Source organism: Triticum aestivum, chromosome 7A (assembly GCF_018294505.1).
Source record: "Triticum aestivum cultivar Chinese Spring chromosome 7A, IWGSC CS RefSeq v2.1, whole genome shotgun sequence".
In the NCBI taxonomy this organism is placed as follows: Eukaryota; Viridiplantae; Streptophyta; class Magnoliopsida; order Poales; family Poaceae; genus Triticum; species Triticum aestivum.
In genome coordinates this window covers 45,401,700-45,473,788 of record NC_057812.1, presented here as the reverse complement: position 1 = coordinate 45,473,788, position 72,089 = coordinate 45,401,700, and the positions used below count along the sequence as shown (strand labels likewise).

Genomic DNA, 72,089 nt, shown 5'->3' with positions numbered 1-72,089 from the left:
CGCAGTTGACTAGCTAGAACATTTAGCTGTTGCACAGATTTGGATTGGTTTGAAAGGGTTTTTGCGAAAAAGGACCCAAACTACTACAAGGAAAAGACACATCCATGACGTTATGACCCGAATAAAATTATATTTTGTCACTTACATGACGATAATTATGACAAAAACATATTACCTCTTCCTAAATATAAGATCTTTTAGAGAATTTCAATATGGACTACGTATGGATGTATATAAACGTATTTTAGAGTGTAGATTTACTTATTTTACTCCGCACACAGTCCATATTGAAATCTCTAAAAAGTCTTATATTTAAAAACGGAGGGAGTATATCATTATAGATGTGGTGGACATCTACTTCTATGATAGAAAATTATGACATAAAATGAACCTTTCATCCTGGGTAGGCTGAAGGCGCACTTGCATGATATTCTTTGAGCCGTCATGACTTTAAAAATCATGCTAGAAGTGGGGCAAAAAAACTGCAGGGATTTCTCGATATATGGTGGGTGGTCGGCCCCGAGCGATGTAGGGGTAATTTGCGTGTTTCTCTTGTACGCGCATGTGTGTGAGCCCTTAGCTTACTGAACCCAAGTGAGCCCTTCGCCCTACTAAACCCGAGCGAGCCTTTCGCACTATCAATTATAAAACCCGAGCGAGCCGTTCGCACTACTGAACCGAAGCGATCCCTTCACACTATCAAACCCGAGTGATTCCTTCACACTATCAAACTCGAGCGAGCCCTTCACACTACTGAACCTGAGCGATCCCTTCACACTATCAAAACCGAGTGGTCCCTCTGCACTATCAAATCCGAGCGATTCCTTCGCACTACTGAACCTGAGCGATCGATTTGTGACTCGATCAAGTTATTGCGATCTTGCACGGTAGTGTAGGAGGCCCGGTCGATCGCGCACGCAATACGTAGAGTCGAGACCAACCAGTTGTTGCATCGAGCCACCTTGCGCGACACGTAGAGTTGACCTAGCCGGTTGACTCTCGATGAATAGTCTCCATTGCTACCGCGTGCGTGTACACTCCACCCCAGCCGATTAGAGGTTGGATGAATAGAACCCTGTGGTAGGCGGTTAGCACTGAATGAGCAGGACCCTGAGGAAGCCGTGCCGTTTGAACAAGACCTCGAGGAAGCCGTGCCGCAGTGCCGTTGTACGCCACGCCCTAACCAGTTTGGGGTCGATGAACAGGACCTCATGAAGGCCGTAGGCATTTGGCGCCGGATGACTTGCAGTTTTTTTTCGAACCATGCAGGAGAGTTGCATGTATTATATTAAAGAAAGAGGGGTAAACAACACGACCAATCCAAAACAACTCAAAAAAAAATAGAAAAACGAACTACACACCCAACCGCGGAACAGCTAACATGCAAAAAAGCCCCTACAAGCCGAACACAATAACATGCAGTTAATGAAGGATCAAACGACCAAAACTCGCCACCTCCTACTGCCTAGCGTCAGCTTTGATTTGATCACCGACATTTTGCAAAGGTGTGAAGCGATTATCAAAGACTCTTCTGTTTCTCTCGCGCCATATGCTCCAGATTATCAAGTGAACTAAGGAGTTCAGAGATTTTCTCTTAGTTCCTTGAGTAATGAGTCTAGCATTGTGCCACCAATCCTGGAGAGACGGTAATCCTTGAGCCACTATCTCACTCAAAAACCAGCCCACTGAAGCACCATATTCCAAATAATCTGCATGACCGAGCAACCTATGCATAAATGATGAACGATTTCTGGAGTGTTATGACAGTAGCAGCAAGCAACCTGGCGAGGAAAACCACATTTTGCAAGACGGTCGTTTGTCCATACATACCCTCTGACGACCAACCATAGAAAACGTTTAATTTTCAGAGGCGCTCAAGTCTTCTAGATACCACTGGCCATGCTGCATTTTACCGCAGCACAAAAATGTGCATTATAAACAGACCTTGGTGAATAATCTCCCTTTGCCTCCCAAGTCCAAGTCCACTTATCTTCATTCGAGGGATCAAGATGAATATTGGTAACAATCTCCCATAAGTTTAACACCTAATGGAAGGTACGAATAGAAATCTGCCCCTTAATATCTTTAATCCAAGCTCCATCAATCTTTGCATCTGCAACAGTTCTTCTTTCTCTGACGACTGTTGAGACAGCGTTAATAACATCCGGTGCATAATCTGCAACAGTGGCCCCCTCAATCCATCTATCCGTCCAGAAGTAGCATCGCTGCCCATTTCCAAAACCACTCGAGCCGCAGCATTGAAAAGTTGTCTATTGTTATACTCCAGGGGGTTGAGCATGATACTCCAAAAGCGATCCCGAGCAGTACGAGCCTTCCACGCCCAACAGAACTTGAGAGCAGAATCCATAATTTCAAGGTCCAGTATGCCCAAGCCACCACACTCCTTCGGTCTGCAAACATATTTCCAACTCACTAAAAATGGCCACCATTCACAACTTCAGTACCCTTCCAAAGAAAAGCTCTCCTAATTTTATCAATGGCCTTGAACACCCATGGAGGTGGATCCAACGACGTGAGGTGGAAAATTGGTATAGCCGAACGCACGACCTGAACCAATATCAAACGACCACTCTGAAACAGAAAGCCGGTTTGCCATGTCCCTAATTTGTTCCTGATCTTGTCAATCAATCACTAGAAGTCCTCTTTGCGCAATTTTTTCAGACTAAGCGATAGACCCAAATACTTTATGGAAAGTTGTTCAATCTGACAGTTTAAGGTGTTACCAAACTCGGCAATCAGCTGATCCTCACAAGAAATTGGAGTTATTGAACTTTTGTTCATGTTACATCTCAGACCTGAGGCACTCCCAAAAATATTTAGAAGTACTTTAGTTGCCTCTACCTCATTATGTGCTGCCTTAAGAAAGAGAATGACTGTAACGCCCCGAGACCGATGTGCCAGGTGTCTTTCAGTTATTCGCTGTTGTTGCCTTGTCATTTGCTTGCATGTCATGCATTTAATATTATGTCATCATGTGTATCGCATTTTTTTTGAAAGAAAAGGTGGCTGAATGCCAACCTTATATTTCAAAACAGGTTAGAAACCTGTGAAAGTCACATGTTACATTGGTCCTGTGAAGTGCACCCAGGTGCAAGATCACAAGTAAGAGTAGAGTGGTGAGGGAAGGAAGACTACAAGAGCAAGGAGGGGATACCAACATGTCCGTCTCATGCATCCGAGCATTTTCCCTGTTGTCCGTTTTGCATTCCGGCGCTCCTATGTCCTCCGGTGTTCCCTTTTGCCTCTTTTCGTGTGCGGGTGTTAAACATTCTCGGATTGAACCAAGACTTTCCAAGCTGCCTTGGTTTACTACCAGTAGAACGCCTGTCAAGTTTCGTGCCATTTGGACTTCGTTTGATACTCCAACGGTTAACCGAGGAACCGTAAAGGCCTCGTATGTATTGCAGCCCAACACCCTTCCAAAGTGGCCCAAAACCCACCTAAACCCCTCCATCATCTAGGCCGTTCAATCACGATCGCGTGGCCGAAAACCGCACCTCATTTGGACTCTCCTACCTCCCTCTACCTATATATATGTGGCTCTCCCCGAATTTTTCGCGGACGAAACCCTAGATCTGGAGGTTGATTTTCGTCTGTCCCCAGATCTGCTTATTTTTATGCATTCTACATCGCATTATAACTTTGCATTCGTGGCTCCGTTTTGGGTGTGTAGCATATTAAATTGTCCGCCTCGACGAGTACTTCATTTCATTCCATTGGACCATGTTCATTTGAGTTCATCTTGATGCTCTAAATTCTGTTGTAAGAGTGCTAGTTTATATTAGTTTCAGATTCTTATCAGTATTTGAATATTTGTCATGTTTTCCATGATTGTTGTGTGCCTCCTATAAACTTGAGCCCTTCATGTGTTTTGAAGTATGTCATGCCATCTTTACATGGGTGTATGACATGTATTTTTGTGATCTTTGTGGTGACTAGCACAAGCATGCAAAGTAGCTCTCGTGATGTTGCTGATTACAGGGACTTAGAATTCTTCTAAGTCATTTCCCTGATATTATTTTTATGTCATGTATTCATGTTGCTACAGTGAGATCCATGCCTCTTTTGAGCATGTTCAGTAAGGATGATTTTGAGATATTGTTATGTTCTATCCATCCATGTCTTTGTTTGCAATTATGGAGTACCCTAGCATGACTCAATCTTGCTCTACGTTTGCTATAAAATGTTCCTGGCAGATTGTTTACGTGTTAATCAATTTTGCCGAGGTTGTTGTACTTGTTCCATGCATGCTATGTTGTTGTTCTTGCCATGTTTAATTTCTATGCCATGTCTACTTGCTGGGTGTATGCTTAATCTGTCATGCAATGCCTTGTGGTCAGTGCATCGAGCTCGCAAACATGCATACATGAATCTGTTTTGCCATGTTCCATTTTTCTGCCAAGTCTGAATCTGTTAACAAAAGTTGCTATGTTCACATGGTTGCCATTATATTTTCTGATCCCTTTTGGCTTATGGTTAGTAAGGGACTTTTGTTGTATGCTTTGAGTAGCTTCATACCATGCCTTTCTTTGATATGATATGTTCCTGTAGCATGTTGTTATCTTGCTCTAAACATTGCTTCCTGATGTTAAAATCCTGACATGTTATTTTCACTAAGTCTGTAACCTGATATCTTTTGCTCTTTTGCCATGCTTATTTGAACCTGCTATTGAGTGAATTAGCCTTAGCTCAGTGTTCATCTTTTGTCAAGAATCTTGAGTGGATCCCTGCCATGTGCTTTGTTGTTATGTTAGAGTGCAGTAGCTTGTTGTTCTTGATGCATCTAGATGGCCTCGTGCTGTTAACCGCAGCTTTGTGCCATTATTGTTTTGCTTGCCATTTGCAAACCGTGCATCCGATTCCGGTGATCTTTATATCGATTTCGACCGAAATCATCTCATCTTTCCAGCGGCACTCTTGGTTTTCCAAGTTGAGGCCTGATTCAATCTTTTCCTTCTGGAGCTCGCATATACATTGCATATCTCATCCCGCATATCATGCCATGTTTTGCATCATGTTGCTTGTGCATTGCACGTTGTTGATTGTGTCTCCCTTTGCTTGTGTTCTTGCTTTGGGTAGAGCCGGGAGACGAGTTCGTGTTTGAGGATCAAGCTTTCGTCTGTTGGGGAACGTTGCAGAAAACAAAAAAAATTCTACTCGTTTCACCAAGATCATCTAGGAGTTCATCTAGCAACGAGTCATTGGATGCATCTACATACCTTTGTAGATCGCGCACGGAAGCGTTCAAAAGAACGGTGATGATGTAGTCGTACTCGACGTGATCCAAATCACCGATGACCAGCGCCGAACGGACGGCACCTCCGCGTTCAACACACGTACGGAACAGTCACGTCTCCTCCTTCTTGATCCAGCAAGGGAGGGAGGAGAGGTTGAGGGAGATGGCACCAGCAGCAGCACGACGGCGTGGTGTTAATGGAGCTGCAGTACTCCGGCAGAGCTTCGCTAAGCACTATGGAGGAGGAGGAGGTGTTGGGGAGGGAGAAGGAGGCAACCAAAGGCCAAGGCGTTCAGGTATGAAGTCCCTCCTCTCCCCCACTATATATAGGAGAGCCAAAGGGGGGTGGCCGGCCCTAGGAGATCCAATCTCCTAGGGGGAGCGGCGGCCAAGGGGGGTTTCCCTCCCCCCCCCCAAGGCACCTAGGAGGTGCCTTCCCCTCCTAGGACTCTTTCCCCTTCAAACCCTAGGCGCATGGGCCTATGTGGGGCTGGTGCCCTTGGCCCATTAGGCCTAGGCGCACCCCCTTACAGCCCATGTGGCCCCCCGGGATAGGTGGACCCACCCGGTGGACCCCCGGGACCCTTTCGGTGGTCCCGGTACAATACCGATAACCCCGAAACTTGTCCCGATGCCCGAAACAGGACTTCCCATATATAAATCTTTACCTCCGGACCATTCCGGAACTCCTCGTGACGTCCGGGATCTCATCCGGGACTCCGAACAACATTCGGGTTACTGCATATACATATCCCTACAACCCTGGCGTAACTGAACCTTAAGTGTGTAGACCCTACGGGTTCGGGAGACAAGCAGACATGACCGAGACGACTCTCCGTTCAATAACCAATAGCGGGATCTGGATACCCATGTTGGCTCCCACATGCTCCACGATGATCTCATCGGATGAACCACGATGTCGAGGATTCAATCAACCCCGTACGCTATTCCCTTTGTCTATCGATATGTTACTTGCCCGAGATTCGATCGTCGGTATCCCAATACCTCGTTCAATCTCGTTACCGGCAAGTCACTTTACTCGTACCGTAATGCATGATCCTGTGACCAGACACTTGGTCACTCTGAGCTCATTATGATGATGCATTACCGAGTGGGCCCAGTGATACCTCTCCGTCATACGGAGTGACAAATCCCAGTCTTGATCCATGTCACCCAACAGACACTTTCGGAGATACCCGTAGTCTACCTTTATAGTCACCCAGTTACGTTGTGACGTTTGGCATACCCAAAGCACTCCTACGATATCCGGGAGTTACACGATCTCATGGTCTAAGGAAAAGATACTTTGACATTCGAAAACTCTAGCAAACGAACTATACGATCTTGTGCTATGTTTAGGATTGGGTCTTGTCCATCACATCATTCTCCTAATGATGTGATCTCGTTATCAATGACATCCAGTGTCCATAGTCAGGAAACCATGACTATCTGTTGATCAACGAGCTAGTCAACTAGAGGCTCACTAGGGACATGTTGGTGTCTGTTATTCACACATGTATTACGATTTCCGGATAACACAATTATAGCATGAATAAAGACAATTATCATGAACAAGGAAATATAATAATAATGCTTTTATTATTGCCTCTAGGGCATATTTCCAACAGTCTCCCACTTGCACTAGAGTCAATAATCTAGTTACATTGTGATGAATCGAACACCCATGGAATTCTGGTGTTGATCATGTTTTGCTCTAGGGAGAGGTTTAGTCAACGGATCTGCTATATTCAGGTCCGTATGTACTTTACAAATCTCTATGTCTCCATCTTGAACATTTTCACGAATGGAGTTGAAGCGACGCTTGATGTGCCTTGTCTTCTTGTGAAACCTGGGCTCCTTGGCAAGTGCAATAGCTCCAGTGTTGTCACAGAAGAGCTTGATCGGCCCCGACGCATTGGGTATGACTCCTAGGTCGGTGATGAACTCCTTCACCCATATTGCTTCATGTGCTGCCTCCGAGGCTGCCATGTACTCCGCTTCACATGTAGATCCCGCCACGACGCTTTGCTTGCAACTGCACCAGCTTACTGCCCCACCATTCAAAATATACACGTATCCGGTTTGTGACTTAGAGTCATCCAGATCTGTGTCGAAGCTAGCGTCGACGTAACCCTTTACGACGAGCTCTTCGTCACCTCCATAAACGAGAAACATTTCCTTAGTCCTTTTCAGGTACTTCAGGATATTCTTGACCGCTGTCCAGTGTTCCTTGCCGGGATTACTTTGGTACCTTCCTACCAAACTGACGGCAAGGTTAACATCAGGTCTGGTACACAGCATGGCATACATAATAGAACCTATGGCTGAGGCATAGGGGATGACGCTCATCTCTTCTATATCTTCTGCCGTGGTCGGACATTGAGCTGAGCTCAATTTCACACCTTGTAACACAGGCAAGAACCCCTTCTTGGATTGATCCATATTGAACTTCTTCAATATCTTATCAAGGTATGTGCTTTGTGAAAGACCTATGAGGCGTCTTGATCTATCTCTATAGATTTTGATGCCTAATATATAAGCAGCTTCTCCAAGGTCCTTCATTGAAAAACTTTTATTCAAGTAGGCCTTGATGCTGTCCAAGAGTTCTATATCATTTCCCATCAAAAGTATGTCATCTACATATAATATGAGAAATGCTACAGAGCTCCCACTCACTTTCTTGTAAACGCAGGCTTCTCCATAAGTCTGTGTAAACCCAAACGCTTTGATCATCTCATCAAAGCGAATGTTCCAACTCCGAGATGCTTGCACCAGCCCATAAATCGAGCGTTGGAGCTTGCACACTTTGTCAGCATTCTTAGGATCGACAAAACCTTCCGGCTGCATCATATACAATTCTTCCTTAAGGAAACCATTAAGGAATGCCGTTTTGACGTCCATTTGCCATATTTCGTAATCATAGAATGCGGCAATTGCTAACATGATTCGGACGGACTTCAGCTTCGCTACCGGTGAGAAAGTCTCATCGTAGTCAACCCCTTGAACTTGTCGATAACCCTTAGCGACAAGCCGAGCTTTATAGATGGTCACATTACCATCCGCGTCTGTCTTCCTCTTAAAGATCCATTTATTTTCTATGGCTCGCCGCTCAACGGGCAAGTCAGTCAAAGTCCATACTTTGTTTTCATACATGGATCCTATCTCGGATTTCATGGCTTCTAGCCATTTGTCGGAATCCGGGCCCGCCATCGCTTCTTCATAGTTCGAAGGTTCACCGTTGTCTAACAACATGATTTCCAAGACAGGGTTGCCGTACCACTCTGGTGCGGAACGTGTCCTTGTGGACCTTCGAATTTCAGTAGGGGCTTGATCAGAAGTATCTTGATCATTATCATTAACTTCCTCTCTAGTCGGTGCTGGCACCTCAGGAACATTTTCTTGAGTTGCGCCATTTTCCGGTTCAAGAGGTAATACTTCATCAAGCTCTACTTTCCTCCCACTTACTTCTTTCGAGAGAAACTCTTTCTCCAGAAAGGACCCATTCTTGGCAACAAAGATCTTGCCTTCGGATCTGAGGTAGAAGGTGTACCCAATAGTTTCTTTGGGTACCCTATGAAGACGCATTTTTCCGATTTGGGTTCGAGCTTTTCAGGTTGAAGTTTCTTGACATAAGCATCGCATCCCCAAACTTTTAGAAACGACAGCTTAGGTTTCTTCCCAAACCATAATTCATACGGTGTCGTCTCAACGGATTTCGACGGAGCCCTATTTAAAGTGAATGCGGCAGTCTCTAAAGCATAGCCCCAAAAGAAAGCGGTAAATCGGTAAGAGACATCATAGATCGCACCATATCTAATAGAGTGCGATTACGACGTTCGGACACACCATTACGCTGAGGTGTTCCAGGCGGCGTGAGTTGTGAAACTATTCCACATTTTCTTAAGTGTGTGCCAAACTCGTGACTCAAGTATTCTCCTCCACGATCTGATCGTAGAAACTTGATTTTCCTGTCACGTTGATTTTCAACCTCACTCTGAAATTCCTTGAACTTTTCAAAGGTTTCAGACTTGTGTTTCATTAAGTAGATATACCCATACCTACTTAAATCATCAGTGAGGGTGAGAACATAACGATAGCCACCGCGAGCCTCAACACTCATTGGACCGCACACATCGGTATGTATGATTTCCAATAAGTCGGTTGCTCGCTCCATTGTTCCTGAGAACGGAGTCTTGGTCATTTTACCCATAAGGCATGGTTCGCACGTGTCAAATGATTCATAATCAAGAGACTCTAAAAGTCCATCAGCATGGAGCTTCTTCATGCGTTTGACACCTATGTGACCAAGGCGGCAGTGCCACAGGTATGTGGGACTATCATTATCAACCTTACTTCTTTTGGTACTCACATTATGAATATGTGTAGCATCACGTTCGAGATTCATAAAGAATAAACCATTCACCATAGGAGCATGACCATAAAACATATCTCTCATAAAAATGGAACAACCATTATTCTCAGATTTAAAAGAGTAGCCATCTCGAATTAAACGAGATCCCGATACAATGTTCATGCTCAAAGCTGGCACTAAATAACAATTATTAAGGTTTAAAACTAATCCCGAAGGGAGATGCAGAGGTAGCGTGCCGACGGCGATCACATTGACCTTGGAACCATTCCCGACGCGCATCGTCACCTCGTCCTTTGCCAGTTTCCGCTTATTCCGCAGCCCCTGCTTTGAGTTACAAATGTGAGCAACTGCACCGGTATCAAATACCCAGGAGCTACTACGGGCACTAGTAAGGTACACATCAATTACATGTATATCACATATACCTTTTGTTTTGCCGGCCTTCTTATCCGCTAAGTACTTAGGGCAGTTCCGCTTCCAGTGACCGCTTCCCTTGCAATAAAAGCACTCAGTCTCGGGCTTGGGTCCATTCTTTGGCTTCTTCCCGGCAGCTTGCTTGCCGGGCGCGGCAACCTCCTTGCCGTCCTTCTTGAAGTTCTTTTTACCCTTGCCTTTCTTGAACTTAGTGGTTTTATTGACCATCAACACTTGATGTTCCTTCCTGACTTCTACCTCTGCTGATTTCAGCATAGCAAATACTTCAGGAATGGTCTTTTCCATCCCCTGCATATTGAAGTTCATCACAAAGCTCTTGTAGCTTGGTGGAAGCGACTGGAGGATTCTGTCAATGACCGCATCATCCGGGAGATTAACTCCCAGCTGAGTCAAGCGGTTATGCAACCCAGACATAGTGAGTATGTGCTCACTGACAGAACTGTTTTCCTCCATCTTACAGCTGAAGAATTTGTCGGAGACTTCATATCTCTCGACCCGGGCATGAGCTTGGAAAACCATTTTCAGCTCTTCGAACATCTCATATGCTCCATGTCTCTCAAAACGCTTTTGGAGCCCCGGCTCTAGGCTGTAAAGCATGCCGCACTGAACGAGGGAGTAGTCATCGGAACGTGCCTGCCAAGCGTTCATAACATCTTGTTCTGCAGGGAGAACGGGTGCGTCACCAAGCGGTGCTTGTAGGACATAATCTTTCTTGGCAGCTATGAGGATGATCCTCAGGTTCCGGACCCAGTCCGTATAGTTGCTGCCATCGTCTTTCAGCTTAGTTTTCTCTAGGAACGCGTTGAAGTTGAGGACTACGTTGGCCATTTGATCTACAAGACATATTGCAAAGATTTTAGACTAAGTTCATGATAATTAAGTTCAACTAATCAAATTATTAGTGAACTCCCACTTAGATTAGACATCCCTCTAGTCATCTAAGTATTACATGATCCGAGTTAACTAGACCGTGTCCGATCATCACGTGAGACGGACTAGTCAACATCGGTGAACATCTTCATGTTGATCGTATCTTCTATACGACTCATGCTCGACCTTTCGGTCTTCTGTGTTCCGAGGCCATGTCTGTACATGCTAGGCTCGTCAAGTCAACCTAAGTGTTTGCATGTGTAAATCTGTCTTACACCCGTTGTATGTGAACGTCTGAATAAAACACCCGATCATCACGTGGTGTTTTGAAACAGCGAACTGTCGCAACGGTGCACAGTTAGGGGAAACACTTCTTGAAATTAGTATGAGGGATCACCTTATTTACTACCGTCGTTCTAAGTAAACAAGATGCAAAACATGATAAACATCACATGCAATCAAATAATAAACGTGACATGATATGGCCAATATCACATAGCTCCTTTGATCTCCATCTTGGGGCTCCATGATCATCTTGTCACCGGCTTGACACCATGATCTCCATCATCATGATCTCCATCATCGTGTCTCCATGAAGTTGCTCGCCAACTATTACTTCTACTACTATGGCTAACGCGTTTAGCAATAAAGTAAAGTAATTTACATGGCGTTTCTTGATGACACGCAGGTCATATAAAAGAATAAAGACAACTCCTATGGCTCCTGCCGGTTGTCATACTCATCGACATGCAAGTCGTGAATCCTATTACAATAGCATGAACATCTCATACATCACATATAGATCATTCATCATTCATCACAACTTTGGCCATATCATATCACAAACCACTTGCTGCAAAAACAAGTTAGACGTCCTCTAATTGTTGTTGCAAGTTTTACGTGGCTGAATTAGGGTTCTAGCAAGAACGTTTTCTTACCTACGTTAAAGCCACAACGTGATTTGTCAACTTCTATTTACCCTTCATAAGGACCCTGTTCATCGATTCCGCTCCAACTAAAGTAGGAGAGACAGACACCCGCCAGCCACCTTATGCAACTAGTGCATGTTAGTCGGTGGAACCGGTCTCACGTAAGCGTACGTGTAAGGTTGGTCCAGGCCGCTTCATCCCACAATACCGCTGAAGCAAGAAAGGACTAGTAACGGCAAGAAGGTTGACAAATCTACGCCCACAACAAATTGTGTTCTACTCGCGCAAGAAGAACTACGCATAGACCTAGCTCATGATGCCACTGTTGGGGAACGTTGCAGAAAACAAAAAATTTCCTACTCGTTTCACCAAGATCATCTAGGAGTTCATCTAGCAACGAGTCATTGGATGCATCTACATACCTTTGTAGATCGCGCACGGAAGCGTTCAAAAGAACGGTGATGATGTAGTCGTACTCGACGTGATCCAAATCACCGATGACCAGCGCCGAACGGACGGCACCTCCGCGTTCAACACACGTACGGAACAGCCACGTCTCCTCCTTCTTGATCCAGCAAGGGAGGGAGGAGAGGTTGAGGGAGATGGCACCAGCAGCAGCACGACGGCGTGGTGTTGATGGAGCTGCAGTACTCCGGCAGAGCTTCGCTAAGCACTATGGAGGAGGAGGAGGTGTTGGGGAGGGAGAAGGAGGCAACCAAAGGCCAAGGCGTTCAGGTATGAAGTCCCTCCTCTCCCCCACTATATATAGGAGGCCAAGGGGGGGTGGCCGGCCCTAGGAGATCCAATCTCCTAGGGGGTGCGGCGGCCAAGGGGGGTTTCCCTCCCCCCCAAGGCACCTAGGAGGTGCCTTCCCCTCCTAGGACTCTTCCCCCTTCAAACCCTAGGCGCATGGGCCTATGTGGGGCTGGTGCCCTTGGCCCATTAGGCCAAGGCGCACCCCCTTACAGCCCATGTGGCCCCCCGGGACAGGTGGACCCACCCGGTGGACCCCCGGGACCCTTCCGGTGGTCCCGGTACAATACCGATAACCCCGAAACTTGTCCCGATGCCCGAAACAGGACTTCCCATATATAAATCTTTACCTCCGGACCATTCCGGAACTCCTCGTGACGTCCGGGATCTCATCCGGGACTCCGAACAACATTCGGGTTACTGCATATACATATCCCTACAACCCTAGCGTAACTGAACCTTAAGTGTGTAGACCCTACGGGTTCGGGAGACAAGCAGACATGACCGAGACGACTCTCCGGTCAATAACCAACAGCGGGATCTGGATACCCATGTTGGCTCCCACATGCTCCACGATGATCTCATCGGATGAACCACGATGTCGAGGATTCAATCAACCCCGTACGCTATTCCCTTTGTCTATCGATATGTTACTTGCCCGAGATTCGATCGTCGGTATCCCAATACCTCGTTCAATCTCGTTACCGGCAAGTCACTTTACTCGTACCGTAATGCATGATCCCGTGACCAGACACTTGGTCACTCTGAGCTCATTATGATGATGCATTACCGAGTGGGCCCAGTGATACCTCTCCGTCATACGGAGTGACAAATCCCAGTCTTGATCCATGTCACCCAACAGACACTTTCGGAGATACCCGTAGTCTACCTTTATAGTCACCCAGTTACGTTGTGACGTTTGGCATACCCAAAGCACTCCTACGATATCCGGGAGTTACATGATCTCATGGTCTAAGGAAAAGATACTTTGACATTCGAAAACTCTAGCAAACGAACTATACGATCTTGTGCTATGTTTAGGATTGGGTCTTGTCCATCACATCATTCTCCTAATGATGTGATCTCGTTATCAATGACATCCAGTGTCCATAGTCAGGAAACCATGACTATCTGTTGATCAACGAGCTAGTCAACTAGAGGCTCACTAGGGACATGTTGGTGTCTGTTATTCACACATGTATTACGATTTCCGGATAACACAATTATAGCATGAATAAAGACAATTATCATGAACAAGGAAATATAATAATAATGCTTTTATTATTGCCTCTAGGGCATATTTCCAACATCGTCTTCTCGGAGAACTTTGCAGGCAAGATGACCATATCCTCGAAATCACTTCTATCTTTGCTTGCTAGTTGCTCGCTCTATTGCTATGCCTATGCTATGCTACCTGCCACATGCTTTATCATGCCTCCCATACTGCCATGTCAAGCCTCTAACCCACCTTGTCCTAGCAAACCGTTGTTTGGCTATGTTACCGCTTTGCTCAGCCCCTCTTATAGCGTTGTTAGTTGCAGGTGAAGATTGGAGTTGTTCCTTGTTGGAACATGGATATTTGTTGGGATATCAAAATATCTCTTATTTAGTTAATGCATATATATACTTGGTAAAGGGTGGAAGGATCGGCCTTATGCCTGGTGTTTTGTTCCACTCTTGTCGCCATAGTTTCCATCATACCGGTGTTATGTTCCTTGATTTTGCGTTCCTTACACGGTTGGGTTATAATGGGAACACTTGACAGTTCGCCTTGAATAAAACTCTCCAGCAAGGCTCAACCTTGGTTTTACCATTTGCCACCTAGCATTTTCTTTCCCTTGGGTCGGCCAGCCCAAGGATCATTTTTATTTAAACCCCCAGGCCAGTGCTCCCCTGAGTGTTGGTCCAAACTAGAGCGCCGTGCAGGGCCATCCCTTGGCAACTTGGGTTACGTGGGCTCCTGTACGCTTAGCTTATCCGGTGTGCCCTGAAAACGAGATATGTGCAGCTTCTATCGGGATTTGTCGGCACAGCGAGTGGTTTTGCTGGACTTGTTTTACCATTGTCGAGATGTCTTGTAACCGGGATTCCGAGCCTGATCGGGTCTTCCTGGGAGAAGGAATATCCTTCGTTGACCGTGAGACCTTGTGATGGGCTAAATTGGGACACCTCTGCATGAATTTGAACTTTCGAAAGCCGTGCCCGCGGTTATGGGCAGATAGGAATTTATTAATGTCCGGTTGTAGAAAACCCGAAACTTATCTTAATTAAAATGCATCAACCGCGTGTGTAGCCGTGATGGTCTCTTCTCGGCGGAGTCCGGAAAGTGAACACGGTGTTGGAGTTATGCTTGAACGTAAGTAGTTCTAGGATCACTTCTTGATCATAGATTCTCGACTGTGCTTTGCCTTCTCTCCTCGCTCCCATTTGCGTATGTTAGCCACCATATATGCTAGTGCTTGCTGTAGCTCCACCTCACATACCTTTTCCCTACCTATAAGCTTAAATAGTCTTGATCGCGAGGGTGTGAGATTGCTGAGTCCCTATGACTCACAGATTACTACCAAAACCAGTTGCAGGTGCCGATGATATCGTGCAGGTGACGCAACCCAGCTCAAGGAGGAGCTCGATGAAGATCTCCTTCATTGTGTTGTTTCGTTTCCAGTTGATCAGTAGTGGAGCCCAGTTGGGGCGATCGGGGATCTGTAGCATTAGGGGTAGTCCTCTTTTGTTTTGGTTCCGTAGTCGGACCTTGATTGTATCTGGATGATGTAATGTTTTATTCATGTATTGTGTGAAATGGCGATTGTAAGCCAACTCTATATTCCCTTTCTTATTCAGTATATGGGATGTGTAAAGATTACCCCTCTTGCGACATTGCTTTCAATGCGGTTATGCCTCTAAGTCGTGTTTCGACACGTGGGAGATATAGCCGCATCGAGGACGTTACAATGACATCCAGGGCCGGGCCCATAGTTGTGCGTACTGTGCGGCCCACACAGGGCCCATCAATTTAGGGGGCCCCAAACTTTTTTAAAATGCCTTTGTACATATTTTTCTACGGTAGGTGTTGGGCCTCGCATAGAACTGGGCCTCTGTCCGCTGGTGCGTGACTCCCCAGTGTGTGCGTCCACCAGGCTGCTGCTCGACCATCCCAAGCCACTGCTCGATTCCTCGATTATGATCCCAGACGCCAAGGTGCTAGGGCATGCTGATCTGCTCGATGCCTCGATCTTCCCTCAAAAAATTAATAAGCTAATCTGCTCAGTTTTTTTGTAACCAAAGGGCGGTTTAGTTCTGCTCCATCGATCGCATCGAGAATCCATGGGCAGGCGACATGGCGCATGCGCATCCCCCTGCCTCCTGCCATCGAGACATCAAGATCCGACGACGTCGCGACGGACGACACGCCGACAGGTATAGGCAGAGGCAGGATATGATGAGGTTACGTTGTACGTTAGTTTTGGTATTGCAAATACAATATCTCATTAGTTTGTAACTTCTCATCCATCGATTATTACTTTCGTGATCTCAGATTCTTGAGTCAGGTAGGAATACCGCTGGGTTCTTACTCCAAATTCTATTCCTATTCTCCTAATTCTTATTTCTTAATTAACTTTTCACATGGATCAATGGAAAGATATGTTCTTGCATTATTGCTCCTCGATTAAAGATCACAGTATAGCAGTTCAATCTGACGGGACTAGGTGAGTTGGACGGTTCGTTTAATTGTCAAACATTGATGCATAATCTCCAATTGATATCTACTACCATATTACTATAATTTTATTTTATTCACCTTTTATATCTTGTGTTTCAATACAATATAATTTGTTACGCAAGACATTATATCAAATATACATTATAATTGCTTGATATTTTATTTTTTTCTAGTGAGATAGGGTCTCATTTTTTTAGTTTCGCACAAGGTCCCGGATTTTACCGGCCCGGCCCTGATGACATCGCCTGGGTATACGGACAAACGTTTAGGAATGGCATGGTTGTTAGTGCGCTAGATTCTCGGGAGCAGTTCGTTCTGAGGAAGCATTACACGGAAGCAAACTAAGGTGGATCCACGTTCCAAATGCTAATCCACCGTGATTTCTTGTTTCTGTTAGTCATACACAAATAGCAAATTCCAAGGAAACCCTACAAAAGGACCCACGTCGCTAGTAATCCAACGATCGTAAGCAAATCCCATCTGCGGTGTTGCTTTCCCTTTTTCTTGTCAAAAAAGGTCTACCCTTCGCCCCACAGATCGATAGGTCTCGTCTTCCTGTCCAGAGACGCCACCGGGAACGAACACGACACCGTCCCGTCACCGCCGGAGACCGCCGCCCTCGCTCCACCGTCCTCCGCTCCAGAGTAAAGTAAGTCACCTCGACTCTCTCCGGCCATGGCATTCTCCATCCGCCTGTTTTCTTTTCTTGGAACCTTTTTCCAAGCGTCGACCCCTCGCTCCACCGTCCTACAAATATATATAGGGATCGTAAGAAAATATATAATCGCCGTAAAAAATATTTTATGTTATATAAAATTATAAACGTAAAAACATAGTCTAAAATACACATAAACTGCAAATTTTTTTGTCTTATGACCTATATTTTTATTTTCTTATGTCAAATTTTATGTAGTGAATCAATAGGAATGTAATTATTTGAATTCGAAATGTAATTTAATTATGAAATGATCGTAAAATTACCTCGGATGAAGAATACCTTATTCCGCATCCTGGGTGATGAATAGTAACTTATTCCGCATCCTGGGTGATGAAAGTCTTGCATGAAGAATGGGTAGGAAACTAATTAAATATATCATGGTTTCCAAAACAATCAAGGTGCCCAGGCACCTAGGTGCCCCATCTATTTTACCTATATATATGAGACATGTGGGGTAACTACCACCGGGTGGTAGGATGGATTTTCCCTATATATATATATATATATATATATATATATATATATATATATATATATATATATATATATATATATATACTAGTATGCATGCACGCGCAATGCGCGTCATTACGAGAATTAGTCATGAAAATGACGAAGAAATGATTCAAGACAAATGTCCATTGTGCATGTATTCGGAATTGGCATATCACATGAATATGTAATTTGCACAAAATTTGGGATACCTATTGCGAAAAATACATAGACGAACCTGAATACATATGAACCCACTTCTCAAAACACATTTCTAAATGACAAAAATTATGAAAAAAATACATATGAACTCACCTAAAAAGTTCTGAAAAAATACATATGAACCAACTTCAAAAAATACATTTCGTAATGACAATTTTTTTAAATAAGTTGCACGCATTCATCCCCCTCCATGTTATATGCGCGCATAGGAAATTTCGTGGAAAAATATTTCTTTTTGTATGTGTGAAAAGGCAAAAAAATGTGTCGTGAAATGCTATTTAGAAGCAGTAAAAATTATCTTTTATGTGGAGGTAAAATAAAAAAGACATATTTTGTAAAACTTTATTCCCTGCACTATTTTGCAAAAATGCACATGTGAAATTTATTTTTGTACTGCTTTTTAACATATTTAAAATGTATTTTTAAAATGCAGGTTGTAATATACTCTACCTATTGCCATGTTTTACCGTAGCGTTTACCATGGCTTTCCACCAAGAAATGCATGGGAGGCAGTGATGCCATGTATCGTATGTGCGCAATGCACTGTTTGGTTCACGCACTGGTTTGGTTTGTTTACTTCTTTATCGTTCTACTTTTTCACCTCCTGTCAGACTTATTGGTACGGATCCCATTTGTTTCTCCAACCACACAGGCCATGTACCTCTGCGGCCGTCTGCTTTGATAAAACAATTTGTACTGCTTCAGGCGATGCGAGTATGACATGATGACTCTGTTTGCTCCAGTGAACTGACATGCCGTGGGCTCCCTTACTCAGGGCCAATCAATAGATGTTTCTGGAAAGACCCTGATAACATTGAATGGTACTGTAGCAGCGAATCCCTGCACTATGAGCCGTCCGATGGAGCTCAATGAACGGCCAGAAATGCATTTCAATGCATGAATTCAAACATTCAAAACTCATACACTATATAGTAGTGTGTGTGTGTGTGTGTGTGTGTGTGTGTGTGTGTGTGTGTATCTCAGCGAGGAATCAGTATGCAAGGGAGCCGCAGCGCGACCGTCTTCGACGACCTACCGGAGTGGGTGGTCGTCCACGAGATCCTCGTCCGGCTGCCTGTCAAAGACGTACTCCGCTGTCACGCGGTCCGCAGGTCGTGGCGGTGCGGCACTTCCACCGACGCCTTCATCCTCGACCACCACCGCCACCAACCCTCGCTCCCCATCATCAATCACGGGAAGGGCATCTCCCGCGTCGTCAGAACCTTCGGTGATGATCTGAAGATACGGCCCGTCCTTCGGCACGAATACGACGTCATTGTACACCGCGCCACCTGTGATGGCCTCCTCATTCTGTCGCAACAAGAACAATCCGATTTCTACGTCTGCAACCCGGCCACCCGCAAGTGTGCGTCCCTGCCACATCCTCCACGACGACCACACTTCCTGGTCAGCGTAGCCGGGTTCTACCGGCATCACACATCTGGAGAACACCGGGTGCTTTGGGTGTCATACCCCTGGTCATACACACTGCTCGATGGGAGCGACGTAGCAATTGAGTCGCTTGAGTACTTCGTCCTCATGGTCGGATCGGATCAGCCAAGAAGCATCCAGTGGCCGACAGTTCCAGAACAAAGGTTTATTCCTGATAATTGGTTCTACCATTGCCGAGCAGTGCACCATCGTGGTAGCCTGCATTGGGCAATGGGTCTCAACATAACGGTATTTGACACAATAGCCGAGACATTCCGGCAGATGAGCTGCCCAACACAATTGGGCGATATGGTGTCATTGATGGATATGGGTGGTGCCCTAGCATTGTGCCGCACGTCCTCTGAATGTGTCACTACTTTAGATGTTTGGGTGTTGCAGGACTACGATGCTGAAACTTGGGGCTTTTTGTACCAGATTAACTTGTCAGTGATGGAGGCATCACTACCACTTGATTTGCAAATCAAATATGTTCGTAGCATGGCTGTGATGAACGAGCGTGAGTTGTTGGTTCAGAATCGTCGTAGCCGTATATTACACTGTGATATTGATGGCGTGTTTTTAGGAAATGTGGAAAGTGAAGAGCATGAAAACCACTGGACACTTAGTTGGCATCGCCTCCAAGAGAGCATGATTTCACTTCCATTGTTTGAGACGCAAAAACAAGAAGCTGTGAACAAGGAGCCTCTGTTCTCTATTGTGCTATGAGATGCCATGCTCCATCTTAATGTTTTGGACTAGTCGTGCACTCGTGCCCTTGAAGCATCTATCCTGTATGAAGCGAACAATTTGGATGGCGGAATCGGCACTTCTTCTATCATCATTCGGTGCTTGTTATGATATCTTGAGCATCATGCTAGTATTATAAACAATGGAGTATCCTATGCTATAGAACTGTTCTGAAATTCTCCCCTATTTACTTTCAGCGTTCATTGTTCAAAAGCATGAAAGGCATGGTTGCAGTTCGGAATGCTGATTCCTTCAACAGAAGTTAATTATGGCGTTTTAGTTGTACAAATGTTTGGTTTTGATATTCCTTTCTGTTGCTTAATAATTCAATCTTTCATGTTCAGTGCACACCTTGGTCCTATTGCATTGTGTGGAGATGTTTTTTTCTCAGCCATATTTGGGAAGCTGCCTGTGATCTGGGTTCTCAACATGGTTTTGTGTCTGATTGTTACCGCAGCAGCAGTAATTGGGTCACTGCATCTGTTTTGGGTCGGATTGTTACTTCAGCGTGATTATTGTTAAAAGATAGCAAGTACTTTATTTCATTGACCAATGTCTTATATTACTTTGTTCTTAGATGTTATTACTGCTAATAGGACGGAACACTTTGTACACTGATAATAGTACTGCACTTTTAGAAGCACAAATTGCATGGTCGCAATTTAAAATGATTCCTTGGTGTTGAGTAAGCACCATTGAAATGGTTGATTATTTAGTTTAGATATGCCCTTCCATAGGTTTATAGTTCATTGGTGTGGAGTACGCACCGTGGTCGTAACTCCTAACTGTTCTCCTCCATTTCTATATATAAGACCTTTTAGAGATTCTAACATGGTCTACATATAGATTTATAGAGACATATTTTACAGTGTAAATTCATTCATTTTGCTTGGTATATAGTTTTATTGAAATCTCTAAAAAAATCTTATATTTAGGAACGGAGGGAGGGAGTATGAATGAAGTAGCAACTCTAGCACCTAGTTGCTCATGCTCTTTGTGTGGAGATTTTTTTTTATTTTTTATTTTTTTTGCGGCAGACTTGCGTGGTTGGGTGTGATTTGACACTCAACAAAGTTTGGTGGTTTCCGATTGTTACTATAGCGCGGCCTCTGTTGAAGTTTTTGGCAAAGTAATTCCTGGGCTGTTTGGAAGTGTTTGCTGGGGTCTTTCTTTCCCTGCTGCTTATGTGTCCAGGATTCGGTGCTGTTTCGATCAGAATGTTCGAAGGCTCGTGTTGGCCAATGGAGTATTATTTTTCTGCAAGGCTGCTGTTGCATGTCCCTTGCATTTGTGTTTTTGTTTGTGTTTTAGTTCTGCTAGTGCTCCGCGCTTGCTATTACTCCCTCTGTCTTATACTCCCTCCATTCCAAAATATAGTGCGCTCGCGCTTTCTGAGATCCAACTTTGATCATAAATTTAACCAACGAGATCAACTGCGGCGGGAGAAAAAATTATATAATTGAAAACTTCTTTCGAATATGAATTCGCTGATATAATGTTTGCTCCCGCCGCAATCGGTTTTGGTAGTTAAATTTACGGTCAAAGTTGAAGCACGGAAATAGAGGAAGCACTACATTGTAGAATGGAGGGAGTATATAATATAAGATGTTATTACTTCCTCCGTCTGGGTGTATTAGGTACACCTAGTTTTAGGTCATCGATTTGACTAACTAATTACTCTCTTCGTTTCATAATTTTTGTCGTGGTTTGAACTAAACCCATTAATTCAAATTATGGAATGGAGGGAGTATATGTTATATGCCATCTACTGCGTCGATGACAGCGGGTCTCGGCATCGTGGCGCAACGAGATCTCGGCATTGGACGTGTGTTGATGGACGAGTGTAGTGTTATAGCGCTATCTGGCATCGACGACAGTTGGTCTGGCAAGGTCAATGCGTTGATCTCTCCTGAAGTTGAAACGACGGAAGATGGCCGCAACGAATTTAGACCGGTTGGTGCTCTCAGCACGTCGTAGGGCAGCTTGGTGAGGCCATAAGAGTAGATGATATGTGTTGGTGCGAGGTCAAGACACATCAGCAAACTAATAGATGTAGCGACATATAGATCGCTAGGAAGATGGCTTTGGATTATCCATGTATTTGTTTTGGGACATCGATAACGTTCACACGTGTGGCATATTAGAGATCCGCCCACATGCCCTATGTGGCATAATCAGAAGGCAGCCTACATGGGTCATGTGTGAGCGAACATTACAACTGCCCACACATGTGTGGACGCACCTACTTCGTGCCACACGCCCAACAAATACTATTCATCCACACCCCGCGCGTGTGGCACCAAGCAAATATGCCCACACATTGCTGACGCAGCTACGTTAGTTACCCGCGGGATGACGCTTTAGTTACCCCGGGGGATAGCAACTTTAGTTATCCGGGATGGCAAATGTACTTGTAAAAGCATGGTAACTCTCTCTATTTTAGTTAATTATAGTTGCCGTGTCTAATTTATGATAGTTGCCGCGTGTAATCAAACCATAGTTGCCGTGTGTGATTAACTACTTGTCACATGTGGTCAAACAATAGTTGTCATGTGTATTTACCTAATTGCCACGTGTGGTCCAACCATAGTTTTCATGTATGGTTAATCATAGTTGTCATGTGTGTTTACCTAATTTCTACATACGCGTAACTGACATTGAAGGAAATATGACCTAGAGGCAATAATAAAGTTATTATTTATTTCCTTACTTCATGATAAATGTTTATTATTAATGCTAGAATTGTATTATTCGGAAATATAATACTTGTGTGAATACATAGACAAACTAAACGTCACTAGTATGCCTCTACTTGACTAGCTCGTTAATCGAAGATGGTTATGTTTCCTAACCATAGACATGTGTTGTCATTTGATTAACGGGATCACATCATTAGGAGAATGATGTGATTGACATGACCCATTCCATTAGCTTAGCACCCGATCGTTTAGTATGTTGCTATTGCTTTCTTCATGACATATACATGTTCCTGTGACTATGAGATTGTGCAACTACCGTTTGCCGAAGGAACACTTTGTGTGCTACCAAACGTCACAACGTAACTGGGTGATTATAAAGGTGCTCTACAGGTGTCTCCAAAGGTACATGTTGGGTTGGCGTATTTCGAGATTAGGACTTGTCACTCCGATTATCGGAGAGGTATCTCTGGGCCCTCTCGGTAATGCACATCACTTAAGCCTTGCAAGCAATGCAACTAATGAGTTAGTTGCGAGATGATGTATTACGGAACGAGTAAAGAGACTTGCCGGTAACGAGATTGAACTAGGTATTGAGATACCGATAATCGAATCTCGGGCAACTAACATACCAATGACAAAGGTAACAACGTATGTTGTTATGCGGTCTGACCGATAAAGATCTTCGTAGAATATGTAGGAGCCAATATGAGCATCCAGGTTCCGCTATTGGTTATTGACCAGAGACGTGTCTCAGTCATGTCTACATTGTTCTCGAACCCGTAGGGTCCGCACGCTTAACGTTACGATGACAGTTTCATTATAAGTTTATATATTTTGATGTACCGAAGGTTGTTCGGAGTCCCGGATATGATCACGGACATGACGAGGAGTCTCGAAATGGTCAAGACATAAAGATCGATATACTGGACGGCTATATTCGGACACTGGAACTGTTTCGAGTGATTTCGGGAAAACCGGAGTGCCGGAAGGGTTACCGGAAGCCCCCGGGGAAGTATTGGACCTTAGTGGACCTGAGGGGAGAGAGAGGGCAGCAGCCCAGGAGGTGGCGCGCCCCCTTCCCATGAGGAGTCCGAATTGGACTAGGGGAGGGGGGGTGCGGCCCCTCTTTCCCTCTCCCTCTCCCTCTCTTTCCTTCCCCCTTCTCTCTTCCTAGTTGGACTAGGAAAGGGAGTCCTACTCCTACTAGGAGGAGGACTCCCCCCTCCTTGGCGCGCCCCAAGGGCCGGCCAGCCTCCCCCCTTGCTCCTTTATATACGAGGGCAAGGGGGCACCTCTAGACACACAAGTTGATCTTCGTGATCGTTCTCTTAGCCGTGTGCGGTGCCCCCCTCCACCATAATCCTCGATAATATTCTAGCGGTGCTTAGGCGAAGCCCTGCGACGGTAGAACATCAAGATCGTCACCACGCCGTCGTGCTGACGGAACTCTTCCCCGACACTTTGCTGGATCGGAGTCCGGGGATCGTCATCGAGCTGAACGTGTGCTAGAACTCGGAGGTGTCGTAGTTTCGGTGCTTGATCGGTCGGGCCATGAAGACGTACGACTATATCAACCGCGTTGTGCTAACGCTTTCGCTTCCGGTCTACGAGGGTACGTAGACAACACTCTCCCCTCTCGTTGCTATGCATCACCATGATCTTGCGTGTGCGTAGGAAATTTTTTGAAATTACTACGTTCCCCAACAGTGGTATCAGAGCCTAGGTTTTATGTGTAGATGTCATATGCACGAGTAGAACACAAGTGAGTTATGGGCGATATAAGTTATACTGCTTTCCAGCATGTCATACTTTGGTTCGGCAGTATTGTTGGATGAAGTGGCCCGGACTGACATTACGCGTACGCTTACGTGAGACTGATTCTACCGACGTGCTTTGCACACAGGTGGCTGGCGGGTGTCAGTTTCTCCAACTTCAGTCGAACCGAGTGTGGCTACGCCCGGTCCTTGCGAAAGTTAAAACAGCACCAACTTGACAAACTATCGTTGTGGTTTTGATGCGTAGGTAAGAGCGGTTCTTGCTAAGCCCGTAGCAGCCACATAAAACTTGCAACAACAAAGTAGAGGACGTCTAACTTGTTTTTGCAAGGCATGTTGTGATGTGATATGGTCAAGACGTGATGAGATATAAGTTGTTGTATAAGATGGTCATGTTTTGTTGAAGTTATCGGCCACTGGCAGAAGCCTTATGGTTGTCTCTTTATTGCATAAGATGCAAGCGCCAAATAATTGTTTTACTTTATTGCTATGCGATAGCAATAGTTGCAAGAGCAATAGTTGGCGAGACGACCATGTGACGACACATTGATATAGATCAAGATGATGGAGATCATGGTATCATGCCAGTGACGATGGAAATCATGACGATGTTTTGGAGATGGACATCAAAGGCACAAGATGATGATGGTCATATCATGTCACATATTTTGATTGCATGTGATGTTTATCTTTTATGCATCTTATCCTGCTTTAATTGACGGTAGCATTATAAGATGATCTCTCACTAAATTTCAAGATAAAAGTGTTCTCCCTGAGTATGCACCGTTGCCAAAGTTCGTCGTGCCCAGACACCACGTGATGATCGGGTGTGATAAGCTCTACATCCATCTACAACGGGTGCAAGCCAGTTTTGCACGCGCAGAATACTCAGGTTAAACTTGACGAGCCTAGCATATGCATATATGGCCTCGGAACACTGAGACTGAAAGGTCGAGTGTGAATCATATAGTAGATATGATCAACATAGTGATGTTCACCATTGAAAACTACTCCATTTCACGTGATGATCGGTTATGGTTTAGTTAATTTGGATCACGTGATCACTTAGATGATTGGAGGGATGTCTATCTAAGTGGGAGTTCTTAAGTAATATGATTAATTGACTTTAATTTATCATGAACTTAGTCCTGGTAGTATTAGCATATCTATGTTGTAGATCAATAGCTCGCGATGTTGCTCCCCGTTTAATTTTTATATGTTCCTAGAGAAAACCAAGTTGAAAAATGTTAGTAGCAATGATGCGGATTGGATCCGTGATTTGAGGTTTATCCTCATTGCTGCACAGAAGAATTATGTCCTTGATGCACCGCTAGGTGACTGACCTATTGCAGGAGCAAATGCAGACGTTATGAACGTTTGGCTAGCTCAATATGATGACTACTTGATAGTTTAGTGCACCATGCTTAACAGCTTAGAATCGGGACTTCAAAGACGTTTTGAATGTCATGGATCATATAAGATGTTCCAGGAGTTGAAGTTAATATTTCAAGCAAATACCCAAGTTGAGAGATATGAAGTCTCCAACAAGTTCTATAGCTAAAAGATGGAGGAGAATAGCTTAAGCAGTGAGCATGTACTCAGATTGTCTGGGTACTACAATCGCTTGAATCAAGTGGGAGTTAATCTTCCAGATAAAATAGTGATTGACAGAATTCTCTAGTCACTATCACCAAGTTAGTAGAACTTCGTGATGAACTATAGTATGCAAGGGATGACATAAATGATTCCCGAGCTTTTCATGATGATGAAATCGATGAAGATAGAAATCAAGAAAGAGCATCAAGTGTTGATGATTAACAAGACCACTAGTTTCAAGAAAAGGGCCAAGGGAAAGAAAGGGAACTTCAAGAAGAACGGCAAGAAAGTTGCTGCTCAAGTGAAGAAGCCCAAGTCTGGACCTAAGCCTGAGACTAAGTGCTTCTACTGCAAAGGGACTGGTCATTGGAAGCGGAAATGCCCTGAATGTCTAGTGGATAAGAAAGATGGCAAAGTAAACAAGGGTATATTTGATATACAGGTTATTGATGTGTACTTTACTAGTGTTTATAGCAACCCCTCGGTATTTGATACTGGTTCGGTTGCTAAGAGTAGTAACTCGAAACGGGAGTTGCAGAATGAACAGAGACTAGTTAAGGGTGAAGTGACGATGTGTGTTGGAAGTAGTTCCAAGATTGATATGATCATCATCGCACACTCCCTATACTTTCGGGATTAGTGTTGAACCTAAATAAGTGTTATTTGGTGTTTGCGTTAAGCATAAATATGATTGGATCATGTTTGTTGCAATACGATTATTCATGTAAGTTAGAGATTAATTGTTGCTCTGTTTACATGAATAAAACCTTCTATGGTCATACACCGAATGAAAATGGTTTGTTGGATCTCGATCGTGGTAATACACATTTTCGTAATATTGAAGCCAAAAGATGCAAAGTTAATAATGATAGTGCAACTTATTTGTGGCACTGCCATTTAGGTCATATTGGTGTAAAGCGCATGAAGAAAATTCATGCTGATGGGCTTTTGGAATCACTTGATTATGAATCAGTTGATGCTTGCGAACCATGCCTCATGGGCAAGATGACTAAGACTCCGTTCTCCGGAACAATGGAGCGAGCAACAGATTTGTTGGAAATCATACATACTGATGTATGTGGTCCGATGAATACTGAGGCTCGTGGTAGATATCATTATTTTCAGATCTTCACAGATGATTTAAGCAGATATGAGTATATCTACTTGATGAAACACAAGTTGAAATATTTGAAAAGTTCAAAGAATTTCAGAGTGAAGTGGAGAATCATCGTAACAAAAATAAAAAATTTCTACGATATGATCGCAGAAGTAAAATATTTGAGTTACGAGTTTGGCCTTCAGTTAAAACAATGTGAAATAGTTTCACTACTCACGCCACCTGGAACACCACAGTGTAATGGTGTGTCCGAACGTCGTAACCGTGCTTTATTAGATATGATGCGATCTATGATGTCTCTTACCAATTTACCACTATCGTTTTGGGGTTATGCATTAGAGACAGCTACATTCACGTTAAATAGGGCACCATCTAAATCCGTTGAGATGACACCGTATGAAATATGGTTTGGCAAGAAACCTAAGCTGTCGTTTCTTAAAGTTTGAGGTTGCAATGCTTATGTGAAAATGTTTCAACCTGATAAACTCAAACCCAAATCGGAGAAGTGCGTCTTCATAGGATACCCAAAAGAAAATGTTGGGTACACCTTCTATCACAGATCCGAAGGCAATATATTCGTTGCTTTGAATGGATTCTTTCTAGAAAAGGAGTTTCTCTCGAAATAAGTGAGTGAGAGGAAAGTAGAACTTGATGAGGTAACTGTACCTGCTCCCTTATTGGAAAGTAGTTCATCACATAAATCTGTTCCTGTGACTACTACACCGATTAGTGAGGAAGCTAATGATGATGATCATGTAACTTCAGATCAAGTTACTACCGAACCTTGTAGGTAAACCAGAGTGAGATCCGCACCAGAGTGGTACGGTAATCCTGTTCTGGAGGTCATGTTACTTGACCATGACAAGCCTACGAACTATGAGGAAGCGATGATGTAACGCCCCGAGACCGATGTGCCAGGTGCCTCCAGTTATTCGCTGTTGTGCCTTGTCATTGCTTGCGTGTCATGCATTGCATATCATGTCATCATGTGCATTTTATTTGCATACATGTTCGTCTCATGCATCTGAGCATTTTTCCCGCTGTCCGTTTTGCATTCCGGCGCTCCGTTCTCCTTCGGTGGTCATTTCTACCTTCTTCTCGTGTGTGGGGATTAAACATTTCCGGATTGGACCGAGACTTGCCAAGCGGCCTTGGTTTACTACCGATAGACCGCCTGTCAAGTTTCGTACCATTTGGACTTCGTTTGATACTCCAACGGTTAACCAAGGGACCGGAAAGGCCTCGTGTGTGTTGCAGCCCAACACCCCTCCATTTGGCCCAAAACCCACCTTAACCTCCTCCTTCATCTTGGTCGTTCGATCACGATCGCGTGGCCGAAAACCGCACCTCATTTGGACTCTCCTAGCTCCCTCTACCTATAAATATGCCCTCCCCGTCCATTTTCGCGGACGAAACCCTAGATCCCACCTTCTCGCGCCGACGGACACGTCCGCTCCCGCTCCGGACATGTACGCACCCCACCCGCGTCCAACCGGAGATCGCCATGTGGCCGCCGCCGTCCCGCCGCCGCCGCGGCCCGTGGAACCCAGATCGGGCCCGCGCGGGCCCATCCCGTTGCCGCCAACCGCGGGCACTGCCCGAGCCTCCCCGCCGTTCGCCGCCGACTGCCCGAGCTCACCGGCTCCGCCGTGCCTCCTCTCGCGCCGGCCGGCAACCTCGGCTCGCCGCCGCCTCGATGTCGCCGGCGCCGCCCGTCGTTCCGCCGCCCCGCTCCGCCTCTTCCCCGCGTCGTCGTCACGCCGGTAAGCCGCGCCCGCGCCAGCCTGCCCTTCACCGCTCCGCCGCCCGCCGACGCCGGCCTCCCCGCCGGACGTAAGTGCGCCGCCGCCCTTGGCCGTCTCCGGCCAGATCCGGGGCACCGGCGCCGCCCCGCACCTCCACCGCGCCATCCGCGTGTCCCCGGCCCCGATCCGGCGAGCCTCCACGCCCACGGCGACGTCTTCTTCTTCAGCTCCGGCCAAAGGCTCCGGCGAACCTCGGGAACCGCTCCGATCTGGATATGAGGACTTAGCGGTTGACTTTTGCCTCGAAACCCTACTTATTTACTCATGTTCATCACATCGTAACTTCTCATCCGTAACTCCGTTTTGGGCATATAGCATATCAAAATGTTCATCTCAGAGAGCATATAATTTCATCTCATTGCATCATTTTCATTTGAGCTCATCTTGATGCCCGAAATGCTGTTAGAAGAGAGCTACTTGAGATAATTGTCAGATCTGCTGCTCCATTTAGATATTTGTCATTTTTGCCATGATTATTGTGTGCATGATATGCCCCTGAGCTCTACATATGTTTTGTTAGGGGTTTTGCCATCTTTCTAGAGGTGCAACCCATGTTTTTTTTCTGATGTGTGTGGTGACTAGCACGAGCTTGCAAAGTGAGGCATTTGTTAATGCTGATTTCAGGGACTTAGCATTTCCACTAAGTCCTTGAGCTGTTTATCTCATATGGCCATATATTCATGTTGTTTCCTAGTGATCCATGCCTCTTTTGAGGATGATTAGTAAGGATGTTTTGTTAATTTTGTAGTGCTCTATCCATCCATGTCTTTGTTTGCAATTATGAAGCACCCTAGCTTGAGTCAATCGAGCTCTACTTTTGCTATTTCGTGAATCTGGGCAGGTTGTCTACTTGTTAGCAATTTTGCCGAGGATGTTGTAGTTGATCCGTGCATGCTATGTTATTGTTTCTTGCCATGTCTAGCTTGTATTTTGTGTATTCTTGATGGGTGTATGCTTAGTTTGTCATGACTTGCTCTGTAGTGAGTGCATCGAGCTTGTAAACATGCCTACTTGATATCTGTTTTCAGCATGCTCCAGTTTTCACTAAGTCTGAGAATTGATTATGTTTTTGCCATGTTCACATGCTTGCAAATGTATTTTTTGATCCCTTTTGGCTCAAGGTCACTAAGGGACTTTTGTTAAGCTCTTTGAGTAGCTCCATGACATGCTTTACTTTGCCATGTTCAGGTCCTGTAGCATATAGTTTTGTTACCCCGAAGAGTGCTATCTGATCTGAAATTCCAGACAAGTGTTAATTTCACTAAGTCTGAGATCTGTTTACCATATGCATTTTTGCCATGCTTGTTTTAACCCTGTTAATGGATGAATTGGTCGTATCTCAGTGCTAGACTTTTGTTAAGCATCATGAATGCATCCCTGCCATGTATTTTGTTGTCTTGTTCGGGTGCTGTAGCATGTTCATCTTGTTGCATTTAGATGGCTACTTGCTGTAAATCGCAGAACGTGGTCATATTTGAATTGCTTGCCATTTCCAAACCGTAACTCCGATTCTGGCGTTCTTTATATCGTTTTCAAGCGACTTCATCTCATATTTCCAGTGGCACACTTGGTTTTCCAAGTTGAGGCCAGGTTCATGCATTCCTTGTCACATCTTGCATATGCATCCCGCATCGCATCCCGCATAGCATATCATCTTTGCATCATATTGTTTGAGCTTTGCATGTGGTTAATTGTGTTCCGTTTGCTTGTTTGTCTTTTTTGGGTAGAGCCGGGAGACGAGTTCGCTAACGAGGAGCCCGTTGAGTTTGCTTTCGAGGATCCAGTCAACTCTGACAACTTTGCAGGCAAGATGATCATACCCTCGAAATCACTACTATCTTTGCTTTGCTAGATGCTCGCTCTTTTGCTATGCCTATGCTGCGATACCTACCACTTGCTTATCATGCCACCCATATTGTTGAACCAAGCCTCTAACCCACCTTTTCCTAGCAAACCGTTGTTTGGCTATGTTACCGCTTTGCCCAGCCCCTCTTATAGCATTGTTAGTTGCAGGTGAAGATCGAAGTTTGTTCCTTGTTGGAACATGGAGATGTTGTTCCTTGCTTGGAACATGTTTACTTGTTGGGATATCACTATATATCTTATTTAATTAATGCATCTATATACTTGGTAAAGGGTGGAAGGCTCGGCCTTATGCCTGGTGTTTTGTTCCACTCTTACCCCCCTAGTTTCCGTCATATCGGTGTTATGTTCCCGGATTTTGCGTTCCTTACGCGGTTGGGTAATAATGGGAACCCCTTGACAGTTCGCCTTGAATAAAACTCTTCCAGCAATGCCCAACGTTGGTTTTACCATTTGCCTAACCACCACCTACTTTTCCCTTGGGGGTCGCTCTCTCGAGGGTCATCTTTATTTAACCCCCCCCCCCGGGCCAGTGCTCCTCTGAGTGTTGGTCCGAACTGAGCTGCCTGCGGGGCCACCTCGGGGAAACTTGAGGGTTGGTTTTACTCGTAGCTAGTCTCATCTGAGTGTGCCCTGAGAACGAGATATGTGCAGCTCCTATCGGGATTTGTCGGCACATTCGGGCGGTGTTGCTGGATTTGTTTTACCATAGTCGAAATGTCTTGTAACTGGGATTCCCCTGCAGGGATTTGAACTTGTGATGGGCTAAGTTGGGACACCCCTGCAGGGATTTGAACTTTTGAAAGCCGTGCCCGCGGTTATGGGCAGATGGGAATTTGTTAATGTCCGGTTGTAGATAACTTGAACCTTAACTTAATTAAAATGCATCAACCGCGTGTGTAACCGTGATGGTCTCTTTCCGGCGGAGTCCGGGAAGTGAACATGGTGTTGGAGTTATGCTTGGCATAGGTTGTTTTAGGATCACTTCTTGATCATATTTTATCTACCGTGCTTTGCCTGCTCTTCTCGCTCTCTTTTACGTATGTTAGCCACCATATATGATAGTCGCTTGTTGCAGCTCCACCTCATACCTTTTACCTTACCCATAAGCTTAAATAGTCTTGATCGCGAGGGTGCGAGTTTGCTAAGTCCCTGTGGCTCACAGATACTTTCAAAACCAGTTTGCAGGTGCCGATGTTACAGAGCAGGTGACGCAACCAAGCTCAAGGAGGAGCTCGGTGAAGATCTTGTCCTTTGTGTTGTTTCGTTCTAGTTGATCAATAGTGGAGCCCAGTTGGGGTCGATCGGGGACCTTTTTCGCATTTGGGGTTCTTCTTTTATTTTGGTTCCATAGTCGGACCTTGATTGTATTTGGATGTTGAAATGCTTTATTCATGTAATTGCGTGAAGTGGCGAGTGTAAGTCAACTATGTATCTCTTTCCCTTATGTATTACATGGGTTGTGTGAAGATTACCTCACTTGCGACATTGCTTTCAATGCGGTTATGCCTCTAAGTCGTGCTTCGACACGTGGGAGATATAGCCGCATCGAGGGTGTTACAGATGATGAGCCCAGATTCCGCGAAATGGCTTGAGGCCATGAAATCTGAGATGAGATCCATGTATGAGAACAAAGTATGGACTTTGATTGACTTGCCCAATGATTGGCGAGCCATTGAGATTAAATGGATCTTCAAGAGGAAGACGGACGCTGATAGTAGTGTTACTATCTACAAAGCTAGAATTGTCGCAAAAAGGTTTCCGACAAGTTCAAGGTGTTGACTACGATGAGAGTTTCTCACTCGTATCTATGCTGAAGTCTATCCGAATCATGTTAGAAATTGCCGCATTTTATGAAATCTGGCAAATGGATAAACAAAAGTGCATTCCTTAATGGATTTATTAAAGAAGAGTTGTATATGATGCAACCAGAAGGTTTTGTCAATCCTAAAGGTACTAACAAAATATGCAAGCTCCAGCGATCCATCTATGGACTGGTGTAAGCATCTTGGAGTTGGAATATATGTTTTGATAAGTTGATCAAAGCATATAGTTTTATACAGACTTGCAGTGAAGCCTGTATTTACAAGAAAGTGAGTGGGAGCACTACAGCATTTCTGATAAGTATATGTGTATGACATATTGTTGATCGGAAATAATGTAGAATTATTCTGCAAAGCATAAAGGAGTTTTTCAAAGAAAGACCTCGGTGAAGCTGCTTACATATTGAGCATCAAGATCTATAGAGATAGATCAAGACGCTTGATAAGTTTTTCAATGAGTACATACCTTGACAAAATTTTAAAATAGTTCAAAATGGAACAGTCAAAAAGGAGTTCTTTCCTGTGTTACAAGGTGTGAAGTTGAGTAAGACTCAAAACCCGACCACGGCAGAAGATAGAGAGAGAATGAAAGTCATTCCCTATGCCTCAGCCATAGGTTCTATAAAGTATGACCTGCTGTGTACCAGACCTATTGTATACCCTGCCCTGAGTTTAGCAAGGGAGTACAATAGTGATCTAGGAGTAGATCACTAGACAGCGGTCAAAATTATCCTTAGTGGAATAAGGATATGTTTCTTGATTATGGAGGTGACAAAAAGGTTCGTCATAAAGGGTTACGTCGATGCAAATTTTGACACTGATCCAGATGACTCTAAATCTCAATCTGGATACATATTGAAAGTGGGAGCAATTAGCTAGAGTAGCTCCGTGCAGATCATTGTTGACATAGAAATTTGCAAAATACTTACGGATCTGAATGTGGCAGACCCGTTGACTAAACTTCTCTCACAAGCAAAACATGATCACACCTTAGTACTCTTTGGGTGTTAATCACATAGCGATGTGAACTAGATTATTGACTCTAGTAAACCCTTTGGGTGTTGGTCACATGTTGATGTGAACTATGGGTGTTAATCACATGGTGATGTGAACTATTGATGTTAAATCACATGGCGATGTGAACTAGATTGTTGACTCTAGTGCAAGTGGGAGACTGAAGGAAATATGCCCTAGAGGCAATAATAAAGTTATTATTTATTTCCTTACTTCATGATAAATGTTTATTATTCATGCTAGAATTGTATTAGCCGGAAACATAATACTTGTGTGAATACATAGACAAACTAAACGTCACTAGTATGCCTCTACTTGACTAGCTCGTTAATCGAAGATGGTTATGTTTCCTAACCATAGACATGTGTTGTCATTTGATTAATGGGATCACATCATTAGGAGAATGATGTGATTGACATGACCCATTCCATTAGCTTAGCACCCGATCATTTAGTATGTTGCTATTGCTTTCTTCATGACATATACATGTTCCTGTGACTATGAGATTATGCAACTCCCGTTTGCCGGAGGAACACTTTGTGTGCTACCAAACGTCACAACGTAACTGGGAGATTATAAAGGTGCTCTACAGGTGTCTTCAAAGGTACATGTTGGGTTGGCGTATTTCGAGATTAGGATTTGTCACTCCGATTGTCGGAGAGGTATCTCTGGGCCCTCTCGGTAATGCACATCACTTAAGCCTTGCAAGCAAGGCAACTAATGAGTTAGTTGCGAGAGGATGTATTACGAAACGAGTAAAGAGACTTGCCGGTAACGAGATTGAACTAGGTATTGAGATACCGATGATCGAATCTCGGGCAAGTAACATACCGATGACAAAGGGAACAACATATGTTGTTATGCGGTCTGACCGATAAAGATCTTTGTAGAATATGTAGGAGCCAATATGAGCATCCAGGTTCCGCTATTGGTTATTGACCAGAGACGTGCCTCGGTCATGTCTACATTGTTCTCGAACTCGTAGGGTCCGCACGCTTAACGTTACGATGACAGTTTCATTATAAGTTTATATATTTTGATGTACCAAAGGTTGTTCGGAGTCCCAGATATGATCACGGACATGACGAGGAGTCTCGAAATGGTCGAGACATAAAGATCGATATATTTGACGGCTATATTCGGACACCGGAAGTGTTTCAGGTGATTTCAGAGAAAACCGGAGTGCCGGGAGGGTTACCGGAATCCCCCGGGGAAGTATTGGGCCTTAGTGGGCCTGAGGGGAGAGAGAGGGCAGTAGCCCAGGAGGTGGCGCGCCCCCTCCCATGAGGAGTCCGAATTGGACTAGGGGAGGGGGCGCGGCCCCTTCTTTCCCTCTCCCTCTCCCTCTCTTTCCTTCCCCCTTCTCTCTTCCTAGTTGGACTAGGAAAGGGGAGTCCTACTCCTACTAGGAGGAGGACTCCCCCCTCCTTGACGCGCCCCAAGGGCCGGCCAGCCTCCCCCCCTTGCTCCTTTATATATGGGGGCAAGGGGGCACCTCTAGACACACAAGTTGATCTTCGTGATCGTTCTCTTAGCCGTGTGTGGTGCCCCCCTCCACCATAATCCTCGATAATATTGTAGCGGTGCTTAGGCGAAGCCCTGCGATGGTAGAACATCAAGATCGTCACCACGCCGTCGTGCTGACGGAACTCTTCCCCGACACTTTGCTGGATCAGAGTCCGGGGATCGTCATCGAGCTGAACGTGTGCTAGAACTCGGAGGTGCCGTAGTTTCGGTGCTTGATCGGTCGGGCCGTGAAGACGTACGACTATATCAACCGCATTGTGCTAACGCTTCCGCTTCCGGTCTACGAGGGTACATAGACAACACTCTCCCCTCTCGTTGCTATGCATCACCATCATCTTGCGTGTGCGTAGGAATTTTTTTTGAAATTACTACGTTCCCCAACAGACATCTATCAACGTACGAGCGTCGTGTGGGCGAAAAGCAGTTCACCCACACGCGCGTGGACTTGGTGGTGACTATGTGGACGGGAACTGATTCGCCTACACGGTGCGATTGGCAACCGCGTGCTGTGGGTCGTGTGGGCGAGCGCTCTAACGCCCACACAACATGCTATGCCTACGTGGCACTAAAATTCCAACAGATTTCTTCAAGATTCGTGCAAAATACAATAGGCGGAGATGAAAGAGTATGGGAAAAGTGCAGATATGCCACACGTGTGGCGTTATCATTTGGGTTGTTTTGTCAGACTTTGTTGAATAATATAATAAAGATGGTTGAGTGCATCGCTTGATGCAGAGGTTGGGGTTATCCTCCTTTTGATAAAAAAGAAAAAGAAATGACATCAAAAGCATATCATTGGATCCATATGTGGATATAGTTTTAAGCATATATTTGTCGTGGCGTATAATACTTATTTAGCGAGCTAAATATTCCGTTCAAGAGTCAGCTCAGCCTGCCTCTTCCTTTGCTCCCTATTTTTAAGACTTCTACAAGTTGATCTTCTTACGATGAAAATCACGAAAAAGATCATTCGCTCTTACCTTGTCTGAAGCAGACGAAATGTCTTTTGTTTGGCCTTTGGCTTTTCCATTTCAGTACCGAAGTACACCAAATGATATATTGATTTTCTTTTTCTGAACCAAAAGGATATATTGATTGTAATAACATATGGGACGGATGGAGTAGGTTGTAATGGTTTGACCATAACATGCGTCAATGCTGAAACCCATGCATTGTGTTTTTGTTTTGCGTTTTCAGTGATGTATCATGCCACTTTTATTGTACAAAAATGACTTGAAAATGTCCTCTCAGCTCACCTTTGTCTGTGTGAAAATTTGTAGCTTACATGGCGATACTTTGACCGTGATTTGAGTAATGCCGCAACATCTTCTAACAATTTTTTTGCAACATCTTCTAACAATTTTTTTAAACCCTGATAAGTGTCACACCTATGGCACGAACACATGGCAATTTCGAATGTTTTTATGACAAGTCTAGTGGTGCGAGGTTGGCAACTTCTTTTCGGATGGCAAGTTTTAGTTTTTTTAGGTTTGTTTTTATCTTTTCTGATAGCAACTTCAGTTGTATAAAAAACCTCAAGGCCCGAGTGCTTTACGTCACACGTGTGGCACTTATCATTTTAGATATTTTTTTTATATAGGATGCTCAATCAAATAATCCCTTGTATGGATCGACAGGTGGTAAATACATTATTATTTATATGGGCATCCAAATCCAAACTAAGATAGATTGTCGCTAAACTGCATTAACACACCAAGATACAACAAGGCTGTTTCTCAACAACAACAACAAAAAGATACAAGGCTGTTTCTCAACGACGACGACGACGATGACGACGACGACGACCAGAGAAACTTTAGTGACAACCGGATCAGCACAGCACGCATGCATTATTATTATTATTACAAACAGAGAAAGGGATCAGAGCTCCGGTTCATCATCACCAGACGGCGTCCGGGCGGATGGGTCATCAGTCGGAGGTGCTGCTGCTGGGCTCCGGTGCATCCGCAGCGGAGGGCTCGGAGGCAGGGGCGTCGGCCGCGGGCGCGTCGGCGGGCGAGCTGGCGGACGGCGCCGGCGCTTCGGCCTTCTTCTCGGCCTTGGCCTTCTTGCCCTTGGCGTCGGCGAATGGCGCCACGGCGACGGCGACCAGGAGGAGGGCGACGATGAAGACAGCAGCGCGGGCCATTGTTATTGTTGGCTTTGTTGGATCGGCGAGGGATGGATGCTTACTGGTTGGCTTGAGAGATGGAGATGGAGATGGAGATGGAGGTGGTGGTGGTGGTGATGGCTATGAGGGCATCGCCGTGGGGTTTATATGCAAGGGACGCCGGCTAAACTTAGGTCCATCGGATCGGGTCGCGCGCGCCCAAGGTGGATTACCATGCATGCATGCTCATTCCGTTGCTCATCCAGTGGGTGGCGCGGAGCGGGTGGCATTTTTATTATTCAACCACTACTATTCTTGTACTAGCACTCCATATTTTACTTACATCATAATTAATCATGTAATGTACTAGTGCTGTTTAACTGTTTTTTTAATGCCATGAAAAAACACATGTTTTTATTTTAAACAGAGAAAAACTATATATTTATAAAACTTCCATGATCTTAAATTTTGAAAATTGTCATGCTACTTTATAAAACTCTCATTTCTCTAATTTACAATCATATAATTGAAAACAAAATGTCGTGTGATCTAAAATTTTCTTTTTATGAATTTTTCTGTGGACATGTTTCACTGTGTGAAAAATGCCTTGTTTTGGAGAGTTTTTTATTTATTTATTTGGTTCACTATGCAAAAATCATAAAATATGTCATGCCAATGAAAAAAAATCCATTCCAATAAAAAAATGGCATCCTCTTAATAAAAACAAATGTCATGCCAACAATAATAAAAATGCCATAATCTCAAATAAAAAACTATCATCCTGTTAATAATAAAACTACCATGTTATTAATAATAAAAATGTCATGCTTTTTATAATAAAACTGCAATCTTCTTAATAAAAAATCATGTTATTAATAAAAAATGGCATGCTCTTAATAATAAAACTGCCATCCTTTCCATAATAAAAATGATATGTTATTAATTATTAAAATGATATGCTCTTGATAATAGAATTTCCATGTGAGAAAGTAAAAAAAGAAAAATTCCAAAATTTGCAAGAATAAGTGATAAATTTTCCCAAAAACTTGCCATGGGCATTACAGAAATACCTAAAAACCATGTTTGGAAGACAAAAAATGACATGTTTTAAAATAAAAAAGAATTGCCATGCCACCTATAATTAAAAGTTGCACATGGCAAGTTTACAACAATAAAAATCTCTCTAAAATAGGATTATTTTTGTTCTTTCATAAAAGGTAAAAATTGGGGATTTTTTCGAATGAAAAAACAAATTTAAAACAATATTTCTTTAAAATACACATAGTAGTTAAACGCAAGAGTTCACACCCCCACTTCAGTCGAGTGGGAAGCGCCACCGCCCCCATGCAGGAGGTCGCGAGTTCGAACCTCTCGACAGGCACCTTGGTCATGTATTCTTTGAAGAAGAAGAAAAAAGATAACCTTCGCAAGGGAACGGGAAACAACGAACAACCCCAGCTAATCTACGTGACATTGGCCTTGCGCCAAGATAAATAGACCATAACACCCTACTTCAGTCGAGTGGTAAGCGCCCCACCCCTCATTGCGCACTTTGGTCTTGCATTTATTGGAGAGAAAAAAGAGAGAACGTTCACCAGGAAACAGGAAATGGTGAATGGCTCCAGCTGATCTTCGTGGCATCAGCCTTGCGCTAAGATACGTGCAATGGCAGGAAAGCATTTGCTAGGGTTAGCCTCGTGGCGACTGTTCGCCAGTTATCATTTTCGTTTTGAAAAGAGATAGAATAATAGGAATTTTCATGCCATATATGAAGCTATGGAACATGAAAGTTAAATCTGTTCAAGCTTATTCATATGGTGGTCAGTAACCGAAGTGGGGAATTTTCAATAGTTTTAGAATATAAGAAAAGTGAAACATATAGTGGATATATATCTAGGCAGAAAAATATCATTTTATTGGATGCAGCAACAACCATTTGCAGGTATAACATAAGCAAAGTTCTATTAATGGTACAAATAACCTTCTTGCTCTAACTTCATTGAGAATAAAATGGAACATGTGAACTTATATTCAATTTAGTTTTCAATGGGCCCGTGTACTTACATGTTTTTCAATGGGTACCACTGGATTAGTAATTATTATTATGTGCAATACCGTTTTTACGCTCCTGCATTGTTGTGTACATTTCTGAAACTAGCAAAGTTACATACTTGACATTAAAAAGGTGGATATGATATCACTAACAGGTCTGAAAGTTTCCCCTTAAGTTCCGATTGTGTTCCAAATTATTCAGAAATTTGTCAATGAGTGACACTGGTAAAGGAATCCTTGAATAGTTCGAAACGTAGCTATATAACTTTAAGATTTGGAGGTGGTGCCTCTGCTGCTGCCCATTTGTCTTGATTGTATTATTCGTGGAATTTGTATTAAAATATATTACTTCCTTCGATCCAAAATAAGTGTCGTGGTTTTAGTTCAAATTTGGATAGGAGGGAGTACTTACTAACAAAAGATCCACTTGCCAGTTTTTTTTTGTGCGTGTGAGGGAGATCCACTTAGCAGTTTATTAGAAGAAAGCGGGTTCATACCGGTAATTGCCTTTGGCTCCTAGGTGCATATGCACCCATTGTCGAAATCCAAATTCCGAGAAGTTAAAAAATTCGAAACAAAAATCCCGCGTGTATATCCGGACATTTTATGTGCGTTCACAAGGTTTCAGTGAAAAACGACGTTTTTTGTGGCTTGTGTAAAAAAGATAAAGAAATGCCTCTTGAATAGTTAGAATGAAGCATCAGAAATTGTCTTTTTTACACAAGCCACAAAAAACGTCGTTTTTCACCGAAACCTTGTGAACGCACATAAAATGTCCGGATATACACGCGGGATTTTTGTTTCGAATTTTTCAACTTCTAGGAATTTGGATTTCGACAATGGGTGCATATGCACCTAGGAGCCAAAACGCCACTCTCGGTTCATACTAAACAAATTGCTTTTCGTCACAGTAAGTTTTTTTTGTGCGTGTGAGGGAGATCCACTTACCAGTTTATTAGAAGAAAGCAGGTTCATACTAAACAAATTGCTTTTCATCACAGTAAGTTTTTTTTTGTGCGTGTGAGGGAAATCCACTTACCAGTTTATTACTCCCTCCGTTCCACAATACATGCCTTCCATTTGTCAAAATATAGATGTATCTAGACATGTTTTAGTATATAGGTACATCCATTTTTGGACAAATGGAAGTCAAGTATTTTGAAACGGAGGGAGTAAAAGAAAGCGGGTTCATACTAAACAAATTGCTTTTCGTCACAGTAAGTTACTTTTTGAAATTTATCCACCGTACCGGAACTTGTCCATGTGGAATCTAGTTTTAAAAATCTCATGATGGGAAATGCTATCTAATTACGTGACATTGACAAAAGGAAAAAAAGAAAAATGCTATCTCAGTTAGAACAGGAATACTAGGATTCCCCCATAAAAACATACTAGTGTAGATGGAAAAGATCAACACACATTATTATATTACAACAATGGAAGAAAAAAGTATGCTCTGGTTCATCGTCGTTCCCTGGACGTGGAAATCCTCTAAGGCAGGGGTTTCGGAGGCGGCCGAATCAGGCACGGGCGCGGGTGATTCGGCCTCTTTGTCGGGGGCCTTCTTGTCCTCCGTGACGACGTTGCGCGCCTGTGCGAACAGGAGAAGCGCGATGATGAAGAGGGCGCGACCCATGGATCCGGCCGGCTGGTAAATGGTTTTAATTTGGTGGGCGCTTGGAGCTGGAGCTGGAGCTGGAGGTGTTTCAGCGTTGGATGCTTGTTTGTGCGTTTATATGCATGCAGGGCACGCCGGCCATTGTTATTGTTGAGGCCTCATATGGATATGGATATGGATGGACGATACAAGCTAGATTCTCACCTCGTACGTTCATCTTATGCGCCTCATGTGCAATAGTGTCGTGTTGATATGCTTTGTATGATTATTACTCCGCCCAGAACCCGTCTGGAAGTGTGCCAACACAAAATTCCTTTTCTTATTTTTATTTTTGTATTGTCGATATTGTTATTTTATTCTATAATCTTGGTCAAACATACACAAGTTTTACTTGCATGAAAATCAAACACCTTATATTCTGAAACAGAGGCATTATATATATATATATATATATATATATATATATATATATATATATATATATATATATATATATATATATATATATATATATATATATATATATATATATATATATAGCCAAAGGGGCGTGTGAATAAATTTATGCTGCCATTAAAATGAAAGTGACCTTGGGGACATTGGGCCATGGCCTTAATTAGTGAGCCCCACCCCAGCAAATGCCCAAGTTTTCCAACAATGACATTTGAGCTAATTTCCAAGTAAGTGGACCTTTGCGTAAAAAATGCCTTATAGCACATGGACATGTGCTCGGGTTTTTTTTTCTTTCTAAACACAGTTACAAGGTTATGATTTAAACTAACCCTTTTGATTTTACAATTTTAGTTCATAGAATCTTGATGCGCGGCCGGGGTCTTGGACGTCACGCTCACCATACCGGACTCCTCACGGCGCACCCATGGCGACAACGTACGGGCTGGTGGTGGTGTCGTTGGGTGGAAGGAGGGTCAGGGACAAGGTACGGCGGCGACGATCCGTGCCATGTGGGTGGACATGGACTGCACCTAGTAGTACGTCCGGACTCCGGACTGATCCATCGCACCTCTGCCGGTCCAGGACCAAGTCCGGCCAGCTCCCTCCTTTCACTATCTTATTAAGACGTTTTTTATATTTCAACATGGGTTATTCCAAAAACCAAACATATTTCAACATGGATTACATACTCTTTTTTTTTCAGGTTACATGGATGAGTGAATTGCAAATAACCACCACATTCTAAGTCAATTCTGGATTTGCTACCACATTCTTTGAACGCCCCAAAAATCTACCCATTTCCTTACTAATTTCTCAACCATATGTATTTTTATTTTTCCTACAACTTGGATACTCCAAAGCTTCCTCGATACAGGGTGCCATTGACACTGCTTTCATACCAAAGGTCAAATGGATGGTCTCATTTTACGTGATACCCCAACTTCACCGACAACATATAGTTTTTTGTGGATCTCCGTGCGACGTAATCATCCATCATTCCATTTGGGGCTGGGATCGACAACATCCTTTCCGTGTCAACAACCCAAAAGACATAACAACAGATTAAAAATTGATTCCATAACCCCCGGCGTTGGATCAATGAGATCAGCCACCATTCATAAGAGTGTCCCCCCTCTCGGCGCAACAAGACAACCAGTAGCACTCCCTGGGATCCAAGTGATCTAACTGTATGGGCGCTTAGGCTCAAATGCCAACAACATATGGAGCACGCCGGTCTATGGCATGACTTCATCTCCTCACGCTCCGCGTGATCCCTGTTTTTGTGACTCCAAACCTTTGAAATATATTCAGGTGGCCCGGTGACCATTTCAAAACTATTGCCACTTCAACTCGACAAAAAGGGCATGGCCTTGCCCACATACTTCTCGAGTTTGTCTTGCCGTCAACAACTGGGTCGCATGTATGCCGCCTCCAGCCTTTGCATCCTCTGCGATGATGGGAACGAGATCCATTGGCCTCTTCTCTCACCCATGTCCCATCTAACCCTCCTCAATGCTCCTAGTGAATCATTCGTCGTGGTCATCATATGGGGAACGAGATGCACATTCGACAACTCTCGTCCTTCAACGGTATGTCCTTCTCTTTCAAAGTTTTCCATCTCCTCTTTAGTATGAAACAAAATTGGGGTTATAAAGATGTTGTTTCATCAATAATGAAATTATGGGTTGTGTTATGGACAATACTGTCCATGTTATGGTTGGATATTGAACATGTCAAAACAATAGACTCATTGTAGTTTAGCTAGTGAAACATGTCACTAATAAAATTATCATGAGTATCCACTGCGTGGTAAAGCGTGCGGACACTTCTAGTATCTTTATAATCATTGGTGGGCTTCTTTGCAATTCAAATGGGGTTACCCTCCTTGCAAACAAGTGCAGAAATCGGCGGCTCACCTTCTTTTCAAGTGTCAGTTCACAAGTCGGCCTCGTCAGGAAACCCATGTCCCCGCAGGCCACCAAGGCCGCGCTCGTCACGGCCTACTACCTCGTCTCCGGCAGCAACCACGCGGCCGCCCACTTCGCCGAGCTAGGGGCAGTGCTCGTCGTTGTGGAGCGAGTCCTGGACGCTGACAAGAGGACGAGCGAGAAGGCACTGGCCGTGCTGGATGGCGTCCTGTGCCTGCCAACACACCGGCCTCGAGTCCGTGCGTGCATGTCCGACATGGCCACGTGGTCCGCCGTCTCTGCACTCTGCCGCCTCTGCCGTGTCGGCGCGTGCTGCGACAAGGCGCTGCATGTGGGCACCTCCGAGAAGCTGCTCCAGGTGGGCTGCGGCTGTGTGACCAAAGATCGGGCCAACGATCTGCTCAATGGTTTCAGGGGCAACGTAGAGTGCATCGAGATGGTGGACTTCAAGGGGCTCAAGAGGCCATTTTGAATTTTGATCGGTGTGAATGCTGAATTTTTAGTGTCTGCTTTCACCCTTGTTTAGATTGTATTGGGAGCTAGATTGGATGTGGAGATAAAATATACTCCGGGATGACTAGATTTTTTTACCCCATAACTGAATACTCGTACACAAAATGATCAGCACAAAAGAGAACTGAACATTGTCATGTTTATTTATCTTCATAGTTTGAAAGTTATTTCGTGTTATTTACGATTTTGAAGTGATCCACACATTACAGAATTCCATGAAGAGTTGAGAAACATAAGTCTATTTTTGTGGTCATCATGAAGTTGATAAACTCCTATATGCCTCTTTCTCTGAGTAGTATGCTCCAATTTTGGGGCCATCATGTGTATTGCGGCTTGAATCATGTTCAGTCCCTCTCTCTACACGTTTGGAAATCGATCATGCATAGCAAGATAGAAAAAATATTTTTAATTACGATGTCCATAAAAAAATTAGTTGTGAACATTTGAATAACGGAGCAAGATATGTACCCTTGCCTTCTCCTGAAGAGATGATGCCCGTTGTGAATTAGGTCAATCTCGAACACCATATTTACTACTCCTATTTAGTAGGCCAACAAACGTGCTCTTATCATATTTGTGTATCCTTACTATTTTTTTATTAGAGAAAGGATACAAGTATGATGGTGGAGAGCTTGGAATCTATTCTATTATGTGTGCACGTATTCATCCAGTGTTGTGCTCACTCTTTTTTCATAGAGGCTCAACCAGGAGAAGCACCTGGGCCTGTCACTCATGGACATACTTGTTCATGCATATCAAAGGTAACACTCACCTTGCTTCAACAAAGTGATCATACTAGGGCGTTGGAGCATTTGTAATCATGAAAATATCTTCATATTTGATGAAGACATATTAGTTCAATACATGTTCCAAGTTACATTGGTTATACATGTGGGGCTACCCCAGCCCCACTCGAGATATACAAGGGGAGTTGGTGATTGTATGTCCCTTTGTTTGTATGTTGTCGTCGCAACCCACTATTTCTCTCGACACATATGCACCATTTCATATATCTCTTCTAATGTTTTGAAGAAGTGGCCAAGCGATAGTTAGGGCAAAATGACCAACATTTGAATTGACGACAATGATAGAGCAAAGATGGATGAATTCTATGGATATGGAGAGGAGGGACGACCGGGAGAAAGATGCTTTTTCTAGATGCAAGGAAGGTAGTGAAAGAGACAAGGAAGGTAGTGAAAGAGACGATGGCATATGAAGTTAAGGACACACTTCTAATTTGTAAAATATACATTAGGGGTCTATCTTACTATTTCACGTTAAAAAAAGAGACATGATAGAGAAAGCAGCGGGAGAAAGAATTGGTAGTTGCTGTTATATCGATCAATCTCCATTATGTTTGACATGCACTTCTGAATTAGAATAATGATCGATGTATACATTTTTTAAGTCCCGTGGCAACGCACGAACATTCAACTAGTACTTCTAGTGTAGTGTAGTCATCAAGGCCGGCAACATCATCAACCACAACATACTCCTTACTGAACCCATTAACAGAGGGATCAATTCACTTGCTTCAAATCAAATAAACATACATACATAGAGATAACAGTTGCAGGTAATCAACCAACTTGTCCTTTATATGTATAAATACATACTCCCTCCGTCCGAAAATACTTGTCAGAGAAATGGATGAATCTAGACGTACTTTAGATATAGATACATCCAATTTTATCCATCTCTCTGACAAGTATTTCGGGACGGAGGGAGTACATTCCAGTCTTCCAATTATTACTTTTCTGCAACCAAATTGGCAGCATTGCCCACTGATAAGCGCGGCGCGGCACGGCCAAAATGAATGGATACCGCAAGTCAATTCAGTTAAACAAAACCAAACCATACCCATACTAGCTAGCTAGCTAGCTACACATGATGCTAACTACTACTACTGTTGATATATAGATACTCCTATGTACAGACACACACACACAGAGATAGTAGATAGCAACAAGATAAAATCACTGACTCCCTCCAACCAGACCATCAACCAGCATGTAGTATATTCATATTCTCCTGCTATGCCTCCAACAGCCTCTCTCACTATGCTTCTGAATCATCTAGGGTTTCCAAGACATTATATTGCTTCCTCTCACCAACACTCCGCCACAAAACGCCTGCCTGCCTTGTTCAGGAAGCCCAAGCCTCAATGCACGACCCAGGGCACCTAGATTATTATATTATTCTGAATACTCCCTCCTTGTACCACCACTCAAAGGTCTCATGCCTCTCCGCTGTCGTCATCCTCTCCTGTTTCTTCTTGGCAGTAGAGTGTATTTAGCTCTTCTTGCAGCTGCAACAAGTAATGCATCATCATCATCATTTTATTATGGTGTTCATTTTCGCTTTTTCTTTTTGTTATTTGTTATGTTATTAAATGCTCTAATTCGACATCCCTAAGTCATATTTTGTTGAATACAAGTCCATTTACCACCCTCCATCAGCTGTTACATATAGATATTGCTCGATACTGACCTCAACATGCTTCAGCTTTGATGCAATCAACTCGTCGGTTAAACAAATCATCCTGCAAGGGTCAAACATTTTCAATATGCAACTATCTATGTGATTATCCCTTCCAAATATCAACTGCATGCCAAGAAAATCAACCTACCTTGACTGTAATTCGAATACTTTTGCAAGTAGTTTCCGTTCTCTCTCAGCACTGCCCGTTTCAACCTGCCAAAAGTATGCAAGTATCAATACTACTGTAATGAACATAAACAAACTCATCTTGTAAAGCAATTATGTTCATTAAATAAAAATGATGAACTCTGCATTTGATTTTTTTATATATATATATTAAGCTAAAGAGAAGCTTACCCCTGTATCACCCTCCATAGTCTGAACTCTAGTGTGCGGCCCTGGAGAAAATAAAATATTTTATTTTAATCATAGAAAGGGGAAATTGAAACTTTGAGCAGCTACAGTAGAAATTTATTACCATTGGGTTTCTCATTCTGTTGCAAGTTACTCCCTCTGTAAAGAAATATAAGAGCATTTAGATTACTACTTTAGTGATCTAAACGCTCTTATATTTGTTTACGGAGGGAGTACTCATTAGGTTCGTGATGATATCCTGTGAAAAGGAAATGGAAAATGGTCAACTGTACAGCAGTAAATATATTTGTAATGCACATGCGTTGAGGGGGGGGGGGGCATTATATAGAGTTTCTTCCATACTTGCTGAAATGTGGTCTGCTGTACAAGGTTTTCAAGATGGGGAATCAGAATTGATGCAGATACTGAGCTGTCACGGAATTCCTTCCGATGATGACTATTATTAGACTGCAAAACCAATGCATTCAGACATAAATCAATTAACTGAAATGATATGCACCACAAATCTACGAAACATCTTTGATATAATAATAGTAATAACATACATAATCCAACATGTCAAGACTGCCAATTTCAACGTGCATGCTTTAGAATTCAGTTCTAGCATGCAACTTATCCATGATTATAGTAAACGTTAGCTTGATATCATGCCATGCGGTTGATGTTTCTAAAAGAAAATATGACAAATCATATCCAGAAATAATTTAACAGCACTATGGAAATTCTTAAACGAGGGGTACAAAGGTACACAGTAAAGAACATCAGAAAGAGAACACGCTCCTTCATCTCTTTCATAAAAATAACTGCACAAAACTTAAAATATTTCAGTTGCTCTAATCTTGTTTTGTTTAGTTTGAGAGCTTGGGGGAAAATCACCCCACAGAAAGAAAAAAACAATTTAGTGCAACAATACATTATCTTAATTAGTTGAAAGTTTTTTTCTTTCCACAAATGATACTTCAGGCAACATGAAAGCATACCATTGACTTAGCCTTCACTGGCCAAGCACCAACACTGGCTGATCTTTTCATTGTAGAGACCTGAGTTCTTACCTCCTGTGGTTTAGGTGAAATTTTGACCACTGGAATTTCCTGAACCTGTCAGTAGACTTTATTAAGTTCTCACTGAAGTCTTGTTTTGCTCATAAGCACTACCTATTCAAGTGTATGCGTTGCTCAACAGGTAACGTACCTTCGCCAGATCCACATTTTCAGATGTTACGGAAAGTCGGCCTTTTATTTCCACCCTAGGTTTGTCTCCCAAGGAGCCCACATATCCTGCAAAATAAAGACAGAAAATTACATGCGACTCCCAAGTCTTTTTATATGCATTTACAGAAGTGGTGAACATTTGTGTAAGAATGATAAATGTTGTACCCCTATCTCAAAAAGACTGGATACAAGCAAGCTATGTATTTGCTGAAGCATGCTGTGTGCTGTGCTGATGTGCTACGTTGATGTTAAACATGACTGGAGGTCTATAGTCTACACTGACACAAGTGGTGCACAGTTGCGTTAGAACAGTGGATGCTTTTATCCTACCTCCAGAAGACCGAATAGGGGCAGACAGACTATTTGCAGAAGCACGAGTTGAAAGTGAAAGCGGACCACTAAGATCATCGATTCTTCCCGTGTCACTCTTTTGTTTATTAGGTGATCGAACTCCTGCATCCCTGTGAAGAGGAACAAAAATCAAATGCAATTTAAACTGGTATGCTAATGCAAACTTCTAACAGAGTGGAACACTGATTCAAGGAAGAGCTCTTTTAGAGTAATCATCATTAGTTATTATAGACTATCCATCCTAATAAAAAAGTATCAGAATAATTAGGATTGCGTTTACTCCACTGTCAAGTATTGTACATATATCATTATAATAAAAAAACTATTTTTATAATTACTTTAGGGCTACAAAAAAATATCAAGGATGTCAACGGCATGCAAGTTTAAACAAAGAAGTCCATAATGACCTTTATATACAGTTAGATTTCACTCGTACTCTATCCACAATCCACATATAAAGGAGAACTGTGCTCTGTGTCTGATACTCAGATATGAAAACTTTCATGTATCTATCAACATGCTTCTTCAAAAACAAATTTGGTCATGACTTATAAACAGAACCTCTTAAAAACTTGAAGGTTGATCAGGAAGAACTGAACAGCAGTTCTATAGTAAGAGCGCAAACAGATTAAAGTGGGCTTCGTTTTCTTTCTTATGTTTTTTATATGTAACAGATCAAACAGAATGTGATAAGTTAGAAGAAATTGTCGAACATACTTATCAATAATATAACCTCTTTCAATCAGTGAACTACTGCGGGTACCAGAATACATAACCGGACCAGAGAATGTCCTTTGTCTTTGTCTAACTTCACTCCTGCGGTTTCCACCCTCAGAACCTTGCTTCGATGTAGAGGACAATGAATCATTTTCTGTTCCTTGCTTTACGTGTCCATCAACCATCCTTGGACTATCAGCATTGCCAAGGTCAGAAGCGAATTCATCACTTGTTTCAGGGCCATTTCCACCTGGATTTACTGCAGTGGTACAAGTTCGTTCACTGAAATATAACAAAATAGTATGAATACACTACTAGCAGGAAAACAATATGCATCAAGGCTCGCTAATCCTCCTCTTGTTATAAGAACAAAAATGATCCTATAGAGTTGGATCGATGCTGAAACGTTACATACTGATTCAACCTGTGGTTATTTCCATTCAGAAGCGTTGATTGTCCAAAATGACTCTCAAAAGATGTGCCCTGCCAATAGACCATTCACAAAAGAAACATTTGTATCATTCTCTCTTGCATATAGAAAAATATTTAGATATAACGCAACAGGGAATGCAGATGCTTTTTACAATGATAGAAGTTAGTGAGAAACTGCAGGACAGTAACCAAAGGGTTGCAGATCTTTGCCCTGTACAATAACATTTCTAGCATCACAAGAGATAAATATACTCTTCAGATTCAGGAAGAAGCATTTGTGGCACTCCTTTTATCACTAGCTAATCATGCCCTTTTCAAATTAGATAAATGGCCTCCGATCCAAATTAGATAAAGTTGTACTAGAGCTGCGACAATTAATTTGGACCGGAGGGAGTATAGTTTTCTCCTACGATAATCATACTCCTATATGATATCACTTCTCTTGGATGCACTCCAGAAAACTTTGTCATCAAGTACATTTGCAGGCTCTTTCTATCATCGCTGTAGCACAGGTTTAACGTTATTAATTTTGAAATGGAATCAAATCAAACAAACCTTATCAACTTCATTTATTCGGACACTGTCATCATCTTCCTTCAATTCAGGTGGATCGTCATCATTAATCTGCATAAATTTGGGAGCTTATTTGTAAGGTCATATCAGAGTCACTTACGCCTCAAAAATGTGTGAGCAATGTAGACATGTAGCAAATTCTTAGAAATTATGGAAGCTACTGCTTTACCAGTAATGCTTGAGCCTTGAGATCCTCAATATCAAAGTGCCATGCGCTGACACCTCGTTGATACTCACTCTGTTGAACAAACCACAAGAAAGTCACCTAAGCGGATTGAAGGACGGAATTGCATGCGTGCATTTCTAAAACAGATAAATAATACAAGTTGCACTGTCTTCATGAATTGTTTACAACACAGTGTACTGGACAAGTTCACTTTGCAGGGAAAGCTCTACAGCAAACAGAAGCACCTTAATTTGCAAGTAGGCAGGATATCTCTATGCAAACTGAATAAAATGTTATTAATTGTTTGTATGCGAAACGAAACAGCTCATATCCAGGTGAGCATCTTTCAGTGATTTCTAGCTTAACTTGGTTAATTATACAAAACCAATGTCTCTCAGACATGTTTTAGCTATCGTCTTCATCGTCAAAACAATGGTCATATTATACCCAATTACTAAAATTGGTTGGCTAGTGAGTCTTATTTTGTTCTGTGATTCCAAAAATCATCAAGATTGCTAGTTCACTTTGCATAGAGTAGATAAAATAAGAAGAATTTCATGGCCTCAAATGGAAAGAACTGCACCAAAAGCAAAAAATAACATAAGAGAGTGTTAATATCACAAACCATGGAAAGTGCTTCCTGTTCAGATGAAGCCAGGTGTGCTGCATCTTTTTGCTGAAAAAGCACAGTAATTTACTGAGATATTGTTTCCAGTGTCAAGTAAAAGAAGAAGATGGCACAAGAGCAAAACCTGGAGTGCCTTCACACGATCCCACAGAGGGGGCAAATCGGTTAAGATGCTCTTAACTGTCAGCTGTGGGGCCTTTGTGTTCTTGAAAAACGAATGCTTTAGTAACTTCTCAGCTGTTGGCCGCTTAGTTTGATCTTTTACCAAGCACATTGCAACCATTTCCTTCAAAGACTGATTACAGCTGAAAAGCCTTCATTAGAAAGGTAAACATTGTAATGTAATATATCCACTCCGTAATAACAACTGAAGTGGCTTCCTAAGACAACTAGGTATTGCTGTTAAAACATAACCAAAAGACACAAGCCAAGAACTGGACCAGTACTACCTTTGAGAATTTTCTATCGCGGTCATAGTCAAGACCTGGTGGTGCATTTTGAAGGGTCATGAGAAGAACCTGCATCCAACAAGGTAAACTGCAGTTAAACAGAAAGTTCACATGCACAGGTTGCCACATTCGACAATGCCCTTGTACACTTCAATTGCTAATTTAATGGACAAGACCGTCGAGCTTATTGTTAAATTTTACAAGACTGTTGAACATCAGTAAGTATAAGCAAGTTCGTGAAAAGTAGGCATACACATGTAGCATAATGGAATTTTACCCAAGTGGGGAGTTTTTTTTTTTTTTGCTAGGCTAAAAAAGATGTGTCGTAAGTGCGGAATACAGGGATTTTTTGGCATAACAGTATCATGGCATAGCAAGATGATGAGAACCTCATGTCTGCAAACTGCTAACAGGACACCATGGTGAAAATTTTAGTATAAGAGCAACTACAGAAGAAAAGGCAATTATGAAGCTGATCAAACACTTGCTTAATAGTACTTGCTCTTTTGCAAGACAGACAACAACAACAACAACAACAACAACAACAACGACAACAACGACAACAACAACAACGACAACAACAACAACAACAACAACAACAACAACGACAACAACAACAACAACAAAAAGATACAACAAGGCTGTTTCTCAACAACAACAAAAAGATACAACAAGGCCATCCAGGCTACATACATAATACATACTCTAATACATGCATACACGCAAACCAGAGCCACCACCCACTGAACTGGCCATAAACTCTCTCAATGTTAGCTCATCAGCTGAGCTGGTCTCACATGCTGCCAGCAGTGGGGGGAAAACTAGGGTTGCCACACTTATCAAGTTGGATCTAGTATCCTGCAAATTACAACAAACTTCGGCGCCAAAGCGGACTCTCCAAAACATGCTTTGGGGTGCAAGAATATATAGAATGGCCTTAAGCCAGCAAACACAGCCAACGTAAGTCGATGTAGACAAACTGTGGGTCAAGACGCAGCTCAAGAAAGATCGCTGGCACCCGATAACGCCCAACTGGCACATAAGGTTGGGCATCCCTTCGCAGCAGCCATCCTGCCTTCCACCATCTGCCGCTACCGGCAAACTTGCGCCCTCCACTGACATGCTTCTTGCCGTCAGAGAACCATACCAACTCATTCACCACTTCTCCAGCGGCAATACACAGGACGAAGGATATGTAACCTTCAATGTGCTCTAACGTTTTGTCCTTCAGTGTGCTCTGTTCACAGTTTTGTAGCCACTTCTCCACATTCAAGGACCAAGGATATGTAACCTGCAATAGACAACACGCCACCACTCAATTTCCAACCTGAGACCATTGCCCTAGTTTTTGGCAAAAGAAGACAAAATCACAACATGAAATGGCAAAGATGCTCATCAAAGGCATTACAGGAACAGAATCTCGGATTTAGGGCAGATTATCAAGTTGCCACATGTATCTTTCCAGAAAATAATATCAACTTTCTTTTTTGATAACTTACAGCAGGAAAGGCTCCCACTGTTCTATATTAAAAAAAAGGATGTACATGGCACCGGAACCATTTTTCCTGCTATATCTTTGGCATGGAGAAGTGTCACAGCCACGAAAATGGTCATGTAGAAGCTAAAGAGAAGTGTGTACAGCTAATCAGTTACTCCCTTCCAAATAAATGTAGGTCACTTGGCCATTTTTTGTACTTCACTATGCTCTATTCACAATTTTGTAGACATTTTAATCCACATTTCCTATTATGCCCCCAAACTATTACTCCCATCAGCAGAGTTGCCGCTTTGGAAAGAAAACATGCACGGGCACTTTGGAGCAAGAGAAAGGAATGATGATAATTTAGCCTATTCATTTTACTGGGCCCATTGCTAATAGTCAAATACAATGTACTTTTGTGGACGGAGGGAATATCAAATATGCTTTAAAACAGTGTTCCAAATATCGGCCGAGATAACAGTCAACTGGCCAGTCAATCGTGTCTAGTTAATCATGTCTCGGAGGGTGGCCGATGCGAAAAACCTATTCAGCTGAGAAAATTGCCCAGGCAGGTAATCAGTCTGACAGGCCGAAAAATCGGTTGTCAGACCAAATTTTTGGGTGAGCAGCGATGAACTGGGCTGGCAGTTTTGGGCTGCTAGAGCCCAAATTTTCCAGCCCGTGCACATCTCCAGCTGCTTCACTTCTTACGGTTGGTGGGGGGGGGGGGGGGGGTTCGGGCTCCCGCTCATGATTCAAGCAGCCACCGGTCAGTTCCCACGGCGGCGCAACTCCCTCAGGATGGAGAGAGGCAGAGAGATGATAGGTGCTCGGTGTTAGACAGAGGATGAGAGGAAGCAAGAGCTAGGGACGTGCTCTGGGAAGGGAAAGAGAAGAGAGGAAGAAGGTGGCGGCTGGAGAAGGGGAAGAAGAGTGCTTGCACAGGGAGGGGGGGGGGGGGGCTTTTTACACACCCACCGCTGGAACAATAGTGGGCGAATGGGCATCAGCTTACCAGCGGCGAGGACAGCCCAAATGTGACTTATGCAGAAAGAAAAGACAAAAAGGATAGTAGAGGGACAAGCAGAATATGGCTAACACAGAGCTACATGTTTGGTATGGCCCTAGTTAACCCACCGATAAATGCAGTTAAATGGCCAATTCGCCTATTAATCCCTATTCAGCACCTGACCGAGATGGTACCAGTTACCACTATCCTGAACATTTCTTGAAAATCAATTAAAACTCTCTCCATTTGCTCACTACCGAATAAGTGAAGCAATAATACCAAGTTGTTTTCATCTACTATATCAAATTTACTAAAAGTGTTAATGAGATAACAGTTGTCATAGTCTGTATGGCAGCAATGTAAAAGTGATAGCAATATTGCAAACCTGAAACCACTAGTGCAAATTAGCAGTTCTCAACCATGGATGGCATACAGTACTGAATCATTAACAACAGTCGAGTTGCAGCATGACAATGGTGGTGCTTGAATCTTTGCATAAACAATATTAACCTTCTTTTTTGAGAAGTTACTGCGGGAGAGGCTCCTACTGCTCTATATTAAAAAACAGAGTATGTAAATGGCACCAGGACCATTTTTCTTGATATATCTTTGGCATGGATTTGTGTGTTACAGTACTGAATCATTAACAACAGTCGAGTTGCAGCATGACAATGGTGGTGCTTGAATCTTTGCAAAAACAATATTCACCTACTTTTTTGAGAAGTTACAGCAGGAGAGGCTCCTACTGCTCTATATTAAAAAACAGAGTATGTACATGGCACCAGGACCATTTTTCTTGATATATCTTTGGCATGGATTTGTGTGTTACATGTGTTGCAGCCACGAAAATGCACATGTAGGAACTAAAGAAAAGAAAAAGGAGTAGAAACAAATGTAGGTCACTTAGGAATTTTGTTTTCCTTCAATGTGCTCAGTTGACAACTTTGTAGGCACTTCTCCACATTTCCTATTATGCCCAAAACTATTACTCCCATGAACAAGCCGACCTTGCCTCCTTGGAAAGAAAACATGCAGGGGAACTTTGGAGCAAGAGAAAGGAATGATGATAATTTTAGCCTACACAATAGTTATTGTATGGTTTGTGCCCGTGGCTAATGGTCTACTACAATGTAATTTTGTGGACAGAGGGAATAACAAATATGGCTTTCAAAGCAAAGAATACTCTCTCCCCCCCAACTGCTGAAAACAAGAGGATGATACAGTAGCAAGTTTACCAGTTCATAGAGTTGGTGCCGAGATCTGCGGCGGGTGGCCCCTGTACAGGTGAGCATGCAACATTTTGTGCTTGGACACATACATCCTCTCGAGTTGCAATGCCTTGAGCTCCAGTGCAAAATACTCAATATCCGGACTCTCTGATGAAGCGCTCCCGAACCAGGGCCAATCAAGTGAAATCCCTCTCAGGAGCAAGTACTCCTCATCAGAACCTATGATGCGCCAGTGATAGTCGGGCAATGGGTGATCTTTCGTTTCGTGTTGCCACTCTTCATTGCGTTTGCCTGGCCAGGTCTTGTAGTACAAGTCCAATGTGTTTCTACCAATATTGAGCAGCCCAATCCTGCCCTGCCCTGCCTCCAGAATGGCGAACCGCCTCTCGTCGTTGCCAGGCGGGAGGTCGACAATGGAGAACTCCATCGTGCCGGCGTCAAGCATGAGCAGCTTCTCCATCCACTCCAACAGCCAGCAGAAGCAGCCCTGCACGTAGTGGCGCCGCTCGTACAAGGCGTCCAGCGCGAAGTCGTTGGACAACTCGCTTGAGCCGTAGCTGCGCCACTCGCCGGTATGCGAGGAGAAGACGAACACGGCGACCCTGTCCTCGCACAGCACCTTGCCGATGACCCTAAAGGGCACGCCGTCGTCGCGCAGGTCCTCGGCGCTGGCCGGCGCAAGGAAGGGCTCGAAGTCGAGCATGCCCCACCGCAGGACGGGGGCCGCCAGGTCGTCGGGGACGGGCGGGACGCGGACGCAGCGGCGGAAGAGCGGGTCGGCGACGACGAGGTCAACAAAGGTGGTGGAGGTAGCGTCGGCGAAGCTGCCGCGGCCGTGGGAGCTGGGGACCGCGGAGAAGAGCACGCGGCCGTCACGCGCGTCGCGGGGGCTCCAGCAGGCGGCGTCGTCGGGGAGGAAGGAGAAGGTGAAGTCGGCGGCCCGCGCGAGGGCGCGCGCGGCCGGGGCGGAGGGGTGCGGCGGGCGGGCGGCGTAGAAGTCCTCCCGGAGGAAGCCGAGGACCGGGGCCCTGTGGAGCGCGCGGAATCGGCGCCGGAACGGGAGCGCGGACGTGATGGCCCGGAAGGAGGCGCAGGCGGCCGACGCCCGCGCGACGTCCCCCGCCGTCGTGAGCCGCAGGAAGATGTCCTCCAGGATGCCGTCCGGGAGGTGCGGCTGCTGCAGAGGCGGGGCGTCGGCGTCGGCGTCCGGGGGCGGCGCGGCAGGGGCGTCGGCCTCCGGGAGCGGCGGGGGGGATTCGGCGTCCGTGGGCGGGGAGGGGGCGTCTCCGTCAGGATTAGGCGGAGGGGGAGGCTCGTCGGCGGTGGGTGGCGTGGCCATTGGCGCGGATGTGGCGGCCGGCCGGCGGTGGGAATGGGAGAGGGGAACTGGATTTGGGGCCTGCCGCGGGGAAGAAGAGTGAAGCGAGTGGGACTAGGGTTTGCAGGCTCTCGTCCGAGATCCGACAGAATACTATTACTCCGTGGAGAAATATAAGGGCGTATGTTTTTCCTTTTTGAGATTTATAAAGGCAACTCCAATGGGGCCACCCAAACGGACGGTGCATTTGTCCGTTTTTTGTTTGTTTGGATCGGCCGCCCGCCCTGCGTCTGCTTAGTTTTGCATTTGGGTCGGCAGTGCGTCCAACGCGCCGACCCATTTCATGTCCGCATTCAACTTTTAAATACAAAAGGCCCTCGGCTGATCATGCCAGCGGCCATGTCTCATGCCGGCACCATGCCATCGCCGGCATACAATGACGGCTTCAGAAAATACCACAGTTCATGCTGGCGCACTCGCCAGCCGGCCGGCACACATGCCAGCACACAAAAAAAGTGGGACTTGAGTTCGACCACGCCATCGCAGCTCCCGTGGTCGTGCCGGCACACCTGCCGGCATACAAAAAGATGGCTCTCGACGCCATAGATCACTCGTCGTCGAACTTGAACATGTCGGCATGCATCTTCTCGAACCACGGTCTCTTCCTTGGCGACACGGTGTTGAGATCCACCTTCATGATCTCTATCCCGGTCATCATGCTTGCAAGAGCCACTTCTTTCGCCTTTGTCTTGGTGTTGGCGGCCTCGATCCCCGGCATCTTGGCTTGCTTCTCCGCCTCGAGCTCGAACATCTTGGCTTGCTTCTCGGCGTCAAGATCAAGCCTCCTCCTTTGGATCTTCATGAAAGCATCCATTTGCTCCGCCTTGAAACGTCGACGCTCCTCCTTCCTTGAGTCCTTCTTATTCATCATGACGTCCACGCTTGCGATCAAGGCGTTGGTGACCGCATCTCGCTTGTCCTCCTTCTTGGAGTTGGTCGCCGTCCAGGTCGATGCCGACCTGATCACGCATGAAGGCCACCTGATCGGGATCATAGCCAGCGACCGGCGTGAACGCCCCGTGGCCCTCCTGGCTTTGTGTCTCGTCGGGATCGTAGCCAAGCGCCCGGCGCACCGCCCTCGAAGATGAGGTTTTGCATGTAGTCCTCGTCGACGGTGGACGGCATTTCCTCGAACGGGTTACGGGCGTCCGGGAGCCCGCCGGCCGGCGTCTGCCGTGCGCGTTTCCTCATGCCGCCGGACGACGAGCCACTGACCATCGGGGTGGCGTTGAGGTCGATGGGCGCGGGCGCGGGCGTGGAAGGCGCGACCACGCTCACGTCGGGTGAGCACTCCCTGGAGAGGCGGGAGGCCTGCGGGTAGATGTGGAAGCCGGGGACCGGGTTGCAAGCCGACGCGTGGGGTGAGTCGGGCAGCACCATCCGAGGAAATGCCGACGAGCCGGTGCTGGCCGCGGCGACGGCGGCTTGGACGAGGTTGTGTTGGCTAGGGTTTACACCTAGCATGTAAAGCGCCTCCCTCGTTGCCGCCGCGACGCGGGCGTGGGTGAACTCCTGCTGCGCGGTGGCGACGGCTGCGGCCTCATCCCTCGCATCCGCGGCGTGCCTCCAGCCCTTCCTCTTGGCCGACTCCCTTACCCGTTGTTCGGACGTCGGCGCCTTCTTCGGCTTGGTAGCGGCGGCGGTCTTGCGCGGGGCACGAGGCTTGCCTTTCTCGGAGGGGGCGACGGCGCCGGACGAGGCGAGGCCGACGGCGGCGTCGAGGTCGAGGTCGATGGCGTTCTCCATGGCTGGTTGGGGGGCGGGGGCGCGCGCGGGCGGGAGCATTTTTGGGGAAAATGGTGGTGGCTACCACCGACCAGTGGGCCCGGTGAGAGTAGGCACGCGCGCGTTCATCTCGTATCCGCGCCGACGTAAATCAGACTCAAAATTGGGTCTGAAATGAGTCGCCCGCGGACGAAAAAGGACGCGCGTCCGTTTCGGTCAGCGCGTTCCGCGTCGACCCAAACGGATATGGGCGGACGAAATAGGTCGCCTCATTAGAGTTGCTCTAAGGGCGTATGTTAGAAAAAATAAGTTTCACTAGAGGGTACAACCAACCATACCATGTGTGTGATGTGAGTCCTTTTTGATTCTCCATCGTTACTTACTCACGGTGCGCCTCTTAAACAGCCCACGAAAAGTGATGCTTACCTTTAATTTTATTGGGGATCATTAGTGTTATGCACGGGAAGGGGCAAATGTCCTCTCGTCTGATGATGTCAAATGCGCTTTGGATTGCCATTTGTTGGTTCTAAGGTTGATTTGAACTTCAAATGACCGCTTTGTTGCAGTTTCCACTCTTCGGTTCCAGGGCAGTAACAGCAATGCTTGCATGACAACTCATCCTCATCGCTGGATTTGGCCCATTCCTTAATCTGTATTGGTTGGAGCTGTGTCGTGCCGGAATCGTTATGTGCTCTGCCATCTGCATGGCTATTTTGATATAGTAAGCACACATCATCCTAGCATGAATTTGCGGTGCGGGTGCGGATCTTGAAGGTCACACCCAAAAGATGATCCAAGTAAGATTTTAGACGACACTTTTGGCTACTAGACCCTAAAGCTCTGAAGCTTAAGGCACATACGCGCTAATTTGTTGACCGCAGCAAGCAAACAGAGGGCAATAGAATCCTTACAATGCATTTCCTCAAAGATAAAAATATAGAATTGGCCTCACATTTACAAGAATGTACAATTCAGTGGATTCGATGTTCGGGGTGGGGCGTTGGCGTCCTGTTGAGGCGGACGGGTGGTGGCGGTCGGCTACGTGGGACTGGTGGGGGTAGGTGAAGGTGAAGCCATTTACATGGGTTGGGGCGGTCGGCTGGTGGTGGAAGTAGGGAAGAGGATGGATTTGGGGCATGCCACGAGGCGAAAGAGTGAAGCGAGCGCAAGCAAGGGACTAGTGTTTGCAGGCTCTCATCGGAGATCCGCGGAGTAATAACAACCGGTGGCAGAGGAAAATGGCTCTCTGGGTTTATTAAATCATGCCAAAATTAAGTTTCATATGGGATACATGTCTGCGAGTCCATTTTAAATCTGCATCACTGCACACTCACGTTTTTCCTTTTTGAAAATAATGGGCAGCACCCTTATATTCATTCACTTAGAAAAATGTTCGTTACAAATAATGGCCCTGATTTTATCAGGTGGCTCACTAGACCAACAGGACCCAACATCAAATTCTGTAGGTTTTGCTAGTACACGAGCTGCCTCATTACAACATTGTGGCTCTTGAACAGCTCACGGAAAATGATGATATCTTTAGCTTCATTTTGGGATTATTAGTGTTATGTTGGGGGGGGGGGGGGGGGCAAATGTTCCCTCACTAATGTCAATGCGACTTCAACTCCAAATGGTTGAGTATCCAGTCTTTAGACCAGGGCACTAGAATATGTCATGTTTCGACAAAAACAAATGTAGTAAGCACACATCATTCTACCATGAATTTGTTGTGCGGGGTGCGGATCATCGAAGGGCGTATTCACATAAAGAGAAACAATTTAAGACTACTGTCTGCACCAAAAAGATGATCCAAGTAGGATTTTGGACAGCACTTTTGGCTATTGGACCCTGAAGCTGAAGGTACATACCCGCGCGAATTTGCTGACCACAACAAGCAAGCAGAGTGCGGTAGAAACCTTAATATGCTTTTCTTGAAAGTGAAAATTTAGACTAGCCTCACATTGACTTTTAATCTTGTGTACAAGAATGTACAATTCAATGGATTCAATGTCCTGGGGTGGGGCGTCGGCATCCTATTGAGACAGAGGGGTGGCGGCGGGGTGGGGATTAGCGAAGGCGAGGCCACTGGCGTGGGTGTGGCGGCCGCCCGGTTGAGTAGGGGAGAGGATGTGGATTTGGGGCTTGCGACAAGGCGAAAGAGTGACGTGAATGCAAGCAAGGGGAATAGGGTTTGTTGGCTCTCATCTGAGATCCGACGGAGTGACAACAACCAGTGGTGGAGGAAAGTGTATCTCTGGGTTTATTAACACGTGGAAAATTTAAGTTTCACCGGACAATACAACCAACCATATCATGTGCGATGTGTGAAAAAGCCAAAAGCTAATAACTCATTTTGATTTGGTGTATGTGAGTCCTTTTCTATTATGCGTCATTACTCACTCACACTATGGCTCTTGAACAATCGTGGAATGTGATGATTATCTTTAGTTTCACTAGAGATCATTAGTCTTATGTTCGGGAAGGGGCAAATGTCCTGTCGGCTAATGATGTCAAATGCGTTTAGGATTTCATGTGTCATTTGTCAGGTTGATTTAACTCCTGACAGTTGCTTTCCTGCAATACTGTCAGTATCCAGACTTCAATCTGAGGTAGTGGAATGCATTTAGGTAGTGGAATTTCTGATGTTTCACAAAAAACAAATGTAGTAAGCACACATCATTCCCAGCATGAATTCTGTACTGCTGGGCGTGGATTAGTGAAGGCCGTATTTACATACAGAGAAAAAAAAATTAAGACTACTGCCTGCACTCAAAAGATGATCCGGGTGTGATTTTGGACGACACTTTCGGTTGTTGGACCCTGAAGCTGAAGGTACCTACGCGCGCGAGTTTGCTGACCGCAGCAAAACAAAGGGCAATAGAATCCTTATAATTATTTTTCCAAAAGTGAAATTTTAGAACTGGGCTCACATTGACCATGAGTTGCATGTACAAAGAATGTATACAATTTAGTGTCTAGGAGTGGGGCGTCGATGTCCTGTTGAGGCGGAGGGGTGGCGACGGTCGGTGGCTTAGGGTGGTGGGTGTAGGCAAATGTGAGGTCAATCAAGTTGGTGTGGTGATCAGCTGGTTGTGGGAGTGGGAGAGAAAGGAGGTGGGTTTAGAGCCTGTTATGGGCTGCGTGGGGGGAGGCGAAGGCGAGGTCATTGGCATGGATGTGGCGGGCGGCCGGCAATGGAAATGGAAGAAGCGAGGTGGATTTGGGGCTTTCCGTGGGACGGAAGAGTGAAGCAAGTGCAAGGAAGGGACTAGGGTTTGCCGGGCCCCATCCGAGATCTGACAGAGTAACAACAACATGTGGCTCTCCTGGTTTATATTAACTCATGGGAGAATTAAGCGACTTTCATCACAGGGACCAACCAAGCAGACCAACAAGTACTTGAGCCAAAACCACAACACTTATTAGGGAATACAAAAATAATAACAAGTCACATTGATTTTGTGTCACGAGTCCTTTTGATTTTGTATCTTTAATTTCGCGTCATTTCTCGCACTGTGGTTCGTGAACAGCCTGCGGTAAAAACGTACGGAAATGTTAACGCCCACGCGTGTGGGCGTTTGCATCTCGCCCACACGCGTGGATCCGCGTCCATTCGTGAGCGCACGAACTTGGCATGTTTCTAGTGCCACGTAAGACTGACCTGGTGTGTGGGCGTTCAGCCGGTCGCCCACACGGCCGTTTCACCACATAGGAGGGGCTGGTGTGTGGGTGTTCAGCAGTTCGCCCACATGCCACTTTGCACGCACACACAAGGGCTAGTGTGTGGGCATTTGGCATCTTGCCCACACGTCCTTCTCCTCTCCCACACCCAAGCTGCTAGTTGCCATGTGTTTTTGCACTGCACATGGCAACTGCCCCTAGTGTGCTTTTATAAGCAGGTGGCAACTCTCTTTTTTTACCCAAGTTTGCCATGTGTTTTGCAGGGTACACGGCAACTGCCTAGTGTGCACGTAGGCAGATGACAACTCTCTTTTACCGAGTTGCCATATGTTTTTGCATGGTACATGGCAACTGCCCTAACGTGCATGTACATGGCAACTGCCCTAACGTGCACGTAAGCAGATGGCAACTCTTCCTTTTTACATGGCAACTGTCCTAGCATGCTTGTGAGCACATGACAACTCTCTCAACTGCCTAGTGTTAGTATGTGGCAACTCCTAAAGTTATGAAATCATGGCAACTACATTAGATCAGACCATACATGGCAACTGCAGTTGAGCAACCATGGCAACTGCAGTTGTCCGACATGGCAACCGTACTTCAGCGACATGGCAACTGCAATTAAACGAACATGGACGAGGGTCTGGACCATGGCAACTGCGGGCGCGCAGTGACCGTCACGCGTGGCGTGCGAGACCAGGAGGTACGGGGCCTGACATACGGGCGTGTGGGCGTTATCAACTTCGCCCACACGCACGCGTGTGAGAGGGATCGGGAAGGGAAAAAAGAGGCGTGTGGGCGCTAATTGTTTTGCCCACATGTAGGTGTGTGGGCTGTTCCTCTTATACACCACACAAAATGTGTGGGCGGACTTCCTAACACCCACACGTGTGGCACTTATCGGATCAGTGTTACAGTACAAGCGTAGGTCGCCGGGGTCCGGGCCGGGGAAGGGGCAAAAATTGTCCTCTCAGCAACAAGGTTAACTTCGACTCAACACATCTTTCACAGATGCCCAATACCTGACAATAAAATAATAGGCAAGAACAATGTAGACAGTTCAGTGGACGACACTTGCAACATCTCCAACAACTCCACTTTCCCCCAAAAATTCCTGGTAGTGGAGGAGTTGGGCCAAAAAAAATCAGCTCCGACAACTCCCCTTTCCTCAATAAATTTATTCATAGGATGAAACTGGCGCCTTATTACTTTCAGCAACAAATTACTCATACGAAACTAAAATTTAGGCCTCTTTTGGTTCACAGGATAGGATTATCATAGGAATAGGAATCTTATAGGAAATGAGATGACATGTATCTCAAATTCTATGAGTAGGAATAGAAAACAAGATGTCATTTGGTTGACACCAAAGGAATTTTTTCATTGAGTCTAGGCTCTTTTTTATTTTCCTATGAAATGTGGAGGATAGGAACCAATCCTATGTAGGAATAGGAATCTATTCCTATGAACCAAAGGGCTATAAAGAAAAAAATCCTATAAGAATCCTATCCTCTAGAATTCCTATGAAATTCCTCTAAACCAAAGGAGGCCTTATTAGTGAAATGACTTCACACACGACAAGATTGGACGATCTGCGAACGATACACGGTGCGCATGCATCAGCTAACAGGAAAACCAACTGCCTCCTGCATGTACGTGCGCTGCTGATGCTGCCACACGGGATCGTGCGCACATCGGCTGCTATTTCGTCGTGTGTATAGAAAAATGCAAGCGCGTCGTCTCTGCAAGAAACTGTCAGAAGCAGTGATTGTTTCCTCTCATAGAACTGCATCAGATATGAATTTACGGCGCGGGATACGGATCATCCAACGCTGTATTTACAGAGCAACGGTTGACCGACCGATCGTCAGCAACAAAACAATTTGAGATCACCACTGTCTTGGCACACAAAGATGATGAGAGTTCAATCTTAGAATATAAGCTTGGCTGCTGGGCCCTGAAGGTACATAGGCAGGCAGGAACTTATTGAACGCAGCAAACGAACAGAGGACAATAGAATCTCACATTGCTTGCTGTGAAGTCCATTTTGTTGGCGCAAAATTAGAACCTGGATGCACATTGACTCTGCGTCGCATATATAAGGTGCCAGTTGTGTGTTTCAGAAATGTGGTGAACTTTACACCCAGGACAAAATGCCCATTACCTGAAAAGCAAATAGGTAAGAAGAGGAGCAAATCAGAGCTTAGGGTCAAGAGCTCAAGATTTCGTATTCTTGCTGAACTAGAGTTCAACTCATGCTCATCATATACAAGAAATACAGTCCAAGAAATTCACCATTATAGTCATGTATTTAACCACGTGTTTGCAATGTGCCAACATGGTAGTGTCAAATGCTACAGATGGATGTCAAGATACCAGATTAAGACATGCATTCAGATACTTTATTCAGATTGCATGAATCCACAATGCAGAAAGATAAGTTTCCTCCAAAATGGCAGTCGTTCATCATTCATTCATTTGATAAAAGTGCATATTCATCAGTCCATATGTCTGTTACTCAGTTTGCGAATGAAAAGCTTAGAGAAATACAATAGATTTAAAGGAAAATTAGAGAAGGCATTTTTAACTGCCCGAAAAGATGAGGATGTTTCTCAGTTGGCCTCCAGAGTTTGGACTAACATCAAATATGTTGTAAAAATCCCCTGTACTACAGGTACATATATTTTTGCATAATAAGAATTTTCAAATAGAAAATCAGCTGAAGGACTACCAATGTTTTGCTTATCCAATGTTCATCTAAAAAATTCTAAGCATATCGTACATGATTTACTCAGGCCAGCAAACATGTTTTCTCTCCAGGTTCATAGGAAACTGAAATTCATTAACTCAGCAAGTCAGCATCCATGAGATGGTCAAAACAGGTTTGATTTGCACCATAATAATTTATGGTGCAGGATAAATTTCAAGTCATTGAGCACTATACTTACAGACGAAGGATTGCCTGCAGTGGAATACTTAGAGACGAAGGATTGCCTGCAGTGGAATACTTAGAGACGAAGGATTGCCTGCAGTGGAATAATTTAAGATCAATGTCTCAGCACCCAAAGATGATCAGAGTATCATTTTAGACTATGCTTTTGTCTGCTGAAGCCTGAAGATAGATACCATCCTTCCAATGATACAATCAACCAAGTGTGATCTGTGCAAAAGTACAGAAATTAATACCTCGTTTTGATTTTGTGTCATGAGTCCTTTTGATTCTGCATCATTACTCACTCACACTGGTTTTTGAACAGCTCGCGGAAAAAATGGTTATCTTAATCTTCACTGCGGAATTCGAGTTACAACAGAAGACACCCTTCTCTACCACCGTGCCTAGGCTCACGTGCTTATCCTGCGAAAATTAGCAAATTAGTTCACGTCTGCTTGTAAAAATTAACACTAAACATGTACTACGATGTTGGCCGCAAACGGACCCACTTTCATAGTTAATTGGCAAGTGTCAGGAGGTCGCCGGGAAGGGTAAAAACTGTCCTCTCCACTGGCAAATGCGTTTAGGATTCCTTGTGTCGGCTCTAAGGTTAACTTTCAACTCCAAACGACTGTTTAGCTGCAATACTGTCTGTATCCAGCATACAGTCTGGGGCAGTAGCATCTCCAATGTTCATCTGAAACAAAAATGTAAGCACATCATATATGAAAGAACTAAGAAGATTGTTTCGTCTGCAGGATGTTCATAGGACTGCATTACATATGAATTTACAGTGCAGGATGCAGATCACTGAACACTGTATCTACAGAGCAACCAAACAATTTAAGATCATTATCTTGGCACCCAAAGATGATAAGAGTTGAATCTTATAATATACATTTGCCTGCTGGACCCTGAAGGTTCATACGCCGCCGCGTTCATTCACAGCACATAGAAACTCTATTCAGATTTTGTTGGCGCAGGAAACAAACAGAGGGCAATAGAATCCTCACACTGCTTGTCATGAGGTCCATCTTGTTGGCGCAAAATTAGAACATAGATGTGCATTGACTTCGCGTTGGATGTATAAGGTGTTAATTTAATATTTCAGAAATGCAGTGGCCATTATACCTAGGACCAAATGTCAAATACATGAAAAGCAAATAGGCAAGAAGAATGTATCCAGTCCCGTGGACAACACTTGCCTTGATCAGTCATGCACATGAGCAGATGAGAGCTTGTGACCAAGAGTTCAGGATTCTCATAGACTTGCTGAACTAAAGGTCTTCTCATGCTCTTCATATACAAGAAATTCAGACCAAGAATTCACCATCATAGTTATGTATTTAACCATTTGTTTGCAATGCGTCAACATGGTACTGTCAAATGCTACAGATGGATGTGAAGATACCAGCTGAAGATATATATTCAGATTGTATGGATCCACAATACAGAAAGATAAGTATCAGAGGCAGATGTGTTTCCTCCAGAATGAGAGTGATTCATTCATTCATTTGATAAAAGTGTATATTCCTCGCCCATATGTCAGTTGGCAACTCAAAGGCTTAGAGAAGGCTCATATGCTGGATCTAAGGGGAATTAGAGAAGGCTCAGATGCTAGATTTAAGAGGAATTAGAGAAGGCATTTCAAGGTCTCAATTGGCCTTTGGAGTTTGGACTAGTAGCCAATATGCTGTAAAAATCCTCTGCATGTAAGTATAAGCTCCAGTGCATAGCGGACGGCTAAAGCGTCCGGAGAATGTCAAGAGAGGGCGGGGTAGACCGAATTTGACATGGGAGGAGTCCGTTAAGAGAGACCTGAAGGATTGGAGTATCACCAAAGAGCTAGCTATGGACAGGGGTGCGTGGAAGCTTGCTATCCATGTGCCAGAGCCATGAGTTGGTTGCGAGATCTTATGGGTTTCACCTCTAGCCTACCCCAACTTGTTTGGGACTAAAGGCTTTGTTGTTGTTGTTGTTGTTGTATGTAAGTATATAATTCTGCATAAGAATTTCAAAAAAGTAAAATCAGCTGAAGGACTTCCATTGTTTTGCTTATCCAATGTTCATCTAAAATATTCTAAGCACATCCTACATGAATGACTCAGACCAGCAAGCAATGTTTTCTCTCCAGGTTCATATGAAACTGAAAGTTATCAACTCGGCAAGTTAGCATCCATGAGAAGGTCAAACAGCTTTGAATTACACTGCATAAGAATTCATGGTGCAGGTTACAAGTCATTGAGCACCATAATTACGAACGAAGGATCGCCTGAAGTGAAATAACTAAAGATCGTTGTCTCAGCACCCAAAGCTAATCAGAGTAGAATTTTAGACTATATAATATACTTTTGGCTGCTGAAGCCTGAAGATAGATATACCATCCCTTCTGCCAGCAACTTGTCAAACGTAGCAAACAAACAGAAGCCAATACAATACTTACAATGCTTGTCCTGAAGCATATTTTGTGTGAATCATGTAGGGTCTCTCTTGTCTTTGCCAGATACACACTGGGCATTGTGTCACATCATATATGATGTCAATTGTTTAACTCAAGGATAGTGACCTTATTATACTCAGGACAAAATGCCTGATACCTGCAAAGCACATAGGCAAGAAGAATGGACAGTTCACTGGACACTTGATGAATCATACGAATGAACAAGCAAAAGCTTCAGGCCAACACAGGCCAAGACTCTCATTTCATACATTTAATCGTAGGACTATAGTTCAACTCACGCTCTTCACGTACGGGAAATGTGGGCTAACATATTCATCATTTCAATTATGTAGATTAACTACAATTTTGAACTATACTGATTTAAATATCCCCATTGCTATGTGCCAAGATGATAATGTAAAATGCTACTGATGGATACCAAGATAACATATATTCAGAATGTACCACACAGTACAGAAAGACAAGTTTGCTATCATAATCGAACACAGACAAGTTTGCTTCAAAATGGTATGGTATAAATTGTCTGATTCATTCATATGAGAAAAGCACATGACATAGTAACTTAATCAACAGTCTTGTAGGATCAAACTTTAAACCTCCTTATTTCTACCCTGAGACAAACAACAATAACTTCAGCCAACCTCTACTGCAATGGCCACACTGTATCAGCTTCTAAGGGTGGGAAATCCAAACCAAGCTCCATTTTAACCAAACTATTGATTCCAACTCTATGGCTGCTGCTTGGGGTCGCGGTACCCAGCATCCACAAGGACCTTCTCCTTCTTGGCAAGCTCGATGTCGTTATCAACCATCATCTCAACTAGCTGCTGGAAGCCAACCTTGGGCTTCCACCCAAGCACTCTCCTTGACTTGGATGAATCTCCCTGCAGGCAGTCCACCTCCGAAGGGCGAAAGTACTTCTTGTCAATGACCACATGATCCTTCCAGTTGAGGCCGGCATACCCAAAAGCAGCCTGCAAGAACTCCTCCACGGTGTGGCACTCTTCAGTGGCGACAACATAATCATCAGGCTTGTCCTGCTGGAGCATGAGCCACATGGCCTCAACATAATCCCCGGCGAAGCCCCAATCCCTGGCGGCGGAGAGGTTGCCGAGGAAGACCTTGGTCTGGAGCCCGACCTTGATGCGGCCGATGGCGCGGGTGATCTTGCGGGTGACGAAGTTCTCGCCGCGCCGGGGGGACTCGTGGTTGAAGAGCACGCCGTTGCAGGCGAAGAGGCCGTACGCCTCGCGGTAGTTGACGGTGTACCAGTGCGCGGCGACCTTGGCGGCGGCGTAGGGGGAGCGCGGGTGGAAGGGGGTGGCCTCGCTCTGCGGCGGCGGCGTGGAGCCGAACATCTCCGAGGACCCCGCCTGGTAGTAGCGCATGGGCTTCGAGGAGAGGCGGACGGCCTCGAGCAGGCGGAGCGCGCCCGTGGCGGTGACGTCGGCGGTGTAGTCGGGCACCTCGAAGGAGACGGCGACGTGGGACTGGGCGGCGAGGTTGTAGACCTCGTCGGGGAGCACGTGGTCGAGCGCGCGGCGGAGGGAGGACGAGTCGGAGAGGTCGGCGTAGTGGAGGCGCATCGGCGGGCGCGCGGCGGAGGGGGTCGCGTGCGGGTCGTGGTAGATGTGGTCCAGGCGCTGGGTGTTGAAGTTGGAGGAGCGGCGGATGAGGCCGTGCACCTCGTACCCCTTGGACAGGAGCAGCTCAGTCAGGTAGCTCCCGTCCTGCCCCGTGATGCCCGTCACCAGCGCCACCCTCCGCGGCGGCGCCAGGGAACGGGGCACCGCCTCCGCCTCGGCGCCGGCGCCGCCGTTGGAGTGCGGCGCGGAGGAGTCGGCCATTCCGAGATCTGAGAGTGGGATGTGATTTGGGGGGAGAACGGTGATTTGGGGGAGGAAGGAGGCGATGGGGCCCAGGAGTACTTGTAGGGCCCGGAGACTTTGGGTCTGGGTCAGCTTCTACTGCCTGGAAAAAATCTGGACAATGGATAGAAATTGACACTTGTACTATTTTTCATTCCTATTATTCCTACTAGTATTTATTGGGCCAACTTTGAAACTTTTAGTACTGTTGAAAATTCTTTTGTCATGATGTTGAGATAAAAAAAATTGGCGAGGAAGATAAAAAAGAATTTGACAATACTAAAACTTTAAACTTGGGGTCGAGGTAGCCGAGCGGCAACTGGATTTTTGAGTGTTGCCAGCACTGTCGACCTCTCCTTTTTGTCTTTAAGCAGGCCTCTACCCATCTCTATCTCCTTCATTGTCTTCAGTGTGTTGTGGATGATGTCAGCTTGAATCTGCAGGATGCACCTATGCTCATTTTTCAGCTTCAGTTTTCCATCTGTATCTCAATCTTAGCCTGCTCCTCAAGCTGCTACTTTTTCTGCTTAAGTTCTATGATAGCCTCATTGGTTTAATCCATGCCATGAGACTTCAGACCATCTTGGTAGTCAAATAATTTGGACACATTATCCACAAATTGGCTGTACATATTGCCCAACTGATAATTCTCCTTCTTAAGCTTTGCCCCTCTCTCTCATGAGTTTCATTGTCCATGACTCCAACACATTTATGCTCATGGTACGTATCTCAGAGCTTGGTTAGGCACTTTTGCAGTATGTCAAGCCAAGGGCATCCACCCACTGCACAACCGCACAGTTAACACCACCCTGCAAAGTCAAAATATAATTACACACACTTAATCTAGATATTCAACACCTATATGATAACTAAACCACCACATTGACAACACTGCTATATCTTATCATAGACACAATCATTCAGTGACTTGCATAATAGGGTAACTTAGAGACAAGCAGTAAGGGACTGACAGACATAATTGGGTTAATTTCAATGAGATTTAGTTTCAGTTAAATTCAGCGAAAAGAAAAATTCATGTGCACATTGAACTACATAATGAATTGACACAACAACAATACCACTCAAGAGATAACTGAAAAGCGTAAATGAACAATGAAACTGAGAGGGCAACACTAGCATAGTTCATACACATCAACACCGGGTCAGTACTATAACTACACTAATGCACCATTCACGACAACACAATCTACAAACAACCACAAAGTGCTCTATATCAACTACAAACATAGCAATAATACGTACCACCATTCAATGATTTTTTTCCAAATAGACCACAAAGTGCTTTTTCCCACTAAATAGCAGGAAACCGGTAACTGGTAGCTGCTCGGTCGGCCTGGGAGTAGCGATTAATCAACTAATCGGCCTATTAATTGGATTAATCGGTAAATTAAATAGGATTTTGCCAACATATATCTAAAATTTTAAGGTATTATACCATACTCTCATGCTCTCAACTATGTAATATACCAAATATGTTACGATTTTTTCGAACCCTAGTTGATGAGGAGTGAGAGGCGAATGGGAGGCGTTAGGAACCAAAATTTTGGGCTTTGTTTTCCCCTAAGTTAATGGGACATCAACGATTAATCGGCCTGACAACCTATTAACCGGTCTCATAGGCAAGTTAATCGGCCTGACAAGTTAACACGACGACTAGTGTAACGCCCGGATAGTCTTGCTACAGTAATCCCATGCTAATCATGCCATGTCATCCCAATTACTGTTGCTAAACGTCCGTTAGTTCAAACCGCGTCAACTTTAAATTTAAAATTAAAATTAATGTCGGCAATAAAAGTTTTCAAAAATTGAAACAAAAATGTTCGGTGGTTGCCAAATATTACAAAGGTAATTATGGTGCAGCAAACACATTTTTATAAAATGTCTAAATAATTTAAAAGGTTTAAAAGCAGAAATGCAAATAGATAAAAACAAAACAGAGAAAAAAAAAGGCAAAGCAACCCCCCCTCTCACTGGGCCAAGTGGCCCAGCTGGCCTCAGCCGCCCGAACGGGCCGCCCCCCCCCCACACACACCCTCCCTTAACCCCCCACCCGACCGAAACCCTAGCCGTCGCCCCACTTCCCCCCCCCCCCACACTCCCTCGTCTCTCCCTCTCGCCCGATCCAGATCGGATCGGGCCGTCCCCGTTGGTGGCGCCGCCGTTCACCATCGCCGCCGCCGCCCAGCGCCCGCCTCCTCAACCCTCCTTCCCGGTGCCCCCACACTCTAGATCGGGGAGGGGCCCGATCCCGCGCCGCCCTGCACACCCGATCCCGTTGCCCGTCGCCGCGACGACCTCGCCATCCCGCGCCAGGACGCCGCGCCTCCTCGCCGGCCTACACCTCGTCTCCGCCACGCACGTCGTCGTCGTCCTCCCCAACCTCCACTGCCCCGTTTCCTACGCCCTAATGTGAGCTTGCTGCCGCGCTCGTCTCCGCGCTCCTCTCTCTCGCGCCTCTGCTCGCCGGCCCCGCAGTCGCCGTCCATGCCAGCTCGTGCCGTCCGCCGTCCCGCTCCGCCCCTGCCCCTTGCCCTGGCCGGCGCCCTCCTCCGCCCTAGCCAGCGCCAGGGACCAGTTGGGTTGTGCGCGCCCTATCGCCACTGTGGCCTCGCCCTGCTACGCCGCATGGAGACCCCCGCGCCCTGCCTAGCTTGCCGTGGCCACCGGCCTCTCCCTGCTCCGGCGCCCTGCCGGGCTTGCCCGCCCACTCGGGCTGCGCCCCACGCCCAACAGGGGCCTTTTGACAGCCGGGCCCCAAACCCCCTCTGTGCCTATGACGAAGGGGGCCCCCACCCCCCAAAACGTTTAATAAAAAGAAAAGGATTTAAAAAAAATTTAAAACTAAATAAAAATAAAAATATTAATTAATTAATCAACTTAATTAATCCTAATTAGATTAGCCTAATTAACTAGTTTCACCTAATTAACTTTGATTAATTAACATAACTAATCTGATTAACTAAACTAATTAACCTGGTTAATTAGATAACAGACAATGACATGTGGGTCACACTGGACCCACCTGTCTGTTTGACTGGTCAACCGACCAGTTGACCTGCTGACATCACCCTGATGTCATGCT

At 44.7% G+C, this 72,089-nt stretch overlaps 4 protein-coding genes across 4 annotated transcripts; 1 reads left to right on the top strand and 3 right to left on the bottom strand.

Moving 5' to 3' along the window:
- The first annotated feature begins 18,765 nt into the window (after nt 1-18,765).
- LOC123152953 (F-box/LRR-repeat protein At2g43260-like) lies at nt 18,766-19,926 on the top strand. The gene has a single exon (XM_044572309.1). It carries the CDS (start codon nt 18,766-18,768, stop codon nt 19,924-19,926), a length of 1,161 nt encoding a protein of 386 aa, XP_044428244.1.
- A 25,761-nt stretch (nt 19,927-45,687) lies between these two features.
- Nucleotides 45,688-53,958, bottom strand: LOC123152952 (uncharacterized). The gene is made up of 19 exons (XM_044572308.1): nt 53,914-53,958; nt 52,204-52,514; nt 51,224-51,311; nt 50,899-51,069; nt 50,772-50,822; nt 50,150-50,218; nt 49,963-50,031; nt 49,391-49,458; nt 48,976-49,257; nt 48,238-48,368; nt 47,888-47,973; nt 47,677-47,793; nt 47,039-47,143; nt 46,913-46,934; nt 46,800-46,832; nt 46,679-46,719; nt 46,470-46,534; nt 46,331-46,382; nt 45,688-46,148 (listed from the first exon to the last, which is right to left on the bottom strand). Exons 1-19 carry the CDS (start codon nt 53,956-53,958, stop codon nt 46,077-46,079), a joined length of 1,878 nt encoding a protein of 625 aa, XP_044428243.1. The 3' UTR covers nt 45,688-46,076.
- LOC123149351 (uncharacterized) lies at nt 51,837-56,410 on the bottom strand. The gene is made up of 2 exons (XM_044568994.1): nt 54,948-56,410; nt 51,837-52,514 (listed from the first exon to the last, which is right to left on the bottom strand). The coding sequence occupies exon 1, from the start codon at nt 56,278-56,280 to the stop codon at nt 54,952-54,954; it is 1,329 nt and encodes a 442-aa protein (XP_044424929.1). The 5' UTR covers nt 56,281-56,410; the 3' UTR covers nt 51,837-52,514; nt 54,948-54,951.
- Nucleotides 56,411-67,628: 11,218 nt separating this feature from the next.
- On the bottom strand, nt 67,629-69,025 carry LOC123150035 (GDP-mannose 4,6 dehydratase 1). Its single transcript, XM_044569835.1, has one exon. The coding sequence runs from the start codon at nt 68,963-68,965 to the stop codon at nt 67,847-67,849; it is 1,119 nt and encodes a 372-aa protein (XP_044425770.1). The 5' UTR covers nt 68,966-69,025; the 3' UTR covers nt 67,629-67,846.
- Between the last annotated feature and the right edge of the window lie 3,064 nt (nt 69,026-72,089).

Coding starts and splice junctions, on each gene's coding strand:
- LOC123152953 (XM_044572309.1), top strand. CDS start 18,766: ATGCAAGGGAGCCGCAGCGCGACCGTCTTCGACGACCTACCGGAGTGG.
- LOC123152952 (XM_044572308.1), bottom strand. CDS start 53,958: ATGGAGAGAGTTTTAATTGATTTTCAAGAAATGTTCAGGATAGTG. Junction 47,794..47,887: donor AAAATGTGGATCTGGCGAAG/GTACGTTACCTG, acceptor GTCTACTGACAG/GTTCAGGAAATTCCAGTGGT. Junction 46,833..46,912: donor TATCATCACGAACCTAATGA/GTACTCCCTCCG, acceptor TTCTTTACAGAG/GGAGTAACTTGCAACAGAAT.
- LOC123149351 (XM_044568994.1), bottom strand. CDS start 56,280: ATGGCCACGCCACCCACCGCCGACGAGCCTCCCCCTCCGCCTAATCCT.
- LOC123150035 (XM_044569835.1), bottom strand. CDS start 68,965: ATGGCCGACTCCTCCGCGCCGCACTCCAACGGCGGCGCCGGCGCCGAG.